This window comes from Helianthus annuus, chromosome 14 (assembly GCF_002127325.2).
Source record: "Helianthus annuus cultivar XRQ/B chromosome 14, HanXRQr2.0-SUNRISE, whole genome shotgun sequence".
NCBI lineage: Eukaryota > Viridiplantae > Streptophyta > Magnoliopsida > Asterales > Asteraceae > Helianthus > Helianthus annuus.
In genome coordinates this window covers 61,877,907-61,948,690 of record NC_035446.2, presented here as the reverse complement: position 1 = coordinate 61,948,690, position 70,784 = coordinate 61,877,907, and the positions used below count along the sequence as shown (strand labels likewise).

The window sequence follows — 70,784 nt, the reverse complement described above, 5'->3', positions numbered from 1 at the left end:
CGGTAGTATTTACATGAATTTTGGATGTTCGATGTTGTCATCGTCTTCACATTTGAATTTGATGGTAGTCACCTATTGTGGATACAATTTCTTTCAACACTAAACGTAGTACCAGTTGTGGTTTGTGTGCATTGCCTTTACTCAATTACTCTGGCTAGACGCTTTTGCTAAACAACTGAAGCATTTTGTGAAGTGCTTTCATGAGTGTTTTTAGCAAGCAACTCTGCAAGTGTTACTAAATTCTTGTTGGCTCTTGATGTTATCTTTGATGATAGTCTTTGAAGCCTGAAAAGGTGCAAGCAGTAAGTCAATAAGCAGTGCAAAAGGGAAAGTTGAGCCAATAGAACTATATTTTTACAAAAGATCTTTTGGCATGGGTCATGTAAAAATCTTTGAATCCAGATTTTGTTTCCATATTTTCCGATATGCGGATATCCGAAAAGAATAAAAACTAAAATTTCGGATATTTTGGATATCTGAAATATCTGAAAAAATTTAAAATCACTATCCGAATCCGAATCCGAATCCAAAAAAATTCGGAAATCTGAATTTTTGGAAATTTCGGATTCGAATATCGGATATTTCGGATTCAGATATCAGATTTTCGGATACGGATAGTTTTGAACACCTCTAACTTTCATACCATTTCTCTCCTCAATCCCGCAACACCGGTTACACCTTCTGCATCAATGGCAAATTACCACCGCCACACATTCACCCTAATTTTAACCATAACACTCATCTACACCTTCCTAATTTCAGTAGTTTTCAGCACAACAGATCCCAACGTATTAAACCAGTTATAAAAAGGGTTGGATTTGAGCAACAATAAATTTTCCCCTCCCCAGCTTAAGTACAATCCCTCCATGTAACTTGTTTTACATGGGAACCCACTGTTTCAATCGAGTTTATCAAAAATTCCACCTAAACCCAGTTCACCCACGGGTTCCCAACCCGACAGTAGCAGCCAACTTTCACCTGGGATTTCTCCTAGTACTGGTGAATCGGGCATTGGTGGTGTTCCCGCTATACAGCTGACGAAGAAACCAATTGTTGTTCAGTTCCTCACTCCTTTTGCAGTTTTTGCTGGTTTAGTGCTTTTAACCGTCCCTTTAGTGCCAATGACACACACATGCAGGCTAGTGTTGGCAGTGGTTCAAGAAAGTCCCCTATAATCAAGTCTGGAAACATGATCATTTCGGTTCAAGTTTTAAAAAATGCGACCAAAAACTTCGCAAAAGAAAGTGAGCTCGGGCATGGCGGGTTCGGGGTCGTTTACAAGGGCTAATTAGACGATGGCACAAAAATAGAAGTCAAAAGAATGGAATCTGGTGTGATTAGCAAAAAAGCATTAGATGAATCTGAATTAGAAATTTTAATTTTAAAAAAGGTTAGACACAGACATTTGGTGTCACTTTTAGGGTATTCAACTGAAGGGCTCAAAAGAATTCTTGTTTATGATTATATGCCTCAAGGTACATTAAGTAGGCATCTTTTTCATTGGAAAAACTTCAAATTGGAACCACTTTCTGGGAAAAGGAGGTTAGATATTGCATTGGATGTGGCTAGAGGTATGGAATATCTTCATACTTTAGCTCATCAGAGCTTTAAACACCAGGATCTTAAATCGTCCAATATTTTACTCGGCGATGATTTTCGAGCAAAAGTTTTGGACTTTGGACTGGTGAAACTCGTCCCGGATGGTGGGAACTCAATTATGGCTCGGGTAGTTGGGATGTTTGGGTACGTTGCCCCTGAATATGCTGGTAACTATCTCTTTTCTTGATACATATTGTGGACGTGACAAAAGGGCAGGTTGGAAACAATTAACATTTGGCATGGGTCAAGTAAAAATCTTTGAATCGATATTTTGTTTCTTTATTTTCGAATATTCAGATATCCGAAAAAAAATTAATATTAAAATTTCGGATAATTTGGATATCCGAAATATCTGAAAAAATTTATAATCACTCTCCGAATCCGAAATATCTGAAATTTTGGATATTTTGGATTCAGATATCAGATTTTCGGATACGGATAGTTTTGAACACCTCTAACTTTCCTACCACTTCTCTCCTCATTCCCACAGCACCAGTTACACCTTCTGCATCAATGGCAGATTACCACTGCCACACATTCACCCTAATTTTAACCATAACACTCATCTACACCTTCCTAATTTCACTCGTTTTCAGCACAACAGATCCTAACATATTAAACCAGTTACGAAAAGGGTTGGATTTGAGCAACAATAAGTTTTCCCCTCCTCAGCTTAAGTTCAATCCATCCATGAAAGTTGTTTTAAGTGTGAACCAACTGTTTCAATCGAGTTCATCGAAAATTCCTCCAAAACCTAGTTCACCCATGGGTTCACAGCCCAACAGCAGCAGCCAATTTTCACCTGGGATTACTCATAGTATTGACGATTCGGGCATTGGTGGTGTTCCCGCTATACAGCTGTAGAAGAAACCAAATGTAGTTCTGTTCCTCACTCCTGTTGTGGTTTTTGCTGGTTTTGCGCTTTTAACCGTCCCTATAGGTCTATTCTTATGCAAATTGAAGAAAGCTTACTCAAGTGAACCACGGAGCTCACTTGTTATTCACCCCTGGACCCGTCTGACTCGGATAACACAATCAGGATTTCAATTGCCAATGACACACAAATGCATGCAACTGTTGGCAGTGGGCAGGTTGGAAACAATTAACTTTTGGCATGGGTAAAGTAAAAAACTTTGAATCGAGATTTTGTTTCCATATTGTCGGATATCTTATATATCCGAAAAAATTTAAAATCACTATCCGAATTCGAATCTGAAAAATTTGGATATCCGAATTTTCGGATATTTCAATTCGGATATCGGATATTTCGGATCGGATTTTAGGATACACATAGTTTTGAACTCCTCTAACTTTCATACCACTTCTCTCCTCATTCCCGTAGCACCGGTTACACCTTCTACATCAATGGCAGATCACCACCGCCACACATTCACCTTAATTTTAACCATAACACTCATCTACACCTTCCTCATTTCCCTCGTTTTCAGCACATCAGATCCCAACGTATTAAACCAGTTACGAAAAGGGTTGGATTTGAGCAACAATAATTTTTCCCCTCCTCAGCTTAAGTACAATCCCTCCATGAAACTTGTTTTAAGTGGGAACCAACTATTTCAATCGAGTTCAACGAAAATTCCTCCTAAACCTAGTTCACCCACGAGTTCCCAGCCTGATAGCAGCAGCCAACTTTCACCTGGGATTACTCCTAGTACTGGTGATTCGGGCATTGGTGGTGTTCCCGCGATATAGCTGAAGAAGAAACCAAATGTAGTTCCGTCCCTCACTCCTGTTGCGGTTTTTGCTGGTTTAGCACTTTTAACCGTCCCTTTAGGTCTCTACTTATGCAAGTTGAAGAATGCTAACTCAAGTGAACCACCGAGCTCACTTGTTATTCGCCCCTGGACCCGTCTGACTCGGATAACATAGTCAGGATTTCAATCGCCAATGACACACAGATGCATGCTAGTGTTGGCAGTGGTTTGGTTCGAGTGAGTCCACTGAAATCAAGTCTGGAAACGTGATCGTTTCGGTTCAAGTTTTAAAAAATGCGACCAAAAACTTCGCAAAAGAGAGCGAGCCCAGGCATGGCGGGTTCGAGGTTGTTTACAAGGGCCCGTTAGATGATGGCACAAAAATAGTAGTCAAAAGAATGGAATCAGGTGTGATTAGCATCAATGCATTAGATGAATTTGAATCAGAAATTTCAGTTTTAACAAAGGTTAGACACAGAAATTTGGTGTCACTTTTAGGGTATTCAACTGAAGGGCTCAAAATAATTCTTTTTTATGAATATATGCCTCAAAGTGCATTAAGTAGGCATCTATTTCATTAGAAAAACTTCAAATTGGAATACTTTCTTGGGAAAGGTGGTTAAATATTGCATTGGATGTGGCTAGAGGTATGTAACATCTTCATACTTTGGCTCATCAGAGCTTTATACACCGGGATCTTAAATCGTCCAATATTTTACTTGGCGATGATTTTTTCGTTGTGTATATATATATATATATATATATATATATATATATATATATATATATATATATATATATATATATATATATATATATATATTATGGACGTGACAAAAGGGCAGGTTGGAAACGACTAACTTTTGGCATGGGTCTAGTAAAAAACTTTGAATCGAGATTTTGTTTCTATCTGTTAAATACATAAAAACCTTAACATATTCAAATTAATGAAAACTACAGGTTCATGAATTCAGGATTTTGTTTCCATATGTTATTAGTAATTCGAGATTTTGTTTCCATCTCTAGCGAGTGATTCTAGATTTTATTTTCATCTGTGTTATCAGTGACCCAGGTAAATTGACAACCAAGGTCGACGTCTTCAGTCGCGGTGTCGTTCTTATGGAGCTACTAACCGGCTTAATGGTGTTAGACAAGGACAGACCAAAAGAAAAACGATACCTGGTAGAATGGTTTTGGCTGGCTGGGTCACTAGTGTTGTAGTGTTGTCTTCTATGTTCTCAGACGTGGGTGGCCTTTTGCCATTGGGTTTATTAGATGATCTGGTTTTGTTGGTTGTTCAAAAAAATTAATAATAATCAACCCAAGCTATGTAATTTCTTTATCTTTGTTTTTTAGTCGACCCAAGCTATGTAATTTCTTTCTGTTGAACAGATTATAACTTTTCCACAACTCATAATTATATTTTCCTGTTCTAAATCTGTTTTCTAATATAAGACATTTCATATAGTGGGATAATGGCTTTTTGTATGGAATGGCAGTATTTACTTGAATTTTGGATGTTCGATGTTGTCATCGACTTCACATTTGAATTTGATGGTAGTCACCTATTGTGGATACAATTTCTTTCAGCACACGGAACGTAGTACCAGTTGTGGTTTGTGTGCATTGCCTTTACTCAATTACTCTGGCTAGACACTTTTGCTAAACAGCTGAAGCGTTTTGTGAAGTGCTTTCATGAGTGTTTTTAGCAAGCAACTCTGCAAGTGTTACTAAATTCTTGTTGGCTCTTGATGTTAGCTTTGTTGATAGTCTTTGAAGCCTGAAAAGGTGCAAGTAGTAAGTCAATAAGGAGTGCAAAAGGGAAAGTTGAGCCAAAAGAACTATATTTCTACAAAAGATCTTTTGGCATGGGTCATGTAAAAATCTTTAAATCGAGATTTTGTTTCCATATTTTCCGATATGCGGATATCCGAAAAAAATAAGAACTAAAATTTTGGATATTTCGGATATCCGAAATATCTGAAAAAATTTTAAAATCACTATCCGAATCCGAATCCAGAAAATTCGGATATCCGAATTTTTGGATATTTCGAATTCGGATATTGTATATTTTGGATCGGATTTTCGGATAAGGATAGTTTTGAACACCTCTAACTTTCATATCACTTCTCTCCTCATTCCCGCAGCACCGCATTGATACGGTGGCAGCAATTGAGATTATGTTCGAGATAGGGGTGTGCAATAACCGAATCGTTAACCGAAATTGAACCGAAAACCGACAAAACCGAACCGAAATTAACCGAAACCGAATTAACCGAAAGTTGGTTAACGGATAATTTTTTTCCATCGGTTAACCGAACCGAATCATTTAATTTTTTTTAAATATTTCTAGCTTTTATACCTCTATTTCATGTATTTCATGTTTTATACTTTCATTTCATGTATACATCTATTTCATTTATTTATGCCTTAATTTCATTTATATATACCTTCATTTCATTTATTTATACCTCCATTTTATGTATTTAAACATCTATTCATGCATTTATACCTCCATTTCATTTATTTATACATCCATTTCATGTATTTATACATCCATTTCATGTATTTATACATCCATTACATGTATTTCTAAGCAAAAAATTTAGCCCTTGTTTGAATTGGTTATTAACCAAAAATTAACCGAACCGAAAACCGACAAATTAACCGAGCCGATTAACCGATGACTTCGGTTACGGATAATGCTAATAACCAAACCGAACCAAACCAAACCGCGCACACCCCTAGTTCGAGAAGTGTTTCAACCAACTCAGCAACGATGAGCATTCAGGGCTTCAACCAGTCGAGTCCTCTATTAAAGGTATTGCTGACATCCCCATCAAGCCTTTGGGCTAACTAACACTTGATGTTTGCTTCAGAGAAGGAAATGTAAGATCGGTTTTCGACCTGAATGAGTCATTCGGAAGAGCTCTCGTACGTTTCAGAGGCGGAAACTAAGAAACGCACTAGAAAACAGCTTAAACTACACTTTAAACCTCTTGTATATTCGATTGACAACGTTTACAGTGAGAGGAAATATCAGCAGCACTTCGGTATCACTTGGCCTGACCGTTACAAATGACAAAGACATGAAGCCTATTTATAGTAACAGCCACCTACCGTTTGAACATTCTCAAACGGACAACCTTTCAAACGATGGCTTCAAACGGCCAAGACTTTCAAACGACAACATTCAAACGGTCAACATATATACATGCTTCAAATGGACATCTACATTCTAATTGGACCTTTAAATGAACTCTTCTCATTGGACCTTCCATCTTTTTGTCTTTTGTGTGAACATTCATATTCTTTGTGTCTTCAAACGGCCAATATCAAGTTACATTATTCATGATGTCACATGTGATGTCATCAAGGTGATGTCACATGTGATGTCATGCTTGATCGGATCCGCAACGAGACCGAGACTCGACATAAGACGAAGACGACAGATGACTGCACCAACAGACTCCCCCTCAGATGTTGACGAGTCTTAAGTGTCGAGTCTTCAACGACTTCAGTCTTTATCAGTCTGAACGCTTTCTGAAATATCTCACAGTGTAAGCATCCTCAACTCTTTCTCTTTTCTTTTCATCACCATCAATAGGCTCCCTAAGAACAATCTTTACTCGGATGTCTTCAGACTCCCCCTTTCGAAATGTTGGGATTGCAGCCTGGCTTGTTGAAATCACATAGTCTTCAGGTATCGGAACCTGGCACTCTATCTTCAGATAACCTGCACATTCTCTACCCAAAAATAAATTTTCTGATGATAACTTGTAAAAACAATCTCAACAGCTAATGAACCACTTGCAGGAATCATTTTTATTTTCAAAACAACACACTCTCCCAAACCATTTGTTCATCATGTTTAGCACTCGGAATTTTGAAAATTAGCTCTTCAACATCAGTTGTCGAAAATCCTTTTGAATTTTTCAAAATTTATGCTAAAACACACTAAAAATCTTTTTGGATTTTTGAATTTATAAAAATGAAATGCAGAGAAAACAAAATATTTACAAACAATATTTTTGTGAGTTTGTGTAAGAGGATCATATCAGTTTTGTGACAAATCACTAACACCAATAAGCTTTAAACATACTCAGTTCAAAACAATTTACCTAGATTGTCAGTATATTGGTCCACTTTAAATTTTCACACAAATTTCAATCGATTCGAGATATGATATTAGTGTTTTAGAAACTTAAAATTAACTGTGTATCACTCCACTCGAATATACGCCTGTATCCAGATCCCAATATTCAGTCTTACAGGTGAGTATACCACAGATGATATCTGTAAAGGGGTTATGTGCGAGGGCCGTGAGAGCTCAGGTCGATACTTCCGTATACGCAGAGAGATGACGGCTTTGACTTTAGGTGGGTCCCCTTTAGAGGATCTTTTGATTACAACAGCAGCGACTATCAATTTTATTGTTTCATCAGCTTGCTGAGGGCGATGCTATGTTTCAAGCATTTTGCGAAAAGCATTATCCGGGGACTAGGTCAGTACTTCCATACAGCAGAAGTCCCGGGATAATACCCCAGATATCACTGAGTACAAAGACCTAGTATCTCAGAATACGGGACCTTTCAAACAAGATTTCGGGGGTTACCCATATATTCAAGAATAGTTACCCACGAATCAAGTAAGTTTGAATTAGGTTTATATCTCGTTTCAATTTACTAAATGTGCAAAAACCTACCGACACATCCGCAGTAAGATTGTTTATCACTTTTAAACTTTCCAATTCTTTAGCATGTTGTGATAGTCCACTGATGTACTATCATTTCCTCTTTTTCACAACAAAACTCATTTTTGATTTTATCATGTTTTTGTCTTTTTCAAATTTTCTGATGTTTTGGATTTTCTAAAAATTCTTACTCCCCCTAAAATTCAAGTACATCTAATGAAAATTGAAAACAAACTGTACAGAAACATGACAACCGATATCAAATCACATCAATTCGCCATTCACTAGGCATAAACAATCAGAACTCCCCCTATCAACAAACTATTTTCCCATTTAGATTTCAAAACACTTAAGTTTGTTTTAATCAAAATGGTTTTTCCAGAAAATAAGTTTGATTGATTTTATCACTTGTAGATTTATCAAACAAATGTTCGGGATATGGTTCATCATCTTGTCTTCCAACCAGATGTAGGAAAATACAAGTACAAATTAATGTCCTTGATTTACCATATGCAATCAAAACATCTAACCACTTGTAATTATAACCAACAAACATAAACAAAACTCTTTACCGACTGTATGATTGACGTTACCGAATAAAATTCAAGAAAGATGCCGATTCATGCTCCACGCTTACCAACCTGGGAGCTCCGGCAAGTCCTGAGACTTACTGTTCATAATATGTACCAGCCCAGTCACAAACCAGGGATGGTTCAACCTTTTCTTTCTTTGTTTTCTTCTCGTAAAATTCTTTAACCCCTTTGACTTTTCGATCAATCATCTTTCCAAAGATATGTTTTACCTTGGGGTTAAAGGCCTTCTCAACATCAAATTCCTGTTTATCATTATAAAATTGATTAGAAATTTCAACTTTACCAATTTTCTTTTTATAGTTTTCAGCCCGGAGTAATGGAAATTCCTCATCATTCACAATCGGAACTGAATTTTCATTTTTTCCTTCAGCTTTACATTTTGAAACAACTTGTGGCTCAACTGACTTTGTGGAATTAGTTTCATCGCCCGAAGATAGCTCCTCTGATTTTGATCCATCAGAATCATCGCTAGAGCTTTCACCAACCTTCTTAACAACCCATTTTTGGTTGTCGGATTTAGCTCTCTTCTGGTAAAACTTGTTCGAACTCTCACCAATTTCAAATATAGAATCTTGAAACAATTTTGTTCTATCAATTGGTGATTCGAACACAAGCACTTTCTCTTTGACTTTACGAAATACTCCCTGTTTTGATTGTATTGCCTCAGAACAATCTCGGGCAATATGTCCAACAGTGTTGCATCGGAAACAGGTTTTGTATCTCTCTTCTATTCGTCTTGCTTTTTCGCAAGGAACTCACTATTTGATTCCCTCTAGAAACTTGTCTTTTCTTCTTCATCAGTTGATGTGCCTGAAACAAATGACATTTTGGATTTAAAATAACGAACATATTTTTCATTTTTCTGTTTTTCTGTAGGAGTAAAACCTAAACCTTTCTTTTTGAAATTACCGTTATGGTTTGATTTCTTTTGGAAACCAGAACCAGAACTGTAATTCTTTTTCTTGTTTAATCTTTGTTGTACTCTTGAGGTGTATTTTTTAGGTTTTTCATTAAGACATAAGTCTTTTATTTCAGAAATATTAATTTCTTTGAGTTTGAAAACCTTGTTTATCAATTCAGTTTTGACACCTCTTATTTGAAATTCCTCATCAGAATATAATTTGTCAGAATCATTCAAAGTGTAGGCAACTTTAAACAACCCATCATCCAAATTAGATTTTGATAAAAGGAATTCTTTGTCATAGACTATTTTTCCTTGTTTTTCTGTTTGACCCGGAGTGCTTGACTCAGACTTTGACTCTGACGCGGACTCCGACTTTGACTCCTCTATCTCATCGTTTTCTAACACATGATCCACAACTTTCTTCATTAATTGAGACTGTTGATCAGTGTCAGACGATGTAAACACAACATCAATACTATCTGGTAGATTTACTGACGACTCTGACTCCCACTGTAAATTTGTTGCCTTTTTGACTCTTTCATCGTTTGGGTATCTTGGCAAATATACATTTTCCAGCGGGGGTGGACACTTGTTATAACTGACACCTTGCTTCTTACCAGATGTCGTCTTTTTAGTGTCTTTTTCCTTGTCATTCTTCTTCTTGTCAGCAATCTTTTCATCAGCACCTTTTCCAGCTTCTTTCTCTTCAGTTACCTCATCATCTTCCCATACCTTCATACTTTCAACCGTCGGATAAATCCTGTCAATAACATAGGAAGTACATGAGTAACTTTTTAACAAACGATTAACTCTCTCCGTTTCAATTCTCTGTAGCTCAAGTTTCTGTTCTAAAGCAGCACACTTCTCAATATAGTTGTTTACAACTTTCTGCTTCGTCATAAACGCCCCCTGAAGAGTCTTCATTGCTACAGCTTGTTCTTCACTCGTTTGATTGTACTGATTCATCGTTTTATTCAGCACATCGTAAGACTCCTTCAGACTGTTCAAGTTGTAAATCAACGTGCTATTTTGCTTCTTCACAACTTCACAATTCTCACACTTCACTGGAATCTTTTTTGCATCAACTTCTTCCTCAACCTTGAATTTAGGCACTTGTTTCACCTTTTGTCTTCTTACCACCGGAACCTCTTCATCATCACTGCTCACCGGTGTCTTAATCTTTTTCTTCTTTTTCTTGGCTTTTTCATCTTCACTATCACTTTCAGCAAGCAATTTCATATCTTCTTTATATTTTCTTGCCCAATATTCCGTATCATCATCACTATCATCTACAACCTTTGCCGTAAAAGTAGTGTAAGCTGTAGTTTGATCAGGAATATAATCATCCCAGGTAAAATTTGCCCAACTAAAACCCTCTGGTAATCTCTCATCATCTTGATCAATTATCAAAGCACTACCATCCCTTCTTTTTCCATACAATCTATCACTATTACCCACACAAGCTCTTTTTTCAGAATCTTCAATCACATCTCTTCCATGTGCAGTTTGAGCTTGATGTTTATGTTGTTGAGATGATTGTTGACCAACTTGGTGATAGATGGCTTTACGATAGTAATCATTGTTGTTGTTGAACGGATTTTGAGCTCCACTTGCTTCACGGTTAGTGCACTCCCTCTTGAAGTGTCCTTTTTCCCTGCACCGAAAACAAGTGACTTTAGATTTGTCAAAACCTAAAGTAGAAACATTTGCATCACGAAGATCATCTCTCCCCGTGATTTGTTTGAATTTCTCAGCTCTCCGTAACACGCTAGCCAGACACCATTTTATGTCCATCAGCTCCATCTCTTTAGCATCTATCTGGTCGTAGTCTTCTTTGGTTAACATTGGATTGCCGATACGACCTGCAACAAAACAAGGATAAGATTCCAAAACCATTCCTAATAAAGACATTTGGTTTTTGGCAACTTCCTCAGAATAATCTTGATCATTTTCAAGATTTAACACAATGTTGCATTGTAATTTTCTCCCATTCTTAGTTGCAGAGATGTTTGGATCGAAAGATGGAAATGAAGTGAAACTGGTTTTGCTATTTGATCCACATGAAGGACTTCCAGACGAATTCTTGGCACTGTAGGCAGTCTCAACCTTCGGAGATAGATTCGAATATTTCTTCTCATTTACCCCTGCCTTATAATACAGTCCGATGTCCTGTTCTCCATCGAAATCTTTCATTCTGATCACTTTACGTTGTTCCATTTCTTGAGCCTCTATTTTTTCAATGAACTTACTGAGCGTCAGATTGCTAAAACCCTTCTTGTTTCTGAGCGTCATAAGGTATGTGCCCCAAGTCTCATAGGGCAATGCATCAGCAAGTTTCTCTATCAACTCATCAGTGCTTTTCTCAATACTCAACCTTTTCATGTTGGCAAGCAGATTACAGTATCTTTCAATATTCTCTCGTGTACTTTCATTCTTTAACCCTCGAAACAAATCAAATTCTTTCTTTAGAAGCGATTTCTTGCTTTTAACCATCTCTTCACTTCCTCAAAACTTTGAACGTAATGCTTTCTAAATCGAATATGACGTTCCATTGTGTTGTAAAACCACCATAATATCTTCTTTCAATGCTTGTTGAAGAAGACTTAGCATCATTTTCTCATCTTTATACTTCTTCCTAGCATCAGCAGTAAGATCTTTTATCGGAACAGGCTCTTCATCATCATTCAAAGGTCGAACATACTTCGTCTCTACGCATTCCTAGGCATCAAGATAGTTAGCTTGCACCCAATTCTCAAACCGACCTTCCCAACCTTTATATTCTTCTATATTCATGAGCTTGGGAGGTTTTTGCATCGTCCCTGTTTCGTTTTCGAGCATTGTGGTTTGAATAGCAGTGATTGGGGTACTGGGAGTAGCGAATGCGTTGTAGAAATCCTCGTCCATTTTTCCGAATTTTAAATGAGCTGTATCACCTTGTAAGAATACCTGACAAACAAACAAACAAACAGCAATCAGTTTATAGATTTATCAATTAACAGAATAAAACTGGTACTCGAACTGGTGAATATTCTGTTTGAACTGAAAGTTGACACACTGTGCGGACTGAATGTTGACACACTGTGCAGACTGCAGACTGTGCGGACTGCTATGACCCGGATCCAATTTAACTGACTAGACTCTTTGAAATCTTTGAACTCCAAGCTGAATGATCACACCTTAAATTCAAATGACTTGAACTGATACAATTCCTCAATATAACTTTTGATGTAAACTATTCACTTGATTGCAATCATTTTTAAAAAAAAAACAACTTTGATTATCAATAACAGTACATGGGCCGATGACACAAAGTGGGCTTCTAACTAACAAATCACATTTGCCGCCCTTTAAATCTGAATTAAATTGAGATTGGGCCGTGTAACTGACAAATCTTATGCACAAAATGAATCGGTGATGATTAAACAATTTGAGACATTAATGGCCGACAACTTCAAGGCAAATTGATTGGACTTCCATTTTAAATGTGGCGGCACATGCAATCCTTTTGATCTGTCAACAACTTTTCAATGTGATAGGGCCGCAATATCCACTAATTGATTAAGTGCAAAAACATATCAATTGTTTCAAACGGTGGACTTTCAAACGGAAATTATATGTTCAAACGATGTGTCATTTTAAAACTGAAGTGTTGTTCAAACCGTCAACTCAAACGACAGTCAATATACAAACGATAGGAAAACTTCAAACGGTCACTTCAAACGGGAAGCATATTTCAAATGATATGTAGCACTTTTCAAACGACAGGAAGTATGTTTCAAACGACAGGAAGTATGTTTCAAACGACAGGAAGCATGTTTCAAACGACAGGACAAGATTTCAAACGGACAGGCAATGCTTCGTTCAAACGAACACCTTTTTCTAAGCCATTTTTGTCACTTTTACTTCAGTTTTAAGCTGAGATTCTCAAGAATTTGTTAAACTATCATTACGCACACATTGTGTAAGTTTCAGCCGATTTCAACCGTAAAAACTATTGATTTTATGAAAGAAGGTGTAGAAAATGAGATTTTCAAGCTGAATATGGCAAGAACTCCTCGTCCTGAGCTCTGATACCACTTGTAGGATCGGTTTTCGACCTGAATGAGTCGTTCGGAAGAGCTCTCGTACGTTTCAGAGGCGGAAACTAAGAAACACACTAGAAAACAACTTGAACTACACTTTAAACCTCTTGTATATTCGATTGACAACGTTTACAGTGAGAGGAAATACCGGCAGCACTTCGGTATCACTTGGCCTGACCGTTACAAATGACAAAGACATGAAGCCTATTTATAGTAACAGCCACCTACCGTTTGAACATTCTTAAACGGACAACCTTTCAAACGATGGCTTCAAACGGCCAAGACTTTCAAACGACAACATTCAAACGGTCAACATATATACATGCTTCAAATGGACATCTACATTCTAATTGGACCTTTAAATGAACTCTTCTCATTGGACCTTCCATCTTTTTGTCTTTTGTGTGAACATTCATATTCTTTGTGTCTTCAAACGGCCAATATCAAGTTACATTATTCATGATGTCACATGTGATGTCATCAAGGTGATGTCACATGTGATGTCATGCTTGATCGGATCCGCAACGAGACCGAGACTCGACATAAGACGAAGACGACAGATGACTGCACCAACAGGAAAAACGGAAAGGACCAAGCCACTCACCTTTGTCATGATCAACATGCCTTCCAGCTATGATGTCATCATAGGAAGGCCGGGGTAAAGAGAGTTTGGTATGGCTATTTCAGTTGGTCAAGGTGTGGTCAAGTTTCCCACTGAAAGAGGAATTACAAAACCCTTCAACCTACCCAGGAAGCCTTCCTGGTTGAAGGGGAAAATTCAACAAAAAACTAAGAAGAAGAGCAAGGTTGGATCATCAACCCTAAGTATCCCCAGCAAAGGATAAGGGTAAACACCAACCTCACTGAAAACACTCTCTCATATCTCAAGAAGCTGCTGATACACAACATGGACATCTTTGCATGGTATCCCGAGGACATGACCAGTATCACTCGAGATATCGCCGAACATGAGCTCAAGATCTCACCAAATGTAAAACCTATTGTTCAGCAGAAAATGAGTTTAGCCCCAGATCGAAGCTTGGCAGCATGCAAAGAGGTTGAGTGGTTGGTACAAGCTGGCATACTCCGAGAGGTTAAGTATCAATCTTGGATAGCTAACCCCATAATGGTCAGAAATCCTGATGGATCATGGAGAATGTGCATCGATTTCAAAGATTTAAACAAAGCTTGTCCAAAGGATTGTTATCCTTTGCCTAAAATTGATCTAAAAGTTGATTCTCTCACAGGCTTCCCCTTCAAATGCTTTCGTGATGCTTATAAACGCTATCACCAAATTCAAATGAAGAAGGATGATGAAGAGAAGATAGCCTTCCATACCGATAAGGGTATTTTTTGTTATCAAAAAATGACTTTTGGATTAAAGAACGCAGGGCAACCTACCAACGCCCGGTAGATAAAGCATTTGATGAACAAATAGGCAAAAACATGGAAGCTTATGTGGATGACTTGGTGATCAAGAGCAAAACCGAGGGCCAAATGCTCGACGATATACAGGAAACATTCTGGAACTAAGAAAGATCAACATGAAGCTCAATCCTGTAAAATGCTCATTTGGTTTTGAAGAAGGAAAGTTCTTGGGGCATATTGTAGGCAAACAAAGCATAAAGGCCAACCCCAACAAGGTTAAAGCCATCCTTGATACAAGGTCCCCACAAAGCAAGAAGGAGGTTGAAAGCTTGAACGGTAAGCTGGCAACCTTGAAGCGTTTCACGTCCAAGCTGACTGAGAAGTCCCTTCCTTTTTTCAAAACCCTCCAATGGTGCACAAACAAGGACTTCCGATGGACCGAGGAAGCTGAAGAAGCCTTTAACCAAATGAAGCAGCACCTAGCTTCATTACCAGACATCGCCGCTCTTGAAACTGGGGAACTAATCTCTGTCTACCTCTCAGTTTGCTGAGGAAGCAATCAGTGCAGTCCTTACCATCGAAAGAAACAAGGCTCAGGTACTTGTTTACTTCTTTAGTAAAACTTTAAAGTTGGCAGAGACCAAGTATCCCGCGTTGGTAAAACTTGCTCTTGCACTAGTAATAACAGCCAGAAGGCTTCGAAGGTACTTTCAAGCACATCCTATACAAGTGGTCACTGAACCAACCAATCAAAAATGTGCTTGAAAAACCTGAAACCTCCAGACGTCTAACCAAGTGGGCAGTGGAACTAGGTGAACACAACATCACCTACGTTCTAAGAAAAGTTGTGATGGCCCAAATATTGGCTGATTTCATTTTGGAGATTCCAGAGGAAACAACAACAAAAGTTAATACTGCCTCTACTGAACCTTCTGACCCTGATACCTGGAAGCTTTTTACCGTTGGAGCTTCCTACATTGAAGGGTCAGGGGCAGGCCTAGTCCTTATCAATCCTAATGAATTGGAATTCACATATGCTCTCCGGCTTGAATTTCAGACTACCAAGAATGAAGCCAAGTACGAAGCACTGATTGCAGGACTCAAGCTAGCCAAGAAGATGGATGTCAAAAGGCTTCAAGTCTTCACCGACTCTCTACTTGTTTCAAGTCAAGTAAACGGCAGCTACATAGCTAAAGAGCCCAACATGAAGAAGTATCGTGAAAAGGCAAAGGAACTTATGGGCACATTTGAATCATGCACCATCAAATAAGTCCCAAGATCACAAAAGAAGAAAGTTGATGCACTAAGCAAGCTTGCATCACTTACCTTTGCTCATGTCACCAAAAAAGTGTTGGTTGAAGTGTTGAAGAAATCATCCATTCAAGAACTCGAGGTACAAGATGTGATTACTGAAGAAGGCCCAAGTTGGATGACCCCTTTGGTCAAATTCCTTACAAATGGTGAGCTGCCAAGTGATCAGGTAGAAACTAAAAGGGTTCGGATCAAATCAAGACAATACATGTTGCAAGGAGATATCCTCTACAAAAAGGGATAACTTGCACCATTGCTTCGATGTGTTGGCCCAGAGCAAAGCCAGTATCTGATCATGGAAGTTCACGAATGGATATGTGGGGCTTATTACGGCCCAAGATCAGTTGTTTCCAAGTTGATGAATCTCAGATATTTTTGGCCCACCATGCATCGAGATACAACTAAGCAGCTGAAAAAGTGTGAAGCTTGCCAAATACAGGCCCTAGTGCCCAAAAGCCCAAAGCATGACTTGGTTCCCATCTCGTCGGCCTGGCCATTCCACAAGTGAGGAATGGACATTGTTGGTCCATTTCCTCCGGTCGTAGACTACTTCACCAAGTGGCCAGAAGTGAAGCCACTAGCAAAGATATCAGGAAAACAAGTCATCGACTTCGTGTGGGAAAGCATCATCTATCGGTTTGGGCTGCCAGGAGTATTGGTCACAGATAATGGGAAGCAATTTGCCGAGAAGCCTTTTAGCTTCTGGTGCAAGGAGTTCCAAATAACGCAAGTGTTAAGCTCGGTGGCTTACCCACGGTCCAATGGCCAAGTTGAAAGAACAAACCGCAGCATTGTGGAAGGCATTAAAACTCGTTTGGGAAGGCATGATAACAACTGGCTCGAAGAACTCCCTAACATGTTGTGGGCAATCAGAACAACCGAAAAAACGAGCCACAAGAAAACTCCATACTGCCTAGTGTTCAGATCTGAAGCTGTAATCTCGGCAGAGATAGGAGTTACAACAAAAAGGACGTTCAACATTGATCTAGAATCAAATAAGCAAGAGACGATGTTGAACTTGGAAATCCTGGAAGAAGCCCGAGACCAAGCAACTATACAAGAAACGAAATACAAGCAAAAGATGGAATCTTACTACAATGCACGGGTAAAATACGAACGATTCAAGCCTAGTTATCTCGTTCTTCGAAACAACGAGGCTAGCAAAAAAGAAAGCCAAGGAAAACTTGGCCCTAAGTGGGATGGGCCGTACACCATTCTCGAATCACACAAAGGATGATCCTACAAGTTGGCAGACCCACAAGGCAAAAAGCTTCCCCGGCATTGGAATGGTAAAAACCTTAAAAGGTTCCATGTCTAGACAAATGTGTTAGTGAAAGATAGCAAAGTGTTGTTTTTGTTCCCTTTGTAACCCACACACTTTGATGAATGAACGATGAAGTTCTTGTTAAAACTTGTCTTTCTATCCTATAATCAGGTTGAGAACCTAGCAAAAAACTCCATGACAAGGGTCATGTAAGGGGATGAGCTCCCAGGCCACATCGCTCAATAGGTTTAAGGGTTGAATGGACCTATATAAGGGGTGTGTTCCTAAATCACTACAACTCCATGAGACTTGGAAATTTTTCCAAAAAAAAAAAAAAAAAAAAAACTACGTCTCATAGATGGGTCTGAACAGCCTACATCAAATGTTCCTTAAGCTTTAACATTAGCTTACAAACCAAACTGAGACTAAGTAAAGTCATAAATACGATAAGTGTTATACCTTCTTGTTAAAAATATCATAAGGCTAAGTGACTGCAGCACTGGACCCTTTAAGGTATAAATAACATAAGGTGAAGCACACCATCAACAAAGACAACCAAATGAAATAAATGCTCAAGGGAATATACAAGACAACAACGCAAAATACAACAAAGCATAAAAGTTAACCATAGCATAATTTAAGTTAAAGTACCAAGGGCCATACAAGGCCATAAACATAAAACACTGTTAAGAAGCCTCGAAGGCTTTACACAGCAAGGGGCCTAAACGGTTCCATTAGATAAAAAGATGTTCAAATTACATAACCACAAATATTGTTCAAAAGATGCTAAGAAAGCTACGAATCAAGATACCTTCCTTACTTTGTAGCATTAGAAACGGTTGGTTTTGTAGCATTGTCCTTCTCGGTAGCATCATCCTTCTTACCTCCATCATCCCGAACCTTCTTGGCCTTCCTCTTCTTTCTCCTAGCTGCAGCCACCTCAGAGGATTCAAGGCTTGAATCCTTCGAGCCACCCCAACCTTCAGAACAAATATCCCCACTATCTCCAGAATGAGGATGTTTCTTGGAGATGGACTTCTGGACTTCATCACAAATAGCTTCATTCAGGCCTCGAGGTTTCAAACCTTGGAAAACAGAAAGAGGTTTGCCATAGCACTCGGACACTTCACCCACGTATGGGTAAGTTAGACACTCCATCTTCACAACGGTGTTCTTAAACACCTCGAAGGCTCCAGGCTGAAAAAGAGGAGATTTATCCTTTAGAGACCTAGTACACCAGCATCATATCCAGCAGTATAACCTTGATGTCGTCCATGAATGAGAAGCTTCGAATAGACATCACCCGGGGCACTGTTAAACTCGGATGAATGGAGGAGGTAAGTAACAACCTGTTGAAAGCCTTGCTCAATGAGCCACTTGTTGTCCTTAGCCAACTGAGCCAATGAAGCCTCCAACTCCTCTTTTTCCTTCGCTGAAGCCTCAGCCTACTGTTTTAGCTTACCAACCTCAACCTCATGTCTTTGAGTCGGCTCATGAACCTTCTTCAGCCAAGCCAACTCCTTCTCAGCAAACCCTTCTTTTTCCTTCTTCAATGCATCCATGCTAGCCTTCATGGCCTCCCTCTTCTTTGAAAAAACTTCATACTCTTGCATCCATTTTCGAAACTGGGCAATACCTTCAGGAAGCAAGGCACAAAAGTTGCAAGAAGCCATGATCATCTTGGAAATCATTTCATTATCAACCATAGAATATGAGGAAGCCCGAACAGCTGGAGGGGCAAAATGGTTGAGAACATCTTCATAAATGGCAGGAGACTTGAAGGTATCAGAAACGGCAACCTTCTAGTCAGGCACATATATCTCCCCCGAGTCAACATTGGAGGAACTCTCAATAGCCTTAGTTGAAGGCTTTGACCCTCCAACCTGTTTGCCCGCTGCCTTAACATCCTTACCCACTACCAAAGGCAACTCACACTTCTACACATCAGCAGGAACCTCTGTATCTTCAACCTCCAAGTCATCACCAAGATCAATAGTTTCAGAAGTTGAAGGTTGCCCAACACCTTTATGTCGAGTCGAACGACGAGTGGACTGCTTCGAAGCAGGAACCTTCACTAAGCCCTTCACATTTGGCATACTAACATAGTCTGAACCCTCGAACCTATGCTCGGAACCCCTAACCACAACATCTTCATACTCAGTAGAAGCAACATCAGCAAACACAACATCCGACGTATCATCACTTTTGATAAAGTCCAAAGCAGACATGTCTGCAATCAAAACAGGAAAAAATAGCATAAACAAAAACATTATAAAAATAAGAAAAAGAAGTTAGAAAAACAAAAGGCATACCCTGACCATCCCTCATGAGTATAGGATCTTGGTCCGGTTTATCCCATAACTTGCTTATCCCCATAAAAACCTACAAAGGTTCAGGAAAAGGGCGAAGCCTAGAAGAGCATGCCCTGATGGATTTTATGAACCAACTACCTAATTCAGAATCTGAGGGTCCAAGTTCATTTAGGACGGCATCAGGGTGCCTTCAAACCATTTTCAAGGGGACAATAGACTCCGAAACCCAAAAGAAACGGTATTTCCATGAACCAAGTGTTGTTACCATGGATGAAATCAGACAAGTATCCACTTGGGAAGTCTCAAATGTAAACCAAACGTCATTCTTCTCTAAACGAAAGAAACGGCGAAAGGACAAATGAGATGGATCATACCCCGCAGCCCTAGACTTCAAAGTGCAAAACCCTAGCAAGACCTTGAGGGTGCAACCGACCTAAAGACACTCGATAATACTCCAATATGTTGAGAACAAAAGTGGAAAAAGGATGACGAAGGTTCAAAAATTCGAAATGTTAGCAATATAAAGCAACAAAGCCCTTAGGGCATTGATCAATCGATTTGTCCAAACCCGGAGCCTCCGGTGTATAGCGTAAATCAATCCCCCATTTAAGGCAAAATGCCTCAACCTCTTCTTATGTAAGACAAGAAAAGCTTGTGGATTGATCTTTCCTCGCACCCATGAGAAACGATCGAAAGAAAAAAGTGAAAAGGGAAGATGAAACTAACCTGAAGAACAGAGGAATTTTGTGATGAAACTTGGAAGCAATGAGCGAAATTAGTAAAGTAAGTTGCCTCTTGATAAATTAGTAAATAGGCCTGACAGTTATCATTATTAACCTATGGTTCATTAACTGACGTCTGCAAGAAACTATCACGTCCGTCAAATCAACTGTCTTTTCAAATTCAAATTCACAGTGGTTTCGCCGTCCAGTACAATGATGTTAATCCATGAAGTTGTCAATTTTGTTAATCATTTGCTCAATAAAGTTGCTATAGGAATGATGTCACAAACTTGAACCTCATTTATTTATATTTGTTGATTGCAAACTGATCTTTCTTTTTCACAATTCCGATTCCAATTTTAGAAATTGGCGTGAAGCGATCTTAGGTGATGGATGCTGTGTTGCCAAAGGTGGCAGGCGAGCATGTGTGAAAGGTTCTTATCTTATTAAGTTTTGTATGGCTTGACATACAAAACCACTTTCATTTGTGTATACTTATTTCCTTAAAAAACAATGATCGATTTATTTGTAATTTGATTCCTTTGTTTCTAAACCTGCAGTCCTAACAGTTGTTTTATTGTGTCTTAGTCATTCCTTTTAAATTGACCAAAAGGCAATCATGATTAACCAAAAGAATAAAAAATCATGGTGGATTACTGATTAGAAGGAAATTCTGACTATTCGATGGTCAAACAAAGAAATTCAATTTTAGTAGCAATGAAATTGGAAGGAAATTTTACTATTCGAATGCGGTTTCTGATTTATTACATATGGTAAAAGATTAGTGTTAAGGACTAGTGATTGTCAAGAGCCAGTTCAGATTCAAATCAAAGTGAATTTTTAAAATCTATAAAGATGGTAATTTTGACTTTTTGAGGTCAAATATCAAGAAAATATTTTTGATCACAATCAACTTACAAACATAATATGGCTAGGAAAAAATATTTTTGTCAGGAACTTGTAACAAAATCTGCATAAATTTGAACTTTTGGAAGTAAAGGTTTGACCTCAAAGTCAAACTGTGACCAATGTGCCCCCTGAAAAAAAAATTTATATAATTTTTTTATATTTTTTGAATGAATAGGTCCAATATGCTTAAACCATATTATCACTTTTCTGGAAAAAGAAGTTTTTTAACGATTTGTCCAATCTACCCAATGCAACCAGTTTGGCTTGCCGATCTTAGAAAACACAGTTAAAGGTTTGGTCCGGAATTTCCCTCAAACCCTGGCCGAACCAGACCATGAACACCTCTAACTTCAATCACTTTTGAGATGTGGCACATGTTTTTCCTTTTGAGGTTCAAGAAAGGTATGAACAAAAAAGAAACCAAAATTCATTTAATGGTTTAAGGCAATGAATGCAATCCCGTTATCCCCTTGAAGTTAAACCATTTGTCTCCCACACCATCTCTCATGCATTGTAATCAAGTCTTCTCTTTTTTTAAACCTGAAGAGGTATGGTCCCAATTTCCTGCCTACATGGCAGGGACCACACCACTTTTTGAGCATACATGGCGACCACATCAGCAAAGCAATCCAGAAGCCTCTAGAAACTTCTGGAAGATCTGCAGGTGGCACCAAAGATGCTCTACCCGACAAAAAGGACAACGCGTGTCACCACTCGCAGAACACCACGTAGGCCTGCGAGAAATCAGGGGACAGAGCTGACAACACCAGTACAAGGTTTCCAGCATGGACAAATGCAAGAGCGCCACGTGTATCACTACACCAGCCGTGACAGAGCAGACCAAGAGGATATTCCCCCTTGGTCGGACAACTGGCGCGCATCCACAGCTGGAACAGCTGCTCCTCCCTTCTTCACCCTCCGGCTATAAATAGGACCCTTCATCATTCAGGTTCGGGATCTTTACTCTCCTCACTCACTCCATACACACACTGTTTTTATTCTCTCAGAACAGTACTTATTCTCACGATGGAGCCTGTTAAGAGGGAAAACCCCCATCTCCCCCTCTTAACGAGACTAACGGTGTTACTGTTTTGCAGGATTCAAGCCATTATCACGAGTAAGGAAAGAGGTTGAACCCACAGAAGAAATAACCCCACAGATTAACCTCAACGTTGGTCTGTGTTTCATCAAAACCGGTATTGTATTTCATCAGACAAACTAATATTAACTACATGTGCTTTATAAATATTCATGTCCTTTTGTTTAATTTATGTGCAGTTGCCACCTCATGAACCTTCTATAGTCAAGAAAGTCGTCAACCATTTCAAGGCCGTTCCAAGAGCGAACTAAAAAGTTGAGGCCCTTTTAAATTGGTATAAATGAAAATATCTATTTTGATAGTTGTTACTTGGGTTTTGGTGTGAGTTGCACTAAGATAATTTTAGCCCTAATTGGTATAATTATAAAGAAAACATCGGGACCTTGACCAGCGTTACAATTCACAAGGTGAATGAAGGTAGACGTCGATGATGGTAACTCTAATTTAGGCCGAACTTGCATTTTACTTACAATCTTGGAGTTGGGTCTTTTTTTTTTCTAAAGCTTGTCCTTTATTTGGTGTATATTATATTAGTATATAGGGTGAAACTAAAAGCTAAAACAAATATTGAAATGACGATGCGAATAATGAATCTCTAAGTCTCTAACGGCCTATGGTTTTATTAATATATAAATTAGTAATTTTAAAATCTATATATAAAATTAATATTTTTTTTTCATTTACTAATTATCACACAAATATTCTAACCGAATTCCAAACTAAAACTATATAAGGATTTATTGTTGTTATTATTATTATTATTTATATAAACAAAGAAAATAATTTATAGTTTTGCAGAGCAAAAAGTCCAAACTAAGCTTATAGTGTTTATGAAAAGTAACTTATTCAAAAGAAATCAAGGTGTATTAGATGCAAGTCTGCACATATGCTTCAATGAAAAAGAGAGAAAACAACAAAAAGTAAAATACTGAATGGGAATCGAACGGCTAACCTATTGCTTAGAGAAAACGGAATTTAGCAAGTTAGGGTGGTATTGTTTTAAGATTAGATGGCATATATTTTTATATAAACTGTGCCTTCAAAATTGCTAATTATTAATAGAATTTTATAAAATTGGAGGCCCTTATTTTTTAAGGCCCTAGGCCTTTGCCCAACCTAAAAGGCATGTTGGGCCGGCCAACCATTTCTTACAAGTATGCTTTAACTGGTCTTGTGATTCTTGGTATCCTGATTGATGTACCCTATTACAAGAGTTAAATGCCCGGATAGTTCTTGTGGTTTGCCCTTTTTTCACCTTTAGTACCTAACTTTCTAAAATTACCTCTTTAGTCCCCAACTTTTCAATTTTCGTTCCCGGATAGTCCCTGGCGCGGATGGAGTTAGTTTTTTCAGTTAAGTGGGTGTGAAACTACTAAATTACGCTTGTTATTAAAAAATAACATAAAGATAAAAAGAAATATATTTAAACCCCATCTCCCCTTTCTCTCTTCCTCTTTCTAGTTTTGGTCTGCAAGAATCAAACCACCACCACCACTTCATCTTTTCCCCACCCTCACACCCTTCACCTTTAGTCTCTATCTGATTCGGCTCCGACGACCAAAACTAGAAAGAGGAAGAGAGAAAGGGGAGAGGGGGTTTAAATATATTTATTTTTATCTTTAAGTTATTTTTTAATAACAATGGCAATTTAGTAATTTCACACCCACTTAACTGAAAAAACTAACCTCCATCCACGCCAAGGACTATCCGGGAATGAAAATTGAAAAGTTGGGGACTATAGAGGTAATTTTAGAAAGTTAGGGACTAAAGGTGAAAAAGGCCAAACTACAGAGACTATCCGGGCTTTTAACTCCTATTATAATGAGTGTTATCAAAGCAAACTATATTTTGGTTTTTGTTTGGTTTATGATTTGTGACAGATATATACATGTGTCAAGTGCGGTTGATCATGTGGAAAGTGCGAACAAAGCCCTTCAAAAGACAAAGAAGCTACAGAAAAACACGAGGAAATGGTTTTGTTTTGCTATTATGGTTTTACTCATAGTTATGTAGATCGAATGACTCACATCAGTGGTTAGCTCAGATGACTCACATCTGCAGCCACTGCTGGATCATCAAAGTCACCAGCAGTGGTTAGCTCAGATGACTCACATCTGCAGCCTCAACTTTTGAACATCAACGACATTTTAAAATTCAACCATCTCACCATTTTCTTGACAACATCAATGAAAAGGATTCATTTAAAAAGGCTATCTTAAAACATGTGTCTTCTTGTTGACTTTATACCACCCCATCAACAAGTCAAAGTGCCATAAAGCATTGAAAGACAGAAAGTTGGGTAGTTGTCTCCTAAGAAGAGCTTCAGCAGTTCAGTGACAACAAGCTTGAAAAACTTGTGCCACAGCCAAAGGATGAGAATTCTTTCGGCAAAAAGTGGGTCCTCAAAGAACATTGCATATGCTAGGAGCATGATTGTCAAGATTTATCATACTTAAATAAGCACAGACACCAAGAGTGTGAAAAAATTACATCAGGGGGATATCAATTCCTAGGCAATAAGCTTAGTGTTTTGACTGTACACATGCAGCAGATGTTTCAACAACCACTGATTGAAGAATATTATGATGTTGTTATTGCTGCTGAAAAGTCCAACTGATTGTAACATCAAAATATGTTATTGAATTTTGATATAAATTGCTCAAAAGACTTCTTTTATTCAGGGATGTCAGTAGCAGAAAATATCATCAAAAATCCAGTTTCCTATTCTACCACCAAACACATCGACATCAGACATCACTTTGTGAGGGACTGCTATGAAAAAGGTTTGATTTCTCTGCATCATGTCCCAACTAAAGACCAGCTGGCAGATGTGCTCACAAAAGCACTTGATACAGCCACTTTTGAAAGTCTGGTCTCTAGGATTGGGATGCTGAACATGGAATAACAAGCAACATCTTGTTTTTCTATGAATAAAAGCAACAAAATGTTTTCAGAAAATCAAAAATCCATCCTTAAAAATAGCTTAAAAATGAAAATTTCATTAAAATCCTTAAAAGTCTGCCATAACCACTGATTGTTCAAAAGTCTGCTCTACATCAAAAAGTCTGCCCATTGCTGAAAGGCAACCTCTGTTCTCTCATTCCTTGATAACCGCTGTTGTTCAAAAGCAGTGTCTTATCCACTGATATGCTATCTACTGATAGTAAAAATCATCCACTGCCCCCTTTCCACTGCTTTCATCCGTTGCTTTCACCAAAGTACTGTCCTTTATTTTCACCTGCGGTTGTCACGTGGGCAGTACATAGCAGTCAGACTTTTTGTAACGGCTGCCACGTCAGCATTCACTCTCTCTCCTATAAAACTCCCCACTCACCATCCAAACAGGGTTTTACTGTCGAATTGAATTCACAAAAATTCTCTTCTCAAAGCAGTTTTTCTTTCCATCTCTCACAAAATTCCTTCGATAAATCGTTTCAAAAATGACAAAATCGAAGTCATCTGCAAAACCCACATCAAAATCTTCGAAAACAGCCTCTCAAAAGGCAACCACCACTGACATTCCATTCAAAAAATCTCACAATCTCCTGGGTCTTCTCACAAAACCAGGAACCACAGATGTTTTCGATTCCATTATCACCATCATGGCAAAATCAAAGTACAAAACTTTGCTCACAGCTGACGCACCCATCTACTTGGCAACCCAAAGGGAGTTTTGGAAGAATGCAACCCTTGAAAAACAAGGAGACATTGCAACTGAAATCAAATCTTCCATAAAGGGTAAAGCTGTTCACATTACACCACAATCCATCTCCGAAGTCTTTCAACTCGATGACCAGGCAGGTAAAACTTCCTTCACCAAAAACGAGTTGCACATTGACTTCATTGAAAGAGTGTATGAAGCCACAATGATGACGAAACTGACCTTAGAAAAGGGTTATTTTCCTCCTGCAACAAGATTTTTATTTCATACCCTCCTAGTATGTGTTTCAAACAAAACCACTTCTTTCAATGAAATCCCTATAAAGATTCAAAATCTGGGATATGCGATTCTTCAAGAAGAAAATTATAACTATTCTCGGGAAATCTTTAAAGATTTGGTTAATAATGTTGAAAGTAAATCATTTTTACTGTTTCCAAGGTTTTTAAGCTATTATTTTCAAAAGAAATTCAGTAAGGATGATTTGCTTCTAATAAACCAAGGTGAAATAACTGCAATAAACTGTCTAACATCTGAAACATTTTCACGTATGTTAGCACCTTGCAAAACACAAGCAGTGGTACCTGAGCAGACTTTAGCAGTTACCACTGCTCCTCAGGTATCTGCTGCTGAGCCTACTGCTCTAGGTGATCAAAGCAACAGAACAACTGTTTTGAAAACCCACACCTACCACACCAAAAAGGCCATCCAAAAAGAAAAATCAAAAACCCTCCAAACCAATCAAAAAGGCAACTCTGGCAGATGAGATACCAGAGTTAATGCCTGTGACAACACAAATGTCACTAGAAACCACTGCTGCTTCTTCCTCACAGCAGTTGGTACAAATATCTCAACCCATAACCATAACTCCTCCTGCTTCTTCACAAAAAGGACAGGTTGTACACAAAGGGCCACCACATCACGATGCTCTGGATACACTTGTCTCCATCATCCACAGCTCAATGCCCGGAGCAATTCCGCCTTCTAAACCCACCATCACATCCTCAATTCCCCCAAAAACGCAACTACTGTTGGATGCAATTGACTTGAACCAGGCACTATCCAGTCCTTCTCAATCACCTGTCAATGAGAATATACCTCAACAAATGACTGGGCCTGCTGTGTCATCCATTGCTAACCCACCAACAAAACCTGAGGAGGTTACACCCATCGAGTTACAAGTAACTCTTTGTGGTAATCCAAGTGAAGCAGCCACTAAAACTGTTGAACCTACAGGTTTACAGTTGGGCAGTGGTTTCATTAATAAGACTTCCTTGGAGGCAATTCCTTACATAGCACCTCTGCCAACCACCAGTGGATTTATATATCCAACTGGCATCATCAAAAGGTTGTCAAGTGTTGAAGGAAGAAGACCCCAGTACCAAGAAAAAGGGGCATCAGTGGTTAGTGTTTGGAATAAATTCCCTACATCTGCCACTGATAAAACCACTGTTAGTGGGAAATCAGATGATCCCATTAAATTGGGTGATGATTTAAAGTACTAGAAATTGACGGATCGTGTTGAAAAACTTGATAACTCTGTTGCAGAGCTCAAAAATATGCTCCAGCAGTTGTTACAGGTACAAAAGGTACAATCCACTGTTGTTCCACCTCAAGCACCTGCTCTACAACAAGCACCTGCTACAAATGAGCTCTGGAATCTCTTTCAACCTTATCTCCATCATCAGGCACAACTGGCAGATCAGCAACATGAAAAACATGTTCAACAGCTGAGAAATGCTATGGAGTCTAGGTTCAAAGACACTTAGGCTGATCTAAAGGCTCTCAAAACTCAGCTCCTGCACACCACTGGCACTGCTCCTCCACCAGTATTTTTCATTGATCACCTCCCTGAAGATAATGCCAAAAAGGGGGAGAAAATTCAAGAATGGAGAAGAAAGGGAATAACTGATGGTCTTTACCTTGCACCAGAAAATTCAAATATGACCAAGCAGATCCCTTTGCCAGATGGTAGTAAGAAGATTGATGAGACTACTAATGCACTTGCAGAAGCACTTGCTTGTGTAAAAAGGGATAGAGAGGCCAAAAAGAAAGCCAAGGTGGATTATCCGGATCAGGGTACTTCAGGGTCAAGAGATGATGAAAATCTTTTTGATGAAAAGAAGAAGCCTACTAGAAAAGAAAGGCTACACAAATCCATTCCGGTCAGGCGTTCAAAGTCTGTTCAAAAACCACCTCCCAAAACTGGTGTTGTAACCTCTGTTGTATCAACTGCTGTTGGTACCTCAGTAGTTTCAACATCTGCTCCCACTTCAACACACACCACTTCAACACACACCACCTCAACACACACTTCATCTACTGCTTTACCACCATCACCACCAAAATCACAATCACCTCCTGTCAAAAGGCAGAAGACAGCAGATATTAAAACATCTGTTGTAAAGACAACAGTGGTTGGAACACCAGTTGTTTCAACAGCTGTTAGTCTATCACAAACCACTGCCACCACAACCATCTTTCCATCCAAAACATCATCAGTCCCTCCTCAAATAAAGAGGAGGAGGCTAACTTCTAAAGATGATGTCACTTCACCACCCCAAACATCTTCAAAACCTTTAGCCCTTGTCAATATACCAAAACCAGTTCCACTTTCTTCTGTTCCTATGCACAAACCTTTACCTCCTGCAGGTGTTCAATTTCCTCTTGAACTAGAAGCTGTCAGAGAAGAGATAAAATCCTTCTATACTGAGGATGACCCTGCCAAAAGGAGTTTGCCCTCAATCAAAGGATATCCATGGCCCAAAAACATTGATGAATATTTGAAAATAAAGGCCAAACAAGAAGAGGATATCTCACAAAGAAACTCACAAGGGAAATCTGACAAAGAAGTTTCAAGATACTACCAATATCTGCTTACCCTTGTCAATTCCCTGGAACGTTTTGCAAAGAATGTTAGTCAACAAATTTCTGAAAGAGCAGCTGAAACTCTGAAGAAAGACTACATTGAAAGCATCATGTTTTACAAGAAATACAAAGGAGAAAGACACATGTACAAAGAGTGGACTATCCTTGAGCTTGAAGCTGAATCAGCCAGAATTCAAGTTATGATAAAAAGGAAAGTCACTCACACTCCTCCTGATTGGGCAAAGTTCAAAAAGAATGTACCTGAAAAGCAGTTGGAACTGAAAAGAATGAAAGAAGAATTGGTTGTTGCTGAATTTGGCACCAAAAGACAAGTAGCTAGATGGAAGGAAGATTTGGTCAGGTCAACCTACAGAAGGTTGGAGGAATTAAGGAAGAAAATCCTAAAATCCCTCAAAAACCTGACTACCCTGAAGCAGCGGTTTCAAAAGGACCATCAAAGCTGCAAATCAGGAGATCCACTGCTCCAGCTGGTACTTCCTCTTACAAAAGGAGGAAACAAAGCCAGTTAGGAGTTGAGACAGTTCAAGATATTCTTACTGGCAATGCTGTTGTAAAAGAAGGCCTGCTAAGAACGTTAAAAGAAGAACTTGAACAAGAAAATTCTGCTACCACTGCTCAGCCAGTGATGAATCGGCCAGCCTCTCCAAATACTTCTGCAAATAAGCATCTCCCAAGAAACCCACCAGGCTCAAAAATACAAAAGTGGGCAACTGACAAACAGACCCGCGTATTGACTTTGCTCAGGTCTGGTGGAGAAGTGAAGATAATATCAAGGGAACAAGCTCTTGGCCTGAGTCTTGAAGATTTGCAGGATCTCCTTGATCTTCCACTTAGCAGGGATGATGAAGATACAGATGCCCTTAGCTTTGAATTGCAATTTAAAGGCCAGATAAGGGAGCTGTTGACGAGGCAATAAAATATCCACAATAATGAAGAGTTTTAGCATTATCTGTTCCAGGGGGAGATTGTTGGGAATTGAACCCTATCAGAGGAACAGATAATGTAAAGCCAAAACTGGATCAACTCAGTGGATCCAGAATAAGCAGATGTTGATATACATACCTCTCCCCTTGAAAGTGATTACAACAACTGATGACCTCCTATCTGCTGATCTTACTAACTGCTGACCAATAACTGCTGCTCAATTAAATATCTGATGAAGACTAAAGTCCTGCTGATTCAATCTACTGCCTTGAATCAAGCACTGCTGATCCGGACAAGTGCTGCTGGGTTCACAGCAGTAGAAGGTTGGAGCAGTTGTTCTATAGTCTGTTATGTAATAGAATGTAATAGCAGTAGTTAACACAGGCAGTGTCTGTATAGATCAGAGGTTAGAGTTTGTTAGGAGGTTAGATGTCACTTTCATGGTGATGTCAGCTTTGATTCTCAGTGGTTTGATCTGCACTATAAATAGAGCTGTACCTGTACTGTTCTATTTGAGCTTAGAGCTTTTGCTCATCTCCTTTCATCTTGTACGATCAACCAGAGAGTATCAGGCTGAGGGGGAGTTTAGTATGTAAACATGTATGTAATCTTTTGATTTGAATCCTTCGACTGAGGAGAATCAATTGTTTATGAAAAACTATTTCCCTTTGTTTGTGTTTACAAAGTTTGCCACTCATTTCTGCTGCACTTCATCATTTATGCAAACAAACACAAATCATGACAGCCTTAGATCCTAACATAAAATAAGCGCAAAATTTGGCTCAGCTTGTTGCCCGTTTACCAACTATCTCGATGTAAATTTTTATATAATATTAATAAAAGTATTAAGTTTGGATCCTTTATAAGGGTAGGGATATGGTGAAAAGTGTTTAACATGTGAGAAGGGTAAGAAGTGTTTTAAACCATTGGATATTTGATCTAATGGTTGAGATCAATAGGGTATAAAAATGTAAATTGTGTTTTAATTAGAGGGACCTTATGTAAAATTGAAGGGCAATAGTCTCTTTTTCAATGTTTGAAATATGGTAACCGTAACCTACACAACCAAAAACACCTACATTCACTCTTTTTTCCTTAAATATCGGAATTAATGATTCACCTTAATTGTAGGGAGGTCTTTGGTTGCATATTCTTCATACGTTATCATAAAGAGATCTATAATCAGATTCATGGCGTGGTGTTCTAAAACAACATGATAAATTGAATATGATTCAAGTCATGGTGTTTTATCTGGAGACATTGTTCATGGCGTGGTGTTTTATCAATATAAAACATTCCCAAATTTTAAAACACCATGACTATGATTCAAGTCATGGTGTTTTATTTGGAGACATTGTTCATGGTGTGGTGTTTTAAACATCTATAATTCAAGTCATGGTGTTTTATATGGAGACATTGTATAATCAGATTCATGGCTTGGTGTTTTAAAACAACCGGATAAATTGACTATGATTCAAGTCATGGTGTTTTATCTAGAGACATTGTTCATGGCGTGGTGTTTTAAAAATCTGGAGACATTGACTATGATTCAAGTCATGGTGTTTTATATGGAATCCAGAAAACATTCTATTGTGATTACATCCATGGTGTTTTAACATCTGGACAATCAATACCAAACATTCCCAGATTTTAAAACACCATGACTATGATTCAAGTCATGGTGTTTTATCTGGAATCCAAAAAACATTAAAACACCAATTCAAGATCGAAGCTGTATGTATATAACCCTTTAAAACACCAGAATCGAAGAAGGGCGCAGAAGTTAAACAATTGTATTGTCTCTAGCGATTTCATAAGACTTCTTGTATTTATAATTGATGAAGAATGATACGTAGATAACAATCGTATTGGATCTTGCAAAAAAAATACAAAATTCGAATCAATCCCTAAACATTCTCATCGCCAGTTATTTTTTTTTCAGTAGTTATATTGGAAATCAATTAATTGAAAAGAATGTACAATTACTAATATACCCTTTTGAATTAATTAAGATGAGGGACACTTGTCATTCCCAAATTATTTCTTACACTTCTAAAAGATGGACTTTGTACAGGATCCTCTACCTCCTTTATAATACCAAAAGGACGACTTTACATATTACAAGTATTTACTTGTTTATTTACAAAAAGACATCGTACGTATGACCAACCAAACTTTAGTTAATCATATCTAACATGTAAGAAAGCCCACTTATGTAAAGAATGTGTGTTCCATCCGTTATCACCATCTTCGGATCATGAATATATTATAATGATATTTAAAGTGAGAAACCATGACGTGTTAAGTATATTATAAAATTTCAATTTAACATGTTAATAATTTACTTTCAAAGACTTTTTCGGAGATTTTGCATGTAAAAGCCTTTTTTAATTAAAAAAAACTTAAAATGCAGTTAAATAATTTTTTTTTACAAAAAGGTATTTTTTTTATTAGAATGGCTTCTACATATATATAGATACAAAAACTTTGAAATTTATTAAATTGTTAAATTTTAACATGTTAAATTGATTTTTTACACTTAAGTTTAACATGTTACATTGATTTTTAGGATATATTTAACATGTTAAATGCATTCTAAATTATCACAAAATACACGAGGCATAAATTCCTTTAAGTAGCACGAGAGCATTATTCTACACCATATAGCCTTACAACACCAATTTTGTTTTCGGTACATTTAATTTAAATTGATTAATTTAAAAATATTAGACTCTTTACTTTTTTCCAATTTTCTTTGACAGTTTTTATTTAAACTTTATACTGATTAAATCCAACTAAACTATTGTAATATCATATTTAGATACGAATACATGAAATTAACTCTTTAATCAATATTAAAAGTGAGGAACCATGTATTTAACATGTTAAGTATATTATAAAAATTTAATGTATCGTGTTACCAATTTATTTTTCAAAACTTATTCAGAGCTTTTGCATATAAATATATGTAAAACTTTTTTAATAATAAATGCTTAAAATGCAGTTAAATAAAAAAATAAGAAAATTACAAAAATTATTTTTTTATTAGAATGACTTCTAATATCTTTATATGCAAAAGCTTCCAAATTAAAACAAAAAAATATTTTTCAACACTTTAAACTCATTTAAAAAAAACAAAAACTCTAAATTTTTAATATGTTAGATTGATTTTTTTAGGATATATTTAACATTGTAAATGCATTTTAAATTATCACAAAACACGCAAGGCATGAATTCCTTTAAGTAGCATGAGTGCTTTATTCTACACCATATAGTCGCCTTCCAACACGAATTTTGTTTTCGGTTACATTTAATTTATTTGATTAATTTAAAAATATAAGACTCTTTAGTTTTTTTCTGATTTTCTTTGACAATTTTTATTTAATACATTATACTCATTAAATCCAATTAAACTATTGTAATATCATCTTTACAAACGAATACAACAAATTTTTTTAATCAATATTTAAAGTGAGGAACCATATATTTAACATGTTAAGTATATTATAAAATTCAATTTAACATGTTGAAATTTTATTTTTCAAGATTCTTTTCAGAGCTTTTGCATATAAACACATGTAAAACCTTTTTAATAAAAAAAATGCTTAAAACACAGCTAAATAAAAAAGATAAAAAATGTACAATATTTTCATTAGAATGGCTTCTACATATCTTTATGTGCATAAGTTTCAAAGTTTATAAAAATGTTAAATTTAACATGTTAAATTGATTTTTTAAACCTTAATTTTTAACATGTTAACTTGATTTTTAAGATATATTTAACATGTTAAATGCTTTTTAAATGATCATAAAACACGCTAGGCATAAATTGCATTAAGTAGCATGACTGCTTTATTCTACATCATATAGCCATACAACACCAATTCTGTTTTTGTTTACATTGATTTTAAATTGATTAATTTAAAAATATTAGGCTCTTTACTTTTTTTTTTCCTATTTTCTTTGACAATTTTTATTTAATACATTATACTGATTAAATCCAATTTAACTATTGTAATATCATATTTAAAAACGAATTCAAAAAATAAACTTTATTTAAAGTGAGGAACCATGTGTTTAACATGCTAAGTAAAATATAAATATTCGACTTAACATGTTAAAAATAATTTAATAATTATTAAAAAAAATCAGAGCTTTTGCATATTAATACATGTAGAAGTTTTTTTAATAAAAAAATGCTTAAAACACAGTTAAATAAAAAAAATATAGAACATTTATAATTTTTTATTAGAGTGGCTGCTACATATCTTTATATGCAAAAACATTCGAAATTTGGAAAAAGAAGTTAATTTTTAACATGTTGTGAATGCATATGTCTGCACCCTTCGTAAGGTGTCTAGCCTAGTTTTGTTATGTTATGTATTGAAATGTATGTATTAGAATGTATTAGAAAGAGTCTTTCGTGCGAGAGGGCCATCAAACCTCTTTCGTGCGAGTCGCCTACTCGTCCCAGGTGTGTTTGGACGAATGGGCAGGTCTATAAATAGAGACCTTGGGTCTTTCATTTGTAACTTTTGGTAACTTGAAGCGAAGCTCTGCCAAACTGAATTCTAGGCTTTGTACGTTCATTATATCAATACAATCAGTGTTCAAACAGTGTCTCTGTGTGTTAGTCATCTTCCTACACGAATTCCGCATGTGGTATGAAGACTTTCTGACCGGTCGGAGCATTCGGGAACCCGAAACGATCATCACACGTATTAAATTCAATTTAAAAAAAAACATAATTTTTAACATGTTAAATTGATTTTTAAGGATATATTTAAATGCATTTTAAATTATCATAAAACACCACACGTAACGCATAAATTCCTTTAAGTAGCATGAACGCCTTATTCTACTTCATATAGCCTTACAAGTCCAATTCTGTTTTTGGTTATATTTAATTGAAATTGATTAATTTAAAAATATTAGACTCTTTACTCTTTTCCTATTTTCTTTGACAACTTGTATTTAATACTTTATTATACTGATTAAATCCAATTAAACTATTGTAATATCATATTTAAAAATGAAGACAAGAAATAAACTTTAATAAATATTTAAAGTGAGGAACCATATATTTAACATGTTAAGTATATTATAAAAATTCAATTCAACATGTTAAAATTTTATTTTTCAGAAAAAAAATCGAAGTTTTTGCATATAAACACATGTAAAAACTGTTTTAATAAAAAAATGCTTAAAACATAGTTAATTACAAAATAAAAAATTACAATTTTTTATTAGAATGATTTCTACATATCTTTATCGGCAAAAGCTTCAAAATTTAAAAAAATGTTAATTTTAACATGTTAAATTGATGTCACACCCCGACTCGCAACGGAATGGGTGATCGGGGCATGATTTGGTTGACTTGAGAGCTTATCAGTTGTTATTACGTGTTTTAAATATTCATTAATCTAAACTGAATGTTTCACATAGAAATAATTCAAATAAACAATTACAACACAAGACATTGTTCATAACAAATAAACTACACTAATCCGTTTATTGTGTTAACTAAAGCCTATCCTCTATCCAATCTTCTCTTCAAACCTGTTCACATGTATCATGTGTAAAAATAGATTTTGGGTCAACAAAGGTTGGTGAGTGAACCTTATTGTTATTAGAAAATAATATTTTTAAACGTGATTTATTAAGAAAACGTGTGTTAACCAATGTAAGTAAATATGTTCTATGTCACATGTCAAAACTCATAACACAACCTCAAACAATAAACAAACCAGCTGAAATGATTCAAATGAATGTATGCGTGTTGCACGGTATTATAGTGTGCTAATGAATGTATGCATGTTGCACGGTATTATGGTGTGTTGCAAGGTCTAAGCTCAATCAAACGTTGCTTACCTTGTATGGTTGGCAACGTCAGGTTCCACTTATAGGTAATGGGGAACCGACAAGCCTATGAGATGATGTGATGTACAAATTGAATGAAATGCACCAAAATGATAAAAAACCAAACAATCACATAACACATAAACTTCACATTATGGTACTTGCACGTAATTGAATTTTGTAAAAATGTAATAAAGATACACGACACATGATACACCCCAAAACATATAAATAAAATAAAAAGAGGAGTTGTAAGATTCACTCACAGTGGTTGCGTATAGGGATTCTTGGAAGATAACGCACGAGGAAAGATAAGAAATTCCAAAAGTATGAAAGCGATTACCCTAGATGTTTAACATACCACACAACGACCTTATTAATATTTATAAGTTAAATAATATTCCTAATATTTAACGTTTACAAATCGACTAATTTAAATATTATAGTTTATCTAATTAATTACATTTAAAATTTAAAATAATTTGGTAATTAATTAATTTTAGAGTTTATTAGAAAAGGAAAAAAAAAGAAATATAAAGGGATTATTTGTTGATATCATTATGGATTATAAAGGTTTTATTTTAAAAGAAAAAGAATTAAATAAAACGGTTCAATTATTAAAGGATTTAGAGATTTTAACAAAAAGGAAAAAGGAATTTTAAAATTAAAATCCCCAAAAAATTTGGCAAAAAACCGGCCCCAAACCGCCGCTAGCTGGAATCGAAATGTTCATGAGGCATTCTAAAGGTTCAATATGATGATTAAAAATTGTCCTCGCCATGGCATTGAGCTTTGGGAATTATTGAACGCTTTTCACGAGGGGTTGAATTCTGAAGATGCTCGTGAGTTGATGTCTATTACTAACGGTACATTTGGTACCAATTATGAGCAAGATGATTGGGCATTTTTTGAGCATACGTCGGTCACGTAAAAAAGGAAGGCTCAATCTTCTAGAAGAGCAAGGCCGGCAGTTACAAGACTGCAAGTACATGCAGTGGATGATGGAGGAGTTCAAACCACTAATCAGGTATATGATGTTTGTACTAACTATAATGAATTGGGGCATGCAGAGGATACTTGTTTGGGGGTTCAAGAGCAAGTGGAGGAGGTGAACATTATTCAAGGCCAAAGGGGAGGTGGTAGGAATTTTAACATGAACTCGAACACCTACCACCCCGGGTTGAGAAATCACCTAAATTTTCGCTATCAAAATCCGGCTAATCAAGCCAATCCTAATTTCCAAGGAAATCAACAAAATTATGTTCCTCGCTAATAATTCAATAATCATGGTACATATTGGGGAGGGAACACGCAAGGATTTTAAAGGCAATTTCAACCGGGTAATGATCAAAGAGGGTCTTCAGGTCAAGTTGCATCAAGTGGAAATGAAGTCATGGACATGTTAAAGATGATGCAACAAGACATGCAAAGGAGAAATCAGCTTGATGAGGTTAACATGCAAAACGATGAAATCTGTGACAAAGTTATTCAATCATTAACCACTCAAATGGGTCAACTTGCAACCGAAGTGGCAGATTTGAAGAAGAACAAAGGCTAATTGCCAAGAGGCACCAAGGTAAATCCTTTCCATAGTTCTTCACGTAATATTCCAATTAATCATGTAAGTATCTTGAGAAGTGGTAAAGAGTACAAAACCAACCCATCACCGGGTTTGGTTGATGGGGTGGTTGAGGATATTACGGGGGTGGAAAGTGATGAGTAAGATCCCTCACCCACTAATGTTTCTAAAGAACCTACTTTTAAAAAGATAATTGAAAAATCGGGTCTAAATGAATTGTTAAATGATAAAGATAAAGGAGTAGGATCAAGTCAAATCCCATTTCCTTCGGCTTTAGTCGATCCGGGTAAGAAAAATTTTATTTCGAAAAGGGGTCCTCAAAAAGAGGAAATGTGGGAAGTGTTTAAACAAGTAAAAGTGAATATTCCATTACTTGTAGCAATTAAACAAGTACCCGCTTATGCCAAATTTTTAAAAGAGTTGTGTACTCAAAAGAGGCAACAAAAATTGCCTAAACAGGTCGATTTAACTGAAAGGGTAAGTGCGGTTTTGAAAGGAGATATTCCTCCCAAGCTCCAAGATCAGGGAACGCCTTTAATAAATATTCAAGTTGGTGACTTTAAAATGTCAAGGGTGTTATTAGATCTTGCAGCCGGCGTAAGTATTTTACCGGGGGGCTTATACGACCAATATGATTTTGGTCCACTGGAACGGGTTGAGACAACGGTTGTTTTAGCCGACTTGTCTCAAAATCTTCCCCGGGGGATTATACGGGATGTGATAGTGAAGGTAGATGAATTTTAGTACACCGTCGATTTTTTAGTTTTGGATTACTCATCCGTGGACCAAATTCAACAACAAAATGTTATTTTGGGTCGGCCATTTTTGAATACCGCTCACGCCGTTATTGATTGTCGATATGGTACGGTCGACATGACATTTGGTAATAGAAAAATGAGTTTAAATGTTTTTACTAACGTTTCTAACTCTTTGGGTGGTGATGAGTGTTTCATGGCAGATTTAGTTGACACGTGTGACCCGCATAAATACGAAGAAGATGCTTTGGAAACGTGTGTTTGTGATGTTTCTGAATAGGTACACGTATGTGCTTTTAGGATAGAAGAGCAAAAGCAAGAGGCTTTAGCGGTTCGAGAAGGGCGACCACCATGGACCCATCAAATTGAAAGTTTACAAACCGAAATCAATTCGGATGCGAAGCCCTCATTGGAGTGTGTGTCCACCACAAATTGAGTTGAAGGACTTGCTGAGCCATTTGAAATACGCATTTTGGGGGACAATGAGACATTATCGGTGATCATTACTTCCAACTTAGATGCGGCTCAAGAGCAAGGTTTGTTGAAGGTGTTGAAAACTCATAAAGCGGTTATAGGTTGGACGATAGCCGACTTGAAAGGAATTAGTCCATCTGTAGTCATGCATAAAATCATTACCACCGAGGATGGAAAGCCAACCCGCGAGACACAAAGAAGGTTGAATCCCAATTTGAGGGAAGTTGTGAAAAAAGAGGTAATTAAGTGGTCGGATGTGAGGATAATCTATCCCATCTCGGACAGTGCTTGGGTGAGTCCTACACAGGTAGTACCGAAGAAAGCCGGTATTCAGGTAGTAAAAGATGAAAATGGTGCACAAGTCGCCACCCGACCGGTCACCCGGTGGCGAGTATGCATTGATTATCGAAAATTGAATGCCGCTACCTCCAAAGACCATTTCCCGTAACCCTTTATTGACCAAATTATTGAAAAAATTTCCAGTTAAAAATACTACTGTTTTTTGGATAGGTACTCGGGTTATAACCAAATTGCAATTCACCCAGATGACCAACACAAGACCACCTTCACATGTCCGTATGGCACTTTTGCTTTTCGGCGAATGCCATTCGGATTGTGTAATGCCCCGGCCACTTTTCAACGTTATATGATGAGTATTTTTTGGACATGGTCAGGGATTCACTTGAAGTTTTTATGGATGACTTTTCCATTTTTGACCCAACTTTTGAATCTTGTCTTGACTAGTTAGAAAAAGTTTTAAAAAGATGCGTTGAGATAGATTTGGTGCTAAGTTTGGAGAAAAAGTCATTTCAAGGTATAAGAGGGTATTGTATTGGGCCATGTGATTTCTAATAGGGGGTGGAGGTGGACAAGACAAAAATAAGGGCAATTTCATCTTTGCCTCCACTGAAAAAATGTTAAAGGGGTAAGGTCGTTTTTGGGACATGCGGGTTTTTATCGAAGATTTATTAAAGGTTTTAATGTAATTACTAAACCTTTATGTAATTTGTTGTTAAAAGATGTCCCGTTTGATTTTACCAATGAATTTTTGCAAGCCTTTAATGTTTTGAAGGAACAGTTAGTGAAAGCTCCTATCTTGCAACCACCGGATTGGACGAAGTCGTTTGAGATTATGTGTGATGCTAGTGATAGCACTGTTGGAGCAGTTTTGGGTCAAAGGGTTGATAAGAAGTCGGTGATAATCTATTATGCAAGCAAGACACTATCCGAGGCACAACTTAATTACACCACCACGAAGAAGGAATTGCTTGCGGTGGTGTATGCCTTGGATAAGTTTCGGTCTTACATTGGGGGAGCAAGGTGATAGTGTATTCGGATCATAGTGCGGTTTGTTCTTTGATGAAAAAAGAAGGATGCGAAGTCTCGATTGATTCCTTGGGTGTTTCTTTTGCAAGAGTTTGACTTCGAAATTCGGATAAGAAAGCTTGTGAAAATGTAGTGGCAGATCATTTATCTCGAATCCCGTTGGAAGGTGTTGATGACACGACTAAAATAAATGAAAGGTTTCCTGATGGGCAATTGTTAGTTGTGTCCACCGCACCCTGGTATGCTCATTATGTTAATTATCTAGCCACGGGTGCCATTTCGAGTCATTGGACGAAGAAAAGAAGACAACAATTTATGGTCCAAGTGAAACAATATATTTTGGGATGAACCGGATCTATTCAAGATTGGACCCGATCAAGTGATTAGGAGGTGTATTCCCGAAATCAAGGTATTAGAAGTGTTGACTCATGCTCATGCATCTGCTTGTGGAGGACATTTTAGTGGCCACAAGACGGGATACCGAGTCCTCACATGCGGGTTTTATTGGCCTACGTTTTTTAAAGAGGGATGAAATGCCCTTGCAAACCATTTTGGTAGTGGAGATTTTTGATGTGTGGGGTATTGAGTTTATGGGTCCTTTTCCGATTTCGAATGGGTTCTTGTACATTTTAGCAGCGGTGGATTATGTTTCGAAATAGGTCGAAGCAATAGCTACTAGGACCAATGACTATTCGGTGGTATGCGAATTCGTTCAGCCTAACGTATTTGCTCGATTTGGGATCCCGCGAGTTATTATTAGTGATGGTGGTTCACATTTCAAAAATTTCAATTTTGGGAAGCTATTAAAACGTTATAATGTGAATCACTGAATTGCTACCCCGTATCACCTGCAACTGAGCGGCCAAGTTGAAGTGTCTAATTGATAAATCAAGGAGATTTTGATGAAGACGGTGCAGGTCGATAAGAAGGATTGGTTGGGAAAATGGATGATACGTTATGGGCATATCGGACGGCCTATAAAACTCCGATTGGTACAACTCCTTATCGGTTGGTATACGGGAAGGGGTGTCATTTACCAACGGAGTTAGCTCATCGGGCATTATGGCCAATCAAGAATGTCAATGCGATTTACAATGAAGCGGGTGAGTTGAGGAAGATACAATTAAATGAGATCGAAGAAATCCGATATGAGGCGTATGAATGTGCATCCTCATACAAAGACGAGCTAAAAAAGGTTCGTGATGCAAAGTTGCGGAAAAGAACTTTCGAAGTGGCTCAAAAGGTGTGGTTTTACAATTCAAGACTAAAGTTGTTTCCGTGAAAACTAAAGAGTAAATGGATGGGGCCATATGTGATTACAAGAGTGGGTCGATTTGGCGATGTGGAAACTGAAGATGTTCAAGACCAAACAAAACAAGTGGTGAATGGACATCGACTCAAACCGTACTTGGACGGCAAAGATATCAACATGTTTAATGTTGATGAGGTGGGCTGCTTCTTACGCTCACCAGATGAGGAAACCAATTGAGAGGCCGAGGTTTGCTTAGTTTAGTTAGATTAGTTTTGTTTTAAAAGTTTACCGTTCTCGTCGTGGAGTGTGTTTGAACCAAGTGTGGGGACAACATGGGTTTTTCATGGGGGGTAGGGTAATTTTTATGTTTTCAAAATTAATATAAAAACCTTAAAAATTATAAAATCTAAAATTAAAAAAAAAACATAAAACAAAAATGCCATATGCCACCGTAGGTTACGGTAACGGTGGGTCTGGGAAATAAAAACTCTTACGCCAACATCATACTATCTTAAGGCAGATATATTTTGCCAGGACCTACCGTAAGTGATTCATGTTTTTGATTTTGCACACTTGCTTGTAGTTTGTAGGATAGTATGAACTTTGATGATTTTTGAACAATTATGGTTGTGGATGCTAACTCATTTGCTATAAACATAATTTTGGGGCAGAATTTTACTAACCTAGTCAACATAATGCCCAATTTTACAAAAGATGAATAGTATGATTGTCTTACATCCATATCCATAGTAACAAGCAAGTGTGGGGATGTTTGCGATTAGTGCGAAAAGGAATAACTTGTTGTTTGCGTGTGTTTGTTTGTTGTGATTTACAGAATTATGGGTCGAAAAGGTAAAGAGATAGCTAGATCTTCTAGTCAACCAGAAGACACTCTACCTAAACGAAGGAGAAGGTTGGTGTTACAAAGAGATATAGAATAAAAAGAGCCACAACACGAGCAACAACATAATGAAGATGAGGAAGATGTGGTTAACTTGAAACCACAATGGGTAGCCGGCTCATTGGATGAGCAACCTGAAAGATGGCAGCCGACGTTGTTTCATGACAAGATGAACACATTAAAAGACAAGAGAGAAGGATTTATCTATGAAAAAGAAGTAAGAGAGCGGGATTTTGGGCCATTAAATGTTATTAATAAGTTCAAGGCTCTAGGTTGGGAAGCAGCTCGGCAGTGTTATGATCGGGATGATAAGAACTTGTTTGTTGACGAGATACAGGAGTGGATGGCCACTCTGAGATGCCCACCATACAACAAACCATCACAAATGAAACTATTTGGAATAGTGAATGACATTGAGGTGGAGATGTCATTTGATACGCTGAGACGTGTGGCCCGGTTTGACAGTAAACCTGCCAACAAGTACATGTTTCCAAGCTTGGATGATCTCTACTTTAAACCCGAGGATCATCCTAGGTGGAACTCAATGTTAGAAGCTTTATTCTTGCCCAGAACAACACACGGGACACTTTATAGGAAAAAAATGAAGATTGAAGCGAAGCTTTTGTTGGTGATTTGTTTGCACAATGTTATCCCAAGACGGGGTGACAAAGTTGAGGTCCGTTACCCGGAGGTGCCCATCTTATATACTCTACTTCATGGGGCACCTCTGTTCCCTTATCGCAATTCGGTGCTCAATAATGTGTGGATAAGTGGAAATAGCGTGGGAAGGAAGATCATACCGCACTATAGGTTGATCACGGCTCTCTTAAAGATGTATGGTGCCATTGGCTCAGATGATAGGGGTGCGGTTAAGAGACATAAGCCGTTCGATTTGAAAAGGCTTGGTGTGGGTTGGAAATACCAAGAATCTGAAAGGTATCATAAATTAAAGAGCGAAGGTCAAAGGTGGCGGGCACTTAAGGCAGACGCAAGGTATCATAAATTAAAGAGCGAAGGTCAAAGGTGGCGGGCACTTAAGGCAGACGCAAGGCCATTGCGTCCAGGAGAAGCGGATGAACCGGATAGTGGAGAAGAGCCCTAGAGTGGGGATGATGATTATATGGATGATCCGAATGTGGAGGCAATAGAGACAGGAGAAGCTGGGTCGAGTCGAGGTGGAAGGCGAAGGGGGCAAACCCGGCCCTTATATGCAAGAAGAGCATTTGATTATTCCCGACAGCAATTTGATCCAAATTGGCTCATTACGGGACAATGCAAGAAGTTTTGGATAATGCTCATCCACCTACATTATGATACAGTCCAATAATGAGTCCAATAATGACTATTATGTTGTCCTCCGCACTTACTAAGTTTTTATATGGTCCACATTTGTCAGTCCAATAATGACTATTATGTTGTCCGCACTTATGGGCTTACACAATCTGCACTTAAAAATTCCTTTACATTTTCCGTACATAATTCCTTTTATATGGTCCGAACTTATAGTTTATTTTATGGGGTCCGAACTTAAGTGTTTCATGTGATCCGAACTTATTCATTAGAGATGAAGTCCGAACTAAATTAATTGGGATGGAGTCCGTACTTATTTATTTATGATACAGTCCGCACATATTAAGACGTAATGTCCGAATATAATTGTTTGATTATAGGTCCGTATTTGATCATTTAGTCCGCACATGAGACACTTAATCTAGTCCGCACATGAGATACTCCATTTAGTCCGCATAATAAAAGGGTAAGAGTGTCCGAACTTATAGCCATTCACAGTGTCAGAACTTACCACCTTTTGAACATAAGAACATTATGAGATGCTTGAGTGGTCCGAATATATATGGCCACCAAAATTGTTAGGATGAAAGGTTCATATAGTCAGAGTTTGTGATATTAAAAAATGGAGGATCTGAAATTAACAATGGTATGAGGTCTCTAAATTAATTAAGTAATCATGTGCATGGTATGAGTTCTCTAACTTAAATTAAACAATCATGTGTTGTACTAGAAATAAAGGTTGCCATCGTGAATGAAATATTAAAGGTCAGAGCTTATTGGTTAAAAGGTGCCCGAACTTAAATGTAGCTATATAGGTCCGACTTTGTTGGAATAATTATATTCTGACTTCATGTAAGTTATTTCCAAGGTGATATCCTTCTTTGAATGGGCCGATGATGTTGGGCTCCAACGTCCGAACATGTAGGGGAGGTAGTTAAATGATCAAAATTTATTTTTCTATTATGTCCGAACTATCAAAGAGGTCCGAATATATATATATATATATATATATATATATATATATATATATAGGACAAAGATCCGTTAGGAACCACCCTTTATTGCGAGAACCGCGAGAACCAGTGTGAACACATGGCAAAATTGTAAATATATTGAATTCTAACAAAAAAACACACGGTGTCATAATTGTAAATATATAGATCTGTAACATAAATACGTGTATCCCCTGTTTTAGGGTTTTCTTCATCCCCTGTTTTAGGGTTTTCTTCTTCACATTTGTTCCCAATCCACAGTCTGCATCATCATCATCATCATCTACACTTTGATTGAGGTTCACGGCTGTTCACGGCGGCTTACCGGCGGCACACATGAGTTTACGGTGATTCTCTCGACATTATACAACAGTTTATCCCAGAAATTTCATTGCTGGGGCATTTGGGATTATTGCTACATATGGCGTCCTCTGATTCATCCCGTAATCTCGTGTTGAACTTACCGCATCCGATGATACTAACCCAGCAATTTCTGAATATCATCCTCATACATCTGATACTACCTATCTTGGTGGTCCATCTGCTGCCAAAACCTATATATGCTGTCAATCCAATTGAAAGTGGCAAAATTGTGTACACAACAGTTGATAGTCGACATTCCCTTCATGGATTTGAAATACCTACTCTTGATTCCATGTCAATACCAGCTAATGTTACGGTTTCATCTGGGAATGCATCTGGGAATGTCAATATATCTGACTAATAGTTGTCGATTGACACTACTTCGACTGGTACAACACCCACAAGTAAAGAACAACCTCAATTGCAGTTCATTCGGTTTGAGACTAAAGGTATCCCATGTCCGTTTTGTGTAATTTGTATATTATTCAATGTTATACATGTTTAAAATATGTTCACATTCATATTCTGTTGTCACTAATTATTAATCAACAATATATGCACATGTGCACTGTGTTAACTGAACCATATTATGAATTATCATACATTATAAATAGATGCACATGTGCATGATGACGACAATTAATTTGTTATATTGTATATTAAATTACATTGCACATGTAATTTGTTAAATTTTCTTATTAAACTCACAGGAATGGTTACGGCTGCTCTACATTGTACGCCCAATGGCATCCCATATTGGATACCTGAAGTTGATGTTGAATACAAACCTGAAGTTGCAGTCCATTCGATTTGTGACTAAAGGTATTATGTTGACTGTAATTGATGTATATACTTTGTAAATGATATTATATTAAATGATATGCACATGTGCATTATATTTACTGTGATGATGTTGTATTAAATTATATGCACATGTGCATTATGTTGATTGTAAATGATATTGTATTAAATTATATCCAATTATGTACAGGATGGCAGCAAACAAAAGGGCTTGGGTGGCGGACAACTACAAAAAGATAGGGGAGGCGACTGTGTGGTATTAGCAATGGAAGAACAATCCGACAACCGGGGATGCATTGGTGGAGTTTATGTAGCTTTTGGCGTTGCTGAGAGAGTACATCAGAATGAAGATGGGTCAATATGGGTGGGGTTGGCACTCGAAAAAATAAGTCGATTTTCAATGTTAAAACCGTTAGAGAGTATTTGTGTGTCACAAGCGGGGACCCGTCGAGTGGCTTTGTAATGATCTGGAATGGCTGGGCTACAGCTAAAGCCAATATGTTAGCATGGAAAAGTGTCGAAGGCAGGTTACCGACAAAGACGGATCTGGAAAAAAAAAGGGAATTTAGATCAGCAACACATTGTGCCCGAGTTGCTGATCACGAGCAAGAAACTGTTGAACACATCCTCATTATGTGTTTGATGTCGAAAACGCTATGGTGGATGGTCAGAGCATGGCTGGCTAGGAGTAAAAGATTTACATTCTTACTCAACAGCGGCGAATATTCTCTCTTTTTTCGTGGAAGCTGGATATTCCTAAGAAGAAGAAAAAGACATGATGTGGATTATCAAATTTACATTTTGATTATGTTTTTTAGTTGTTTTCATGTGCATTACCAAACTTAATGTATTGACAGAAAGATGCACATGTGCATACATGTTTTTCTGTTTAACTTAACATGGTTATTTGATACGGAAAAAAAGATGCACACGCGCAATATACGTGTTCTAATAATGCTCTTACCCATACATATTTTTTAACAACATACCAGCACGCTTTGATACGTATATACATGTCTTTAATATACATAATACATCCTTTGACATACATAATACATCGACATATGATTACTAATTTTGCATAATGCACACATGCATCCATACATAATTTATCCTATACAACTACTGTCAACCAAATACACACACACACATCAGTTAGCCACTTACTACTGCCCAAACAAAAAAAAAAAACACACAAAAAAGAAAAAAAAACAAACACTACGTGTTTCATGTCCTCGAGTCACCCACATATAACATCCATAACATCATATCGTCTATTCATTTTTCCAGTTGTTGAGCACACCCTAGCATTCCTATTGCTTCAACGCCTCTTCGTCTAACATCTGCTTAACTCTTTCATCTTTGCTTAACTCTTTCATCTGTTAATCCATGTATTTTTTTTCCATCGATGATCTACAATGAGCATGTGTATCAACATTAATTTATGATCAACATATAAGATATACACACGTGCATCATTATATACATGTGCATGAACATTAAATACCTTAATAACATATGTTGACAAACTATGCACATGTGCATGTTAACATATTCTGTCAATCTATGCACATGTGCATAACTATATACCGCACAATTATACCTTATTAACATATTCCAAGATTCCTATTGCTTCAACGCCTCTTCGTCTAACATCTGCTTAACTCTTTCATCTTTGCTTAACTCTTTCATCTGTTAATCCATGTATTTTTTTTCCATTGATGATCTACAATGAGCATGTGTATCAACATTAATTTATGATCAACATATAAGATATACACACGTGCATCATTATATACATGTGCATAAACATTAAATACCTTAATAACATATGTTGACAAACTATGCACATGTGCATATTAACATATTCTGTCAATCTATGCACATGTGCATAACTATATACCGCACAATTATACCTTATTAACATATTCCAAAATGAAATACACATTCGCATAACTGTATATCACACCAAAAAACACCTAGATAAAACTAAATACCGACTACAGATCTTTGATGCATAGGTGAGACTCCTATTCAAAGTCATATGCATCAACATTATCTACCTTGTTAAACTATTATTTCAAACTATGCACACGTGCATATTAACCTATTATAACAATTTATGCACATGTGCATAACTATATAGATCACAAATTTAGTTTATTATCCTTTTATGTGTAATCATATTCTATCAAGCTATGCAAATGTGCATAACTATATGTCACACAATTATACCTAATCAACATGTTCTGTGTAAGCCTGTTCTGTTAGAAAAATATGCACATGTGCATATCTATATAGACCACAACATTACCTTATTATCCCCTGTTCCGTGTAAGCATATTATGTCAAATTATGCACATGTGCATAACTATAGCTATGCACATGTGCATAACTATAGCTATGCACATGTGCATAACTATAGCTATGCACATGTGCATTAACATGACATAACTTATCAACAGTTATAATTTAGTAAAAAAAACCCTAACACTTACCAAATCAAATTTCGTGTTACCCATCATATCTATCATTATAATCATGTTATTAACTTTATTTGCTCAAATTCACTATGACACACTCATTGAATCATCTATTTTATAATCATGTTGCCCTAATTACGAACGGATTAAAAATCCACAATGCTTAGAATCACGTTGCCCTAATTACGAATGGATGAAGAATGTACGGTCGATGATTATGTTCCTAATATATATTATGCGACTGACTTTGGACAAAATTTGGGAACTAACCTCGATTATATGACCATCTGCAGGTAAAATCTCAAATCTGATATAAAATCTCGATCGAGATGCTTCGATGCCTCGACATGTTGAACTGATGATGGTGAAGTGATGATTTATTCGAGACGATGATGTAATCGACGAACTGTTGAGTATTGTTGAGAGATTCAGGGACGAACTGTTGGTATTGTTGAGAGATTCAGGTTGAATGTTTAGAAATTTTGAGAGATCTGGATCTAATCATAGGTTGGCGAGAATGGACATGAAAGTTTTTATTAAATGTAGTTTAATTACTGATTGAAGTCCGATGGTAAAAGGAATCAGGTAGCGAGTTTTTTTAAAACTTGTTTGTTATTTACAAAATTGCCCCCTGTTCACATTGGTTCTCGCGGTTCTCGCAATAAAGGTGGTTCTCGCATGAACCCTACCCTATATATATATATATATATATATATAGAGAGAGAGAGAGAGAGAGAGTTAGGATCCTGTAAAAAAGACCCAAAGTGTGAGAAAGGTAAGAAAGAATCTCAGCCATTAGATCTTTTGATCTAATGGTTGAGATCAATAGGGACCAAAATGTAAAATATTTTTATTAATTTGGATTGAATTGAAATATCTAGGGGCATTTGTGTCTTTTTATCTTCATTTTGTAAATCAAAATCCCTACAATTTCGTTCTCTCTCTATCATGCGTTCCTAATTTCTCTCATTCTCTCTCTTTCTTCTTGAGTAGCGAAGAAGATGGATGTTGATCTGAACCAGCGACGGTTGGGTTTCCGGTGTGAAGGGTGGTGATCGAAGACCGAAGAAGACGGCTGAGGACGAAGGCCGACGACGGGCGATGTTGATGTCCGATGGGGAATTACGGTCTGGCGCCAGCGATTCCGGAGTGGTGAGGTGACGCTCGGAGGAGATGACTACGAGCGGCAGCGGCGACGGCGAGATATGTAGTTACGTGGTTAAAAGGATTGCGGCCCTAGCATAGTCTTCTAACACTTATTGTTGTCGGTTCGGTGGATTGTTTGGCCCAATAGCATGTGAAGTTAAAATTGAGAGTCATGATTTGAAATCTGATCATTGCATGTGTAAAAAATGATTTCATCGAGATGTGTAGAAGTTGTCAGTACATGTAGTAGGACAATTATCGGTGGTGCAGCAGTGGTAGGACAATTATCGGTGGTGCAGCAGTGGTGGTGCAGGAAGTGGCAGTGGTGGTGCCGGAAGTCGAGAAGATGATGCAGAGGTGTTATTTTTTTTCTTTTACTGAATGGTGTTATATCTTGTACTGAATGATGTTATTTTGTGTACTGAATGGTGTTTTTTTTAGTTTCTGAATAGTGTTTTTTTCTTTTCTGAATGGTGTTTTTTTTCTTTTCTTAATGGTGTTTTTTTTACTGAATGGTGTTATATTCTTGTACTGAATGGTGTTTATTTTATTTATTGCTGAATGGTGTTTTTTTGTGCTGAATGGTGTTATTTTTTGTGCTGAATGGTGTTTTTTTTATGTTGAATGGTGTTAAATTTTGTGCTGAATGATGTTATTTTTGTGTGAATGGTGTTTTTTTTGTGATGAATGGTGTTATGTTTTGTGCTGAATGATGTTATTTTTGTGTGAATTGTGTTTTTTTTGTGCTGAATGGTGTTATATTTTTCTGAATTGTGTTATATTTAAAACACCATGTATGAACATGCTCTGAATGGTGTTATATTTATGGACGATTATAAGTCCTTAAATCAAGGATTTTCTCTCTCCAAATCCTTAAATCAAGGATTACCATATTTGAATTTGTTAATTCATTTACAATTATACCCTTTTCAATTAATTTAGATCTAACGGTTGAGATTCTTTCTTACCTTTCTCACACTTTTGGTCTTTTTTACAATAACTCCACCCTATATATATATATATATATATATATATATATAGGGTAGGGATATGGTAAAAAGTGTCTAAAATGTAAGAAGTGCGAGAAGTGTTTTAAACCATTGGATATTTGATCTAATGGTTGAGATCAATAGGGTATCAAAATGTAAATTGTGTTTTAATTAGAAGGGCCTTATGTAAAATTGAAGGGCAATAGTGTCTTTTCCAATCTTTCAAATATGGTAACCGTATCCTACACAACCAAAACCCCCTATCATTCTCCTAAAAACAAGCGACGTTCCCTTAAAAGCAAAAGTTTTATATTTTCGTCAATCTAACTAGCAGGAAACATAGAAGGGTTTTATAGGTAAACGGAGCACATTGTTCGTCGCCAACTACCTGTTGAGCTAAATTGTTTTATATTTCACTAATCATATGACATTCTTGTTGTATTAACAGTAGAATCAAGAATCAAACGAGTGTTTTATGGATTCAAAAAAAGGAACGATGAAGCCAACAGGTTTGAAGAGGAAGCGAGAATCAACAATTTCGAAACCAGGTTATTGTTTTATTGGGGATTTGTTGTTCGGTACAGCGCATGGTTGTCAACGGTGTTTATTGAAGTTTTGGATGTTGGTAACAACCAGGTTAGCACTTTAGGGTTTTTAAAGGATTTAATGGTTGTTATATGTGATGTAAATGTGTTGATAATGTAGTATAATAAGTAGATTTAAGATTGTTTTAAAAGGGGTTGAAGTTTAAATCAGTCTGTTCTATGTCTTCTCTGTTTTGATTTCTGAAGGGTGTTTTAAATGGGGGTTTTACAAATATAGTGTCTTATATGAAAGAACAAAGGGGGTTTTAATAGGGTTTCTCTTTTAAATTGGAGTGAATGCATAAAACACTTCAAGTCTGATTCTGTCATAGTGTTATATAAAAATCATGCTTGTGGATGGCAATGTGGCATAAAACACTACACTTCTGATTCTGAAGGGTGTTTTAAATGGGGGTTTTACAAATATAGTGTCTTATATGAAAGAATAAAGGGGGTTTTAATGGGGTTTCTCTTTTAAATTGGAGTGATTGCATAAAACACTTCAAGTCTGATTCTGTCATAGTGTTATATAAAAATCATGCTTCTAAACACTACACTTCTGATTTAGTTGCTGACTTCTAAACACTGTGTTGCATAAAACACCACAAATTCTGATTTGGTTGGTTTCATCTAATAAGTTTATTGCATAAAACAATACACTTCTGATGTTATTGAATACTTTGTTGCATATAACACTATTAGTCTAAACCATGTTATTGCATAAAACACTTCAAGTATAATTGTGTCATAGTGTTATATGTAAATGGTTGTAGATGATGACAATATTGCATAAAACACTACACTTATGATGTAGTTGGTGTCTTCTAAACACTTTTTTTTGCATAAAACACTACACTTCTGATGTAGTTGGTGACTTCTAAATACTTTTTTGCATAAAACACTACAATTCTGATGTTGATAGAGCGTTATATGGAGATGGTGTCTGTTGAATACTTTATTGCATATAACAATACAAGTATAAACTATGTAATTGCAAAACAAATCACAAGTCTGATTCTGTCATAGTGTTATAAGTAAATGGTGGTTTTGAATGACAATAGTACATAAAACACTACACTTCTGATGTAGTTGGTGTCTGCTAATCACTTTATTGCATAAAACACTACACTTCTAATGTTGGGACAGTGTTATATGTAGATGGAGTCTGTTGAATACTTTATTGCATATAACACTACAAGTCTAATTATTTTATGACATAAAACACTACATGTCTGATTGTGACATCATTGCATATAATTTGGAACTCCTGGTTCGATAACTAATTGTAAAAAGGATTTAATTTTAGTCTGGAGAAGCGGCCGGATACCCAAATTCAAAATGGGAAAGGGATTCCATAACACAATTGGACAAAGCATCCAGTTGAGCGATTCGGATAATGATAACGAAATGCAAGAAGGTATATGTAAAATAGAAAACTACGCATGTAAAAAACAGTTTGATGTACACTTGACTTTTAAATAATTTGTTATGCACTATCACGTTTTGTCGGAATTCTTGCACCAATTCTCATCAAAAAAATACGACACTTTAATTTTATTGTATTTGCTGGTTTAAAATAACAAAATGTGTTCGGTTTGCAGCTACAACAGCACCCGAAGCAAACAGCGATGACGACTTCGAGACACCGCTTCCGGTACCATCCGCGGAAGGTAAGAATTTGATTAATTCAAATGAAATGTCGGTGTTTTTCTTATGATAGGGGTCATAGTGTAACATGATCTAAATGATTTTTTTAGTTTCAAGTAAACACCCTACACCAGCTGATACAACACACCGTGACACAGCCGACGACGACTTCGTGACGCAACCACCAACGACAAATCAATCAGGTAACTTTGCACACAAAATTTGTAACCAAATCAGACTTTTCATTTCTTTGTAAATATAGTCTAACTGATGTGAATATATGGGTTACAGCTGCCAATTCACAGCCGGTCCGCGACAATGTTGACCACCAACAACCATGCGATGGAAAAAGACGTAAGTCAACAGCGAGTAGGAGGAAGTCGACGAGACCACCAACATCATTTCCATCAAAAAAATATGAGCCCTTCACCGGGCCAAAAATTAAACTGAAGACGTCTTCGGAGAACCTTGTTATATTGGTCATAGAAATGGGATTCGGTACATTGCTGAATTTCAACATACGACATGTACCGACGCGGCTTGCATATTGGCTGGCAAGCAACTATGACGACGCTGCAGGAGTGTTGAACTTTGGAGAAACCCGTTTACGGATGACATCAAATCTGGTGAATACAATATTCGGAATACCAAACGGGGGTATAAAGCTTGTAGAAAAAATAAGAGCGAGGGACAGCAATCCGGTTGTAAAAGAATGGAGGGATCAGTTCAATGATAACACTAAAGTGTCGCCACTCAGGCTGAGGACATGAGGGATCAGTTCAATGATAACACTAAAGTGTCGCCACTCGGGCTGAGGACATGATGGTTACAGACACTTCAAGTGACCGGGCGTTTGAATTGAACTGGTTGGTGTTGTATAATACTATACTTGGGGAGATAAGCGCATGCAACACAGTTAATCAGCGATTCTTGGGATGCATGGACCAAAATGTTAAAATATCGAGCTTTGATTGGAGCAGCTACATGATAACCTGTTTAGATCGCACGGCGAATGCATGGAACCGGAAGAGGAATGACCCTTTTAGAGGCCCGATCGTGTTACTAGCGGTATGTGACTATACTCTCTTGTTCATGATATGAGATTGAAAACACTACATGCATAAAACACCACAAAAAAACTTTATTTAGCAACATAAAATTGGTTACATCAGCTACAATTTCATACAAAACCATTAAAGTCTATTAAAACACTAATACACTATGTTACTATGTATAACACTACAGTCGCATGTATTATATTAGAAACAAGCCTGTTTTGGAACAATACATTGGATATACTATATTCCATAGCATAGTAAACAGTACAATCATAATAAGACACTACAGTTACAGACAGTTCACTACGTAAAACACTACAGTCAATAGTATAACACTACAAGAAGCATGCATAACCATTAACATGTCTACATAATTCTTAGAATTGAACGATTATATGTACAGGCTGCATACGCGTACGACCAAATGGATGTTTTGAAGCGTAATAAGAAGGGATCTCATCCGATTGAGCTGATAGATGACGGGATGCTCGACGAACTGCTCGGAAAGCTTGACGACATACTTTGGGCAGACCACATAAAGCATAACACCCCAATGATACCTAAAATTCATGTAGATGAAGATCAGCCGAGGAGTGAAAAGGTTAAGAAAATACCTGAAGAAAAAAAGTCAGCATCAACCAGCACTAAAAAAGTTGAAACGGCAGCTGAAAAAAGTGCGGCTGACAATGAGGATGGGGGCAACGAAGACTACGGACCGTACGATGAAGGGGACGACGACCATCTGGGAATATACAAACATTGCAAGAATTATCTGTTGTCACAGCCAAGTACACAGGAGTTGCCGTTTGTATGTCAAGTTGGGGCAGACGGCGAGTTTCAGATCCCAATGGTATCACAGTATGGGACGCCGCCCGTCTACTCACAAGAAGAAATAGATAGTGAAGAAAGAGATAGTGAAGAGGTACATGACTTTATAACCTTTTTAACGTTTGGTATAATATCATACCTATTTATAATTATATACACCGGACAATGTTTTGGATGACACTTTATACTTTGGTTAACAGGATCAGGCGAGAAAATTGGATGATGCATTTAAGGAATTTGAAGATTGCATTGAGAAGATAAAAATTACAATGACGGAAGCTTTACGTTTGCACCCAAACAGTGAAATGATATTGAGTAGGAAAACGTCATGGATTGCGACAGTCCGCAAACATCTGAAGGACGTTACGGATAATGAGGAAGGCGATGTTGTGTCAGAAAAAACCCCCACACCTGTCAAAAACACTGGATTGTTGACACAAGGTAATCAATCTCCTTTCTTGCCCATGACTTCATCAGTTTGCGCAGAAATAGATGAACTGATATCTGCAATACAATCCGTACAACACCCAGGCACACAATCGAAAGCTGAGGGGATCCAACCAGTAAACTTGCAAAGTGAACTGGACAACGTCGCAACAACGTCAAGTATTCCAGACACTGAACAGAAAGGAAATGCCTTACTGCAATATAAACTCCAGAGGCCAAAAAGAAACACCAATCTTCCAGATGCGCTGAGGTCACTGTACGTGCAGCGTGTGGTTTCATTAACAGATAAACGAGAACAATTGGAATCTGCATTAGGTAGCTGTATACTCGGCGCAACGGGAAACAAATGGTAGGTATCGACAACAACAAAAAAATTAAAAAATTGAACGAATCTGCTTGTTAATTAATGATTGTGTTTCATGTTATTACGTAGGGATGTTATATTCGATTGCCCAGCAGGTGTCTCGATTATGAGAGGCTCGTTTCAGACGATGTACCCGGAATTATGCTTGGATGCAGATATTATATCAGCATGGGCTGCAGTCCTTAACCACGAGGAGCGGTTAAGGGCACCGGGTACCCCCGCGAGGCTGTTTTGCAATGCCGGAATGTTGGTAATGCACTTTTCACACATTATAAAACACTATTTGATAATGTATGACAGTTTATAACACCACAATACTAAACATAAATTAGAAAAAACTACTTATACCACTATATGCTGCAATAAACCATCATATGTATCCTATGAAACTAAATATTATGCCTTTATAAATATAAAACAGCTTATAACACTACAACCCCAGCTTATAAAACATTTTTTGAATATCGTCAAAATATCAAAGGGACAAAGTAACTTGTATAAACTTAAATCTGTTATTTATTATGAAACAGGTGGCAGGTGATTTTGAAGGGACCGATGAAAACAGAATCACGATGTTCTGTAGCCGGATGGAAGCAATATTAGGCCAAGCAGATAGCATGGACATTAGAAACTTCCAAATGGTATTCGTGCCGGTGCTGTATAATAAACACTACATTCTAGTGTTCTTCAATCTAGCACAAACCCAAATATTGGTAATCAATAATATCGAGGGTGATGTCCCTATCAACATACGATACAGCGGCTACGTAGAAAAAGTGGTAAGAACACTACCAGAAAAATAATAATTGACATACAATATCTATAACATTTAAAATACCCCATTTGACGGCGTAAATTATACAGATCAATGCATTCTGCGCGTTTGTCAAAAAACACTCGCCTGCTATCGCTAAAAAACTGCGATCAACATCACCGGTTAGTCTGAAGTTCCTGTGGCAAACATTGTATAACGGAACAGATTGTGGAATATTCGTCATGCGTCATATGGAGACTTTTAAAGGTGTTAGTGTAATTATAGTTTTATTATTAAAGTTGAAACTGGCATGTACGCTAATTTGATCTGTATTTCTGTTCACTAGGGACAAGTGTGCGCGAATGGAACTGCGGGCTATCGCCAGAGCGAGGCATCACGGGGGAGGTGTTGAAAGATCAGTCGAAAGAACTATGTGACTTGCCAATAAAGTACTTATCAAAAATCTTGTTAAGTGACATAAACTCACTGCGATCTACAATGGAGAAAGAAGTACACGAGTACGCGAATTTGAGTCAAGATGTAAGAGTGGAAAATGCTAAAACTGCAAAGCAAAGGATCGAGTTACGATTGGATGAAGAATAGCACATAGTTTCATTACAACTGATAATGTTTTGATACATGTCTTATTTTAGATATTAGCCTGGTGGCCTGGTTCTGAAATGTTTTGATACACGTTTAATGTAGATATTAGACTGGTTTCATTTTGTCTGGTAAAACGGATCACACTGTACAAAGTGATGGTAATGGTCTTTTTTCCTTAATATAACACTATATTTCAGTATAAAACACTACATTTATAATGTGACAGCAATTAAGTGTTTGATTTACGTGATTATTGTTGTCATAGTTTAAACTATCATATAACACTACATTTAAATATAAAACACTATATTATAAAAAAAGAATTCATTTATATCAGTTAAAAAAACATATAACACTATAATTATACATAAAACACTACAATTAAATGTCAGACTTTAAACTAACTGTATATCACAATAACACCGTGTATATTACTGCATTTAATACAGATGACCATCATGGAGACATTTGAATCATGTTATGCGAAATCAAACCTATAAAATAACACTACAATTCAAATATAAAAAACTATATTAAGAATATGATAAACGACTTTAATAAAAAACAACGTAAAAAAAATTTTGTTTTCCCATTCATGGCCAAGGTGAAAAAAAAAGACAAGTTCGAAATCTATAAACTCAAACACCAGGAATCCAACAAAAAAATAAAACGTCATTAAAAAAATAGAACAAAAAACTCAAAGTTTGCATAATTTAGTAATCAACTACTCCGGCTCTTCATCTTCTAGTTCCTCTTCGTCGTCTCCTTCACCCGCCGCATCTTCTAGCTCCTCTTCGTCGTCTCCTTCAAGGGCCGCTTCATCACTTTCTGAGGAGTCGTCGGCCTTTTCCCTTGCCGGGTACGTGCAGGTACGTATATTATGCCCCCGACGTTTGCAATTGCTACATTCACAACCCTTTTTTCTCTTCGCAGATTGAATAATGGCCATTTCACGATTACTCTTCATTCTGGAAGGTTTACCCATACCTTTAAATCTAACGGTTTTGGGCATGCGAACAGTTACAGGTGTTTCTTGCGTGTATCTAGTTATTTCAGCAAACCTATCGCGACGACTCCTAGGGGGTGCGTTTACGACTGCCTGATCAGCGGTCGATTGATACTGGACAACATGGTCCCTAAAAGCGCACAACGCATCAAAGTTATGAACCAACCTGTTAATAAGAGACTCGTCTGACCTTGTTATCTCCCTTACGACGCCGTTAACTTGCTGGTACCGATCATCACTTTCGCTAATCCCCAATATCGCTCCAGGGGCACTATTAGGAACAGCTTCCCTGGTCCACCGTCGCATTATATACCTTTCAGGGAACTGCCTGATATCAAGAAACCGCAGAACAAAAAAAATGTGCGCACACAAAAGCCCTAACTGTTCATACCTATTGCATGAACAACTCACGGTCATGTCTAGCTGCTGCATCATAACCTAATACATAAAAACAAAAAAAATAAGAACAAATATATATACTCAATTAAAACTATAAGATAAAACACCATGGACAAGAAAAAATTATAAACAAACAATTGTTACATTCTATGGATACCTGAAAAAATGTAGTACACGTTTGAGAAAAGTCCTTCATAGAGATGTTCACAAAGTTATCCTCTCTATCATCCCATTTTCCAATACCACACTTGTGAATGGCTGTCTGAATTTCAAGTTGCGCATCAAAGAAAATTGTCCTTGTGTATATGTTTGCCGCCTGTTGTTCTAAGACAAACTCTTTTGCAAATATTTGGGGGTTCGTGTGCCTAGTATCGTTATCATTCTTCCTGTGCTCGTGTCTTTGGGATTCTGTTGGGATTGAACCCTATCAGAGGAACAGATAATGTAAAGCCAAAACTGGATCGGCTCAGGGGATTCAGAATAAGCAGATGCTGATATACATATCTCTCCCCTTGAAAGTGATTACAACAACTGATGACCTCCTATCTGCTGATCTTACTAACTGTTGACCAATAACTGCTGCTTAATTAAAGATCTGATGAAGACTCAAGTCCTGCTGATTCAATCTACTGCCTTGAGTCAAGCACTGCTGATTCGGATAAGTGCTGCTGGGTTCACAGCAGTAGAAGGTTGCAGCAGTAGTTCTAAAGTCTGTTTGTAATAGAATGTGTTAGCAGTAGTTCAATAGAAGCAGTGTTTGTATAGATCAGAGGTTAGAGTTTGTTAGGAGGTTAGATGTCACTTTCATGGTGATGTCAGCTAAAGATGCTCAGTAGTTTGCAAGTGCTTACAAATAGTACAGTACTTTGTACTGTTCTATTAGCTCTTCACATCATTCGTCTTCTTTGCACGAACAAACTGCTGAGCTCTGGCTGAGGGGGAGTTTAAATTTATTCATCATCATTGTAATCGTAATTGAAATAAATTCAATCATTCGGTTCTTTGTGTAAAGATGTTTGATTAAAAGTATTACTCTCATTTGATTGTATACAAAGTTTGTGTTCATCTTAATTTCCGTTGCACACTCGTTCATCTCCATCTTATTTTATAAACAAAAATACAATCAAAAGGAAACTCAGATCAAACAATTGGTATCAGAGCTAGAACAGTCAAATTTGATTTAACAATCATTTTGACGTAAATAGTTCAGCTCAAAACAGTTGATACTGATCGTTTGTTCGTCGTTGAAAAACAGAGTAAGGATTAATCACCATTATAGTTGATTTCTCAGTACCTGTAAAACAACAAGAATGACGTCACAATCTCAGGACGATAAAAACAACATTGGCTCGCTCTTTAAACCACCTATGCTAAAAAGAAATGAGTACAACATCTGGCAGAGGAGGATGGGTCACATCCTCGCTCAACAAAGCACAGGTTGTTGGAAGTCTGTTATCTTTGGTCCTCATGTTCCTACAATGCCAAGCGCTGAAGATGCTAAAAAACAAGTTCCTAAACCTGTTGAAAATTATACTGAAACGGATTATCAAAAATTTGAACTAGATGCTAAAGCATTTAGTATTGTTGCATCAGCGCTCCCCAACGAAATATATGCTGGACTGTTACATTGTAACAGTGCCAAAGAGTTGTGGGATGCACTTAAGGAACAGTTTGGAGGTACCGAAGAGGTCATAGAAAACAATAGGGAAATCCTGAACCAACAGTATGAAACATTTTGTCATGTTAAAGGTGAATCACTGACTCAACAATTTGAGCGTTTCAGTTGTCTCATCAGTGAACTGAGGCTTGTTAATGTCACGTTTACAAACTCGACTCAAAATAGCAGGTTCCTCAGATCACTGCCAGAAAAATGGGACACAATAGCTATTGTCACCAGAACTGCACTTGAGTTCAAGGATCTGACCTTGACCCAACTCCATGGTCGACTCCTGACCTTTGAGAGGGAGTTGAACCAGAAAAGGAAGTTACAAGAGTCAGGGAAAACCGTTGATGATTATTCATTCGGTAACACTGCTCTTCTGGGTCAAGAAGAATCTGGTGGTAGTGGTAAGGATCAGGGTTATGATCACTTCATTGACATAACTGCTGGTGTAAACTTTAACAACCCTGATACTCACTCTACAGGTTATGCATTCACTGCAAATGAAAACCAGATGTCAGACAATTTAAGCTTTGAACTCAATGATTTACAGCATTTCGACCCCACTGACCTAGAGGAAATGGACATCCTGCACCAACTGGCCTTGCTAAGTGTTAGAACTAGCAAGTTTTATAAGAGAACTGGGAGAAAATTTCCAGGTCTACATGGGAACCTAAGGGTTGGGTTGGATAAATCGAAAATCAAGTGTTACAAGTGTAGCAGGTTGGGACACTTTGCTAGGGAATGTAGGAGTCAAACAACTGGTCCCATAGTCACTCACCCTAGTTCAAATCCTAGACCTCAAAATCAAAACACTGTGCACTATGCGCAATATGCCCCAGCAGCACATGTGAACACTGCTCATTATGCTGTTGCCCCTATGCCAGTGCATTATGTCCAAACAACTGCTCCACATATCCAATATGTTCAAACCCCTGCTCCCCAGGCACAAGTGCAATCTGCACCTCAAACTACTGCTCCAGTAGTTACACAACCTGAACAACAAAGTTTCTTTAGGCAAGAGTTTGTTGACTGGAGCAGTATGCCTGATGAAAATTTTGCACTATATGCTTCAAATGATTCTTCTCACAGTGAATTTTGTTTGATGGCATTAGAGTCAATACAGGAGGGGGTTGAATCTGAGGAGGAACAGCTGAAGGTTGAAATAGTGGAAGAGGTGACCGAAGCAGTGGTTACTGCTGTGACTGATGAAGTACTGCTGGGAGAAAGTTCATGTAACACCCCCAAAATACCACCTGCGGGAACCCCGCAAGGCGTGTTACACATCAGAGTCTGAGCCACCAATCACATTGAACCAATGATAAATAATTAAATAAAACATGTCCTTAATTGCCAAGATTAAATGTCAAACATAATGTCGATTCACAAAGAGTTATATAGCGGAAGCATATGATAAGTCGTTTAGCAGTTGTTTCATAATAAAACTCAAAACCAATGTATCAATTATAAGTAATCCAATAGCTTCGATCCATGACCACTCCAGCACTCCCAGATAGCAAGTCCATGTTCCAAGGTTAACGACCTAAAAGCATGCAAACAAGTGTGTCAGACTACGCTGGTGAGTTCAAGGTCTTGTTAACGGGTTGTGTTACCAGATATATGTTAATACGATTCAATGTTGCGTTACGATGTTGCTCATGCTAGATACCCTAGGGAGTGTGCCCATATGTATCCGGGGAGTGTGCCCCTTAGCAACCCCAATGCTCCTAACCGAGCATTGGTAATGATCGATCCCATGTACAATAACCAAGACACAAGTTAATTGTTTACCCAGAGTTTCCCTTCCAAATATTTACCGGTTGTCCCAAACCACCGGGACGCATGCTTAGAGAATTTCAATGAACTCACCTGGGGTTGCTCGGTAAGATACATGAAAGGTTTAGTTAAGCTACAATGTGATCAACCACGTCCTAGCACGTTTATCATACAAGTCAGGTTTGGTTCAAGTAATGCACGTATGTTTCACACAAGTTAACACGTTACAAACACGTAGATCATGGCAACACTTAGCAGTCAAGTAGTGCATTCAAGTTGTGCGATTTGAATAATCCCATAGGCAACCGGCCCAACATGTTGTGCGATCCACAACATGTTGTGCGATCCCCATATCCCGGCCCAACAACATAATAGTCCAATAACCGATTCTCGGCCCAATTAACATATCGTACAAGTGTTGTGCGACCCGGACAGCCTTGTACGTTCCGAACGGATTGTGCGATTGTAATTGGGCTTGTCCGGCCCAATCAGACTAACTACACTTGTGCGATCAGCTTTATTACCCAGCCCAAGACTACGGCCCAGTTACAAAGTCCCTGGTCCTTGTGCGACTGGATAGCCCTTGTGCGATCAGGGCCTCTTGTGCGACCAGATCAGCTTGTGCGACTGACCTGCTTGTGCGTGTAGACATCTTGTGCGACCAAGATGCCTTGTGCGACTGGGCAAACTTGTGTGATTGCAACCATGTTGTGCGACTGGACTTGTGTGATCCGAAATTATGCCAAACAGTTATCTTATTTCCATAATTCAAGCAATATTGTTACTATAGTCAATCAGTTACAAGGTTTCCAAACTTATTCTTTCAATCAACAGTTTCTTTTTCAAGCAATCATCGATCAAACGGCTCTGTAACATGTAATTCCACAAACCCTAATCATCATTTATTCATAACATGAACAAGCATTACAACATTTAGTCGAATTAATTCTAGCATCCTGAACTAATCCTAGTATGAATTCCGATTAACACAACCAAATCCATATTCATATGTAAGCTGATTTCATGAGTATAATAACCAAACCATTCGGATTTCGAATAAAATACATGTATAGCCGATTACCTTTACTCAAGCCTAAACACATATCATTCACAAGAACATCACACACAGTTCCTAGCCTATCATCGCATATGCAATTCTAATCGGTTTAACCTAAGCATATCATAACATCATTCATCAAGAAAGCATAAGCAAACACTAACCGATTGAAGGTGGGTGAACCGATCACAACGAGAAGTCTTCGAGGTGCTAGAACCGGCTGCCGTGAGTTCGTGAGAGCGAGAGAGAAAGAACTAGGGTTTCTTGTGTGTGTAAGGTATTTTGTAACAAATGAGAAAAACAAGTCCCTAAGGGTGTTTGTTTGCGTGAAAGGGGAGTGGGCCGACCCAAACATGGGCTGCCTAAAAGTCCGGTTGCAAGCTATACGGCCCAAAGGGCTTGTGCGTTGAGCTAGTGTTGTGCGTTCGGATCATGTTGTGCGGTTTGGGCTATACATACATACACATAATACACATTGCACACGACATGCATACATTCATAATAGCATTCAATACATCAAAGCATTCAATACGTCAAAGCTCATATAGTCATAAAACGTTCACATACGTTACACAAAGTGGGTTCGAATCACGAGTTGTCACAGTATCCCCAACTAAAAAGAAATTTCGTCCCGAAATTTGGTATGCACTCACTAACGTAAGCTATATTGTTCACTAGTTTTCCTGGGGTGTCACATCATCCCCTACTTGAATGGGAATTTCGTCCCGAAATTCACTAGTTGCATCGACATTAAGTTTGCTAGGTTCTGCCTGATCTGTGGGGAACAAATGTGGATACTTAAGTTTCATCTGGTCCTCGCGTTCCCACGTGAACTCTGGACCACGTCTTGAGTTCCAACGAACTCTCACAATCGGTATGCGGCTGTGCTTACGAACTTTAACTTCCCGGTCCATAATTTCAATTGGTTCTTCGACAAACTGCAATTTGTCGTCTATCTTCAGCTCTTGAAATGGTACTACTAGTGTTTCATCAACCAAACACTTCTTTAGCTGCGATACGTGAAACACATCATGGACATTACCCAACTCAGCAGGTAATTCCAACCTGTAGGCCACCTTTCCAATTCGTTCCAGAATTTTGAACGGTCCCACATAACGAGGGTTTAGTTTGCCGCGTTTCCCAAAACGCACCACACCCTTCCAGGGTGAAACCTTAAACATAACGCGGTCATTAACTTCAAATTCCAGCGGTTTACTACGCTTGTCAGCGTAGCTTTTCTGACGGTCGCGAGCTGCGGCCATACGGTTTCGGATCTGCACAATGCTTTCTGATGCCTCAAGAACAAACTCAGGGCCTGTGATCTGACTATCACCCACCTCATGCCAACAGAGAGGTGAACGACATTTCCGTCCGTACAGTGCTTCGAACGGAGCTGCCTTAATACTTGAATGGTAGCTGTTGTTGTAGGAGAATTCTATCAACGGTAGGTGCTTCTCCCATCCTTTTCCAAAGTCGAGTACGCATGCCCGAAGCATATCTTCGAGTGTTTGGATGGTGCGCTCGCTCTGACCATCCGTCTGCGGGTGATAAGCGGTACTCATGTCGAGTTGGGAACCGAACGATTTGTGCATTGACTGCCATAACTCGGAAGTGAAACGCGGATCTCGGTCTGAAATGATAGAAGTTGGCACCCCATGCCTAGAAACCACTTCCTTAAGGTAAATTGCTGCCAATTGAGAAAACTTGTCTGTTTCCTTGATTGCTAAGAAGTGTGCTGACTTCGTGAGGCGATCAACAATCACCCAAATGGTATCGTTCCCGGCCTGAGTTCTGGGTAATCTTGTCACAAAATCCATAGCGATCTGTTCCCACTTCCATGTGGGTATCTCTGGTTGCTGCAGTAGACCTGAGGGCTTTTGATGCTCCGCTTTGACCTTAGCACAAGTCAAACATTTGCTGACGTAGGTTGCTATATGAGCCTTCATGCTGGGCCACCAGTAGGTAGTTTTCAAGTCGTGGTACATCTTATCTGATCCAGGATGTACAGAGTAACATGATTTATGTGCCTCTTCCATTACAAGTTCTCGTAGGTTGCCAAAGAATGGGACCCAAATGCGTCCAGTTACGTAGTAAGCACCGTCTCCCTTTCGTTCTAGTCGTTGCCTCGAGCCACGTAAAGCTTCAGCTTGAACGTTTCCTGGTTTCAACGCTTCTAACTGAGCGTCTCGTATCTGGGAAGGAAGGTTGGACTGGATCGTGAGTTGCAATGCTCGCACACGCCTAGGTGCATTATCCTTTCTGCTGAGGGCGTCAGCTACAACGTTCGCCTTGCCCGGATGATACTTGATGGCACATTCATAATCGTTCAATAATTCAACCCATCGCCGTTGCCGCATATTTAGTTCTTTCTGGTCGAAGATATGCTGAAGACTCCTATGGTCGGTGTAGATGGTGCATTTGGTACCGTACAGATAGTGCCTCCAGATCTTCAACGCAAATATCACCGCTCCTAATTCCAAGTCGTGTGTCGTGTAGTTTTTCTCATGAACCTTCAGCTGACGAGAAGCATAAGCTATTACCTTCTCGCGTTGCATCAACACGCAACCGAGACCCTGAATTGACGCGTCACAATATACCACAAAATCTTCGGTGCCCTCTGGTAAAGACAAGATGGGTGCACTGCAAAGTCTCTGTTTCAGAACTTGGAAAGCCTCTTCCTGCTTCGTTCCCCAAGAGTACGTCGTGTTCTTCTGTGTCAGCGAGGTGAGAGGTTGCGCGATTTTCGAGAAATCTTTAATGAACCTTCGATAATACCCTGCGAGACCAAGAAATTGTCGCACCTCAGACGGAGTCTTTGGTGCCGCCCAATTCTTAACTGCATCCACCTTCGCAGGGTCCACATGTATCCCTTTCTCGTTAACAACGTGCCCAAGGAAATGCACTTCTCGAATCCAAAAGTCGCACTTAGAAAATTTCGCATACAGCTGTTCTCTTCTCAAAAGTTCCAAGATGAGACGTAGGTGACGCTCGTGATCTTCTTTGTTCTTGGAATAGACTAAGATGTCGTCAATAAACACTATAACAAACTCGTCGAGATATGGCTTACATACGCGGTTCATGAGATCCATGAAGACCGCTGGTGCATTAGTCAATCCAAACGGCATGACTAAAAACTCATAGTGCCCGTAGCGCGTTCGAAAAGCAGTCTTGGGAACATCCTCTTCCCTAACCCTTACCTGGTGATAACCCGACCTTAAGTCGATCTTTGAATAGAAACTTGACCCTTGCAACTGGTCAAACAAGTCGTCGATGCGTGGTAATGGATAGCGGTTCTTAATGGTCACCTTGTTGAGCTCTCGATAGTCGATACACATACGGAATGACCCGTCTTTCTTCTTTACGAACAGAACTGGAGCTCCCCAAGGCGAAGAACTGGGTCGAATGAAACCCCTATCCAACAACTCCTGTAGTTGATTGGACAGTTCCTGTAACTCTCCAGGTGCTAACCGGTAAGGAGCTCGAGCAATTGGGGCCGCTCCCGGCGCAAGATCAATCTGGAATTCTACTTGACGATGAGGAGGTAACCCTGGTAGCTCCTCTAGAAACACATCAGCAAATTCTCGCACCACTGGTAGATCCTCGATCTTACTCTCTTCAGACTGAACGTTGGTAACTAACGCTAACAGTGCAGGATACCCCTTTTATAGATACTGCTGTGCATGCATGGCTGTGATAATCCCAACCATCGTCCCACTACGATGCCCTTGCACTAACAATGACTCCCCATCAGGGAGAGGAATACGCACAACTTTCTCCTTACACAAAATTTCTGCTTGATGCTTAGACAACCAATCCATGCCTACCACTATGTCAAAACTACCGAGCGTAACGGGAAGGAGGTCAATATCAAACACCTGACCCACGAGATCTAGTTTGCACCCGAAAAGGACATTCGAGGCTTCTATCGTTTTACCATCTGCTAGTTCTACTACTTGTTTAACTTCTAAAGGTGTTGGGGTTATCCCTAATCGTTGACTAAACTCTAGGGACACATAACTCCAATCGGCACCCGAATCAAATAATACAGAAGCAATACGATTGTTAACAGGAAACGTACCAGTTACAACGTTGCCGTCATTCCTGGCATCCCCTGCTCCAAGCTGGAACACTCTGCCTCGAGCACCATTTCCCCCATTATTGCCGTTGTTGTTGTTCCCAGCATTGTTATTATTCGGGCGGTTGTTGTCGTTGGCGTTCTGGTTTAACTGAGGGCAATCCTGCTTAAAGTGGCCCTCGTCACCACATTGATAGCACCCCTTCCTGAAACCCTGGTTCTGTTGGGGTGGTTGCCCCTGTTGTCTCTGGTTTTGCTGATTCTGTTGCTGCTGGTGTTTGGGTTGTGAGGCCCTACAATCCCTGGCCTCATGGCCCGCCTTACCACACCTGTTACATGTCCGACCACACGGCCCGAAATGATGATAGCCACACTTGTTACACCGTGGCTTCCTCCCCGCATACTGACCCTGACTTTGGCTACTTCCCTGGCCTTGATTGACAGAAGACGACTGGCTGATGTTGCGGTTGGTGTTGTCTGGCCTTTTCTGAGTCTAACCAGCACTGGATGCTTTGTCGTAGTCGCTCCACTTCCGTTTGTTATCATTAGCAGATGTAGTAGCAGTGGGTGCCGTAGCAGTGGTAGCTGAAATGCGCGGGGGTAACGAATTGCTCTCTACCTCTTGGTCCACAATCTTATGTGTTAGTCGAAAAATCTGCGTCAAATCATTGAGATGGGCTGCAGTAACCAAACTCTTCACACGCGGAGGCAACCCTTTGATGAATAACTCAATCCTCCGGGACATAGGCCGGGACAAGTTCGGGCACATGTCGGCCAGTTCATACGATCGCTTCACATACGCTTCGACTTCAGATCCAACCATCTTCAAGTCGTAGTACTCGTTTTCCAACTTCTGGACTTCATCCCGAGGACAGTACTCCTCCCTGATCAGTTCTTTAAAGTCTTCCCAAGTTGTGGCATTCGCTGCCTCGATGCCCAACAACTGTACCTGGCGTTCCACCACGTTAGGGCACCATCTGCCAAGGTACCCGCAGCATATTTCACCCTGTCCCCAGCGGGACAGTTACAGATAGCAAACACGGACTCTGCTTTCTCGAACCATCTCAGAAGTCCCACAGCCCCTTCAGTTCCGGTGAAGGTCTGTGGCTTACAGTCCATGAACATTTTGAACGTACAAGCAGGTTGGTTGGGTTGGGGTTGCGCTTGCTGACCTAAATAACGAAAGGGAACACATTATAGGAGTGAAAAGACGTGTACGTGGTATGAGAGGAAAATTACTTGGTACATTCTGTACCAGCTTGATAGGCTGCTAAGGCCTCAGCCACACGGGTATTGATTAGGTCAGTCAACTCAGCCTGAGTCAAGTTGATGTTGCCACGTCCGTGTCCTCATCCACTCATGATTCTATATATGAAGATGAACCGATTCAGGAAATCGAAACGAGATGGAAATCATGTATCACGTTGAGACTTACATACTACCAAGTTCACACACAATAAGGCAGAACCCTTCTCACACTCGATAAGCCTCACTGGGACTTGCATGCACCCCACGTTATTATTAAGTGTGCACCCATAATAATAAGGCGATTTGCATGCTTATCTCAGTGCCTCTTAGCTTGCGCTCGAAGTTTCCCCCGTTCAAACAACACAACAGATGGTATCACAGGTCTATGATTCACATGAGTCAAAGAGTAGTGTCACACTATCAAGTCACTATGATGTTTAATGTTTCATTTCATATATGTTGTGAGTGTGTGACTGCTAAGCAAATAATGTATAAAGTGAGAGAGACGAACCTTGCAATCTGGAGCTGAGTGTCATGATCGATTTTTGAAGGTGTTCAGTTATAGTCTGGTTTTACAAAACATTTTAAAACCTAGTTCACTATAACCAGTGGCTCTGATACCAAACTGTAACACCCCCAAAATACCACCTGCGGGAACCCCGCAAGGCGTGTTACACATCAGAGTCTGAGCCACCAATCACATTGAACCAATGATAAATAATTAAATAAAACATGTCCTTAATTGCCAAGATTAAATGTCAAACATAATGTCGATTCACAAAGAGTTATATAGCGGAAGCATATGATAAGTCGTTTAGCAGTTGTTTCATAATAAAACTCAAAACTAATGTATCAATTATAAGTAATCCAATAGCTTCGATCCATGACCACTCCAGCACTCCCAGATAGCAAGTCCATGTTCCAAGGTTAACGACCTACAAGCATGCAAACAAGTGTGTCAGACTACACTGGTGAGTTCAAGGTCTTGTTAACGGGTTGTGTTACCAGATATATGTTAATACGATTCAATGTTGCGTTACGATGTTGCTCATGCTAGATACCCTAGGGAGTGTGCCCATATGTATCCGGGGAGTGTGCCCCTTAGCAACCCCAATGCTCCTAACCGAGCATTGGTAATGATCGATCCCATGTACAATAACCAAGACACAAGTTAATTGTTTACCAAGAGTTTCCCTTCCAAATATTTACCGGTTGTCCCAAACCACCGGGACGCATGCTTAGAGAATTTCAATGAACTCACCTGGGGTTGCTCGGTAAGATACACGAAAGGTTTAGTTAAGCTACAATGTGATCAACCACGTCCTAGCACGTTTATCATACAAGTGAGGTTTGGTTCAAGTAATGCACGTATGTTTCACACAAGTTAACACGTTACAAACACGTAGATCATGGCAACACTTAGCAGTCAAGTAGTGCATTCAAGTTGTGCGATTTGAATCATCCCATAGGCAACCGGCCCAACATGTTGTGCGATCCACAACATGTTGTGCGATCTCCATATCCCGGCCCAACAACATAATAGTCCAATAACTGATTCTCGGCCCAATTAACATATCGTACAAGTGTTGTGCGACCCGGACAGCCTTGTACGTTCCGAACGGATTGTGCGATTGTAATTGGGCTTGTCCGGCCCAATCAGACTAACTACACTTGTGCGATCAGCTTAATTACCCAGCCCAAGACTACGGCCCAGTTACAAAGTCCCTGGTCCTTGTGCGACTGGATAGCCCTTGTGCGATCAGGGCCTCTTGTGCGACCAGATCAGCTTGTGCGACTGACCTGCTTGTGCGTGTAGACATCTTGTGCGACCAAGTTGCCTTGTGCGACTGGGCAAACTTGTGTGATTGCAACCATGTTGTTCGACTGGACTTGTGTGATCCGAAATTATGCCAAACAGTTATCTTATTTCCATAATTCAAGCAATATTGTTACTATAGTCAATCAGTTACAAGGTTTCCAAACTTATTCTTTCAATCAACAGTTTCTTTTTCAAGCAATCATCGATCAAACGGCTTTGTAACATGTAATTCCACAAACCCTAATCATCATTTATTCATAACATGAACAAGCATCACAGCATTTAGTCGAATTAATTCTAGCATCCTGAACTAATCCTAGTATGAATTCCGATTAACACAACCAAATCCATATTCATATGTAAGCTGATTTCATGAGTATAATAACCAAACCATTCGGATTTCGAATAAAATACATGTATAGCCGATTACCTTTACTCAAGCCTAAACACATATCATTCACAAGAACATCACACACAGTTCCTAGCCTATCATCGCATATGCAATTCTAATCGGTTTAACCTAAGCATATCATAACATCATTCATCAAGAAAGCATAAGCAAACACTAACCGATTGAAGGTGGGTGAACCGATCACAACGAGAAGTCTTCGAGGTGCTAGAACCGGCTGCCGTGAGTTCGTGAGAGCGAGAGAGAAAGAACTAGGGTTTCTTGTGTGTGTAAGGTATTTTGTAACAAATGAGAAAAACAAGTCCCTAAGGGTGTTTGTTTGCGTGAAAGGGGAGTGGGCCGACCCAAACATGGGCTGCCTAAAAGTCCGGTTGCAAGCTATACGGCCCAAAGGGCTTGTGCGTTGAGCTAGTGTTGTGCGTTCGGATCATGTTGTGCGGTTTGGGCTATACATACATACACATAATACACATTGCACACGACATACATACATTCATAATAGCATTCAATACATCAAAGCATTCAATACGTCAAAGCTCATATAGTCATAAAACGTTCACATACGTTACACAAAGTGGGTTCGAATCACGAGTTGTCACAGTTCAGGTACCCTGATTGAACCAATGACAGATCTATGGTCTGAAGAAGACAAGAAAGATGAAAAGGCTGGTGAAGAAGAAGAGAGAGCTGATGAGGAAGAGAATCCTAAATGTGATTGTGCAATGATGGCTGCTGCCAAGGTATCACCTCAAGTTCTAGAAAAACTATGTTCTGACAATTGCATTATTGCTTTTGCTAACG

At 38.3% G+C, this 70,784-nt stretch overlaps 1 protein-coding gene and 1 pseudogene across 1 annotated transcript; both read left to right on the top strand.

The window, feature by feature from the left end:
- Positions 1-1,132: 1,132 nt before the first annotated feature.
- LOC110906691 lies at positions 1,133-4,532 on the top strand (annotated as a pseudogene).
- Positions 4,533-40,975: 36,443 nt separating this feature from the next.
- Positions 40,976-41,314, top strand: LOC110906690. The gene has a single exon (XM_022151789.1). The coding sequence runs from the start codon at positions 40,976-40,978 to the stop codon at positions 41,312-41,314; it is 339 nt and encodes a 112-aa protein (XP_022007481.1).
- The last annotated feature ends 29,470 nt before the right edge of the window (positions 41,315-70,784 follow it).

Bases quoted from the DNA above. Each gene is read 5' to 3' on its own strand.
- LOC110906690 (XM_022151789.1), top strand. From the start codon at position 40,976: ATGGATGATACGTTATGGGCATATCGGACGGCCTATAAAACTCCGATT.